The sequence below is a fragment of the Kogia breviceps genome, chromosome 4 (genome assembly GCF_026419965.1).
Source record: "Kogia breviceps isolate mKogBre1 chromosome 4, mKogBre1 haplotype 1, whole genome shotgun sequence".
Classification (NCBI taxonomy): Eukaryota; Metazoa; Chordata; class Mammalia; order Artiodactyla; family Physeteridae; genus Kogia; species Kogia breviceps.
In genome coordinates, this window is record NC_081313.1 from 135,719,958 (window position 1) to 135,792,046 (window position 72,089).

Genomic DNA, 72,089 nt, shown 5'->3' on the forward strand with positions numbered 1-72,089 from the left:
AGGCAAATACTAACAGCCATAAAAGGGGAAATCAACAGTAACACAATCATAGTAGGGGACTTTAACACCCCACTGTCACCAATGGACAGATCATCCAAAATGAAAATAAATAAAGAAACACAAGCATTAACTGATACATTATACAAGATGGATTTACTTGATATTTATAGGACATTCCATCCAAAAACAACAGAATACACATTTTTCTCAAGTGCCCATGGAACATTCTCCAGGATAGATCATACCTTGGGTCACAAATCTAGCCTTGGCAAATGTAAGAAAATTGAAATCGTATCAAATATCTTTTCTGACCACAACGCTATGAGACTAGATATCAATTACAGGAAAAGATCTGTAAAAAATACAAACACATGGAGGCTAAACAATACACTACTTAATAACGAAGTGATCACTGAAGAAATCAAAGAGGAAATCAAAAAGTACTTATTTTTTTTTTTTTTTTTTTTTTTTTGCGGTATGCGGGCCTCTCACTGTTGTGGCCTCTCCCGTTGCAGAGCACAGGCTCCGGACGCGCAGGCCTAGCGGCCATGGCTCACGGGCTTAGTTGCTCCGCGGCATGTGGGATCTTCCCGGACCAGGGCACGAACCCGTGTCTCCTGCATCGGCAGGCGGATTCTCAACCACTGCGCCACCAGGGAAGTCCCAAAAAGTACTTAGAAACAAATGACAATGGAGACACGACGACCCAAAACCTATGGGATACAGCAAAAGCAGTTCTAAGAGGGAAGTTTATAGCAATACAATCCTACCTTAAGAAACAGGAAGCATCTCGAATAAACAACTTAACTTTGCACCTAAAGCAATTAGAGAAGGAAGAACAAAAAAACCCCAAATTTAGCAGAAGGAAAGAAATCATAAAGATCAGATCAGAAATTAATGAAAAAGAAATGAAGGAAACAATAGCAAAGATCAATAAAAGTAAAAGCTGGTTCTTTGAGAAGATAAATAAAATTGATAAACCATTAGCCAGACTCATCAAGAAAAAAAGGGAGAAGACTCAAATCAATAGAATTAGAAATGAAAAAGGAGATGTAACAACTGACTCTGCAGAAATACAAAAGATTATTAGAGATTACTACAAGCAACTCTATGCCAATAAAATGGACAACCTGGAAGAAATGGACAAATTCTGAGAAATGCACAACCTGCCAAGACTGAACCAGGAAGAAATAGAAAATATGAACAGACCAATCACAAGCACTGAAATTGAACCTGTGATTAAAAATCTTCCAACAAACAAAAGCCCAGGACCAGATGGCTTCACAGGCGAATTCTATCAAACATTTAGAGAAGAGCTAACACCTATCCTTCTCAAACTCTTCCAAAAGATAGCAGAGGGAGGAACACTCCCAAACTCATTCTATGAGGCCAACATCACCCTGATACCAAAACCAGACAAAGACGTCACAAAGAAAGAAAACTACAGGCCAATATCACTGATGAACCTAGATGCAAAAATCCTCAACAAAATACTAGCAAACAGAATCCAACAGCACATTAAAAGGATCATACACCATGATCAAGTGGGGTTTACTCCAGGAATGCAAGGATTCTTCAATATACGCAAATCAATCAACGTGATACACCATATCAACAAACTGAAGGAGAAAAACCATATGATCATCTCAATAGATGCAGAGAAAGCTTTTGACAAAATTCAACACCCATTTATGATAAAAACCCTGCAGAAAGTAGGCATAGAGGGAACTTTCCTCAATATAATAAAGGCAATATATGACAAACCCACAGCCAGCATTGTTCTCAATGGTGAAAAACTGAAACCATTTCCACTAAGATCAGGAATAAGACAAGGTTGCCCACTCTCACCACTCTTATTCAACCTAGTTTTGGAAGTTCTAGCCACAGCAATTAGAGAAAATAAAGAAATAAAAGGAATCCAAATAGGAAAAGAAGAAGTAAAGCTGTCACTGTTTGCAGATGACATGATACTATACATAGAGAATCCTAAGGATGCTACCAGAAAACTACTAGAACTAATCAATGAATTTGGTAAAGTAGCAGGATACAAAGTTAATGCACAGAAATCTCTGGCATTCTTATACACAAATGATGAAAAATCTGAGAGTGAAATTAAGAAAACACTCCCATTTACCATTGCAACAAAAAGAATAAAATATCTAGGAATAAACCTACCTAAGGAGACAAAAGACTTGTATGCAGAAAACTATAAGACACTGATGAAAGAAATTAAAGATGATACAAATAGGTGGAGAAATATACCATGTTCTTGGATTGGAAGAATCAACATAGTGAAAATGACTGTATTACCCAAAGCAATCTACAGATTCAATGCAATCCCTATCAAATTACCACTGGCATTTTTTACAGAACTAGAAAAAAGAATTTCACAATTTGTATGGAAACACAAAAGACCCCGAATAGCCAAAGCAATCTTGAGAATGAAAAATGGAGCTGGAGGAATCAGGCTCCCTGACTTCAGACTCTACTACAAGGCCACAGTAATCAAGACTGTATGGTACTGGCACAAAAACAGAAATATAGATCAATGGAACAGGATAGAAAGCCCAGAGATAAACCCACACACATATGGTCACCTTATCTTTGATAAAGGAGTCAAGAATATACATTGGAGAAAAGACAGCCTCTTCAATAAGTGGTGCTGGGAAAACTGGACAGCTACCTGTAGAAGTATGAAATTAGAACACTCCCTAACACCATACACAAAAATAAACTCAAAATGGGTTAAAGACCTAAATGTAAAGCCAGACACTATAAAACTCTTAGAGGAAAACATAGGCAGAACACTCTATGACATAAATCACAGCAAGATCCTTTTTGACCCATCTCCTAGAGAAATGGAAATAAAAACAAAAATAAACAAATGGGATCTAATGAAACTTAAAAGCTTTTGCACAGCAAAGGATACCATAAACAAGACCAAAAGACAACCCTCAGAATGGGAGAAAATATTTGCAAATGAAGCAACTGATAAAGGATTAATCTCCAAAATTTATAAGCAACTCATGCAGCTCAATAACAAAAAAACAAACAACCCAATCCAAAAATGGGCAGAAGAACTAAATAGACATTTCTCCAAAGAAGATATACAGATAGCCAACAAACACATGAAAGAATGCTCAACATCATTAATCATTAGAGAAATGCAAATCAAAACTACAATGAGATATCATCTCACACCGGCCAGATTGGCCATCATCAAAAACTCTAGAAACAATAAATGCTGGAGAGGGTGTGGAGAAAAGGGAACACTCTTGCACTGTTGGTGGGAATGTAAAATGATACAGCCACTATGGAGAACAGTATGGAGGTTCCTTAAAAAACTAAAAATAGAACTACCATATGACCCAGCAATCCCACTACTGGGCATATACCCTGAGAAAACCATAATCCAAAAAGAGTCATGTACCAAAATGTTTATTGCAGCTCTATTTACGATAGCCAGGACATGGAAGCAACCTAAGTGTCCATCAACAGATGAATGGATAAGGAAGATGTGGCACATATATACAATGGAATATTACTCAGCCATAAAAAGAAATGAAACTGAGTTATTTGTAATGAGGTGGATAGACCTGTAATCTGTTATACAGAGTGAAGTAAGTCAGAAGGAGAAAAACAAATACCGTATGCTAACACATATATATGGAATCTAAAAAAAAAAAAATGTCATGAAGAGATTAGTGGTAGGATGGGAATAAAACACAGACCTACTAGAGCATAGACTTGAGGATATGGGGAGGGGGAAGGGTAAGCTGTGACAATGTGAGAGAGTGGCAGGGACATACACACACTACCAAATGTAAATTAGATAGCTAGTGGGAAGCTACAGCATAGCACAGGGAGTTCACCTCTGTGCTTTGTGACCATCTAGAGGGGTGGGATAGGGAGGGTGGGAGGGAGGGTGACACAAGAGGGAAGAGTTATGGGAACATATGTATATGTATAACTGATTCACTTTGTTGTAAAGGAGAAACTAACACACTATTGTAAAACAGTTATACTCAAATAAAGATGTTAAAAAAAAACAAACAACAACAAAAAAAACCACTGATCAAAGATACTGATACTTACAAAAGACAAATTTAATTTATATAAATAAAACCCCTTTTTAAAAGAAAAAAAAAGCTACAGTCATCAAAACAGTATGGTGCTGGCACGAAGACAGAAATATAGACCAATGGAACAGAAGAAATTGCCCAGAAATAAACACATGCACTTATGATTAATTAATCTATGACAAAGGAGGCAAGAATATACAATGGAGAAAAGACAGTCTCTTCAATAAGTGGTGCTGGGAATACTGGACAGCTACATGTAAAAGAATCAAGTTAGAACATTCTCTAACACCATACACAAAAATAAACTCAAAATGGATTAAAGACCTAAATGTAAGACTGGATACTATAAAACTCTTAGAGGAAAACATAGACAGAACACTCTTTGACATAAATTGCAGCAATATCATTTTGGATCCACCTCCTAGAGTAATAAAAACAAAAATAAACAAATGGGACCTAATTAAACTTAAAAGCTTTTGAATATCAAAGGAAACCACAAACAACACGAAAAGACAACCCAAAGAATGGGAGAAAATATTTGCAAATGCAGCAACCAACAAAGGATTCATCTTCAAAATATACAAACAGCTCATGCAGCTCAATATCAAAAAGACAAACAACCCAATCAAAAAATGGGCAGAAGACCTAAACACACATTTCTCTAAAGAAGATATACATATGGCCAAAAAGCACAAGAAAAGATGCTCAGCATCACTAATTATTAGAGAAATGCAAATCAAAATTACAGTGAGACATCACCTCACACCAATCAGAATGGCCATCATCAGAAAATCTACAAACAATAAATGCTGGATGGGCTTCCCTGGTGGCGCAGCGGTTGAGAGTCCGCCTGCCAATGCAGGGGACACAGGTTCGTGCCCTGCTCCGGGGGGATCCCACGTGCCGCGGAGTGGCTGGGCCCATGAGCCTTGGCTGCTGGGCCTGCGTGTCCAGAGCCTGAGCTCTGCAGCAGGAGAGGCCACAACAGTGAGAGGCCACAGCAGTAAGAGCCCCGCATACCGCAAATAAATAAATAAACAATAAATAAATAAATGCTGGAAAGGGTGTGGAGAAAAGAGAACCCTCCTACACTGCTGGTAGGAATGTAAATTGGTACAACCATTATGGAGAACAGTATGGAGGTTCCTTAAAAAAAATAAAAACAGAACTACCATATGATCCAGCAAGCCCACTCCTGGGCATATACCTGAAGAAATTCATAATTCGAAAAGATACATGCATCCCAAAGTTCAATGCAGCACTATTTACAATAGCCAAGACATGGAAGCAAACTAAATGTCCATTGACAGAGGAAAAAGAAGACATGGTACATATATACAATGGAATATTACCCAACCATAAAAGGAAATGAAATACTACCATTTGCAGCAACATGGATGGACCCAGAGATTGTCATACAAAGTGAAGTAAGTCAGACAGAGAAAGACAAATATCACACGATATCTCTTATATGAGGAATCTTAAAAAAATGATACAAATTAACTTATTTACAAAACAGAGACAGACTCATAGACTTAGAAAACAAACTTATGGTTACCAAAGGGGAAAGGTGTGGGTGAAGGATAGATTGGGAGTTTGGGACTGACATATACACAGTACTATATTTAAAATAGATAACCAACAAGGACCTCCTGTATAGCTCAATATTCTGTAATAACCAAAATGGGAAAAGAATTTGAAAAATAATAGATACACGTATATGTATAACTGAATCACTTTGCTGCACACCTGAAACTAACACAACATTGTAAATCAACCATACTCCAAAATAAAATAAAAATTAAATTAAAAATAAATAAATAATATATATTGTGGTGATGCTTGCACAACTTTGTGAATATACTAGCCCTCATGGAACTGTACACTTTAAATGGGTGGACTGTATGGTATATGTAAATTATTTTTAATAGATAAAGGACGGTTGGAAGAGTGCTGCACAGAGGGAGTATCTTGAAGTGGAAAAGAATGCGGTGTGGGGGAGAAACTCAGTGTGTCGGAGCTTGGAGATGGAGGGGAGAAAGGATATCAGATGCGGCAGGAACTACACCCTACAGGCCTTGGTGACCCAGAAAAGGATGTTGGTCTTCATCGTTAGTGCAGTGGGAAGCCACTGAAGGATTTTAATCAGGGAGTCACATGATCCTACTGAAGTTTTTCAAATTTTATACAGTAAGTGCTCAATAAATTAAAGCTAATTTTATATCATGAATACATTAAGACAGCAGGTCAAGTATGGAAAACCTAAGTTTTAATCATCTTCCTGAGGAATGCAGGCCCCAAAGTTTTGGGGTCATGTTTGCACCCTTTGTCCTATGAGTGGCCAGCTTGGCTCTGTGTGCTTCTCATCCACTGTCTCGTGCCCTAAATGCTCAACAGGAGGACAAGCTGGGTGAGGTCACTCTCAGGTGCTGACCCCGTGCTCCCATGTTGCAGAGTCCTTGGGATTCGGACTTTCACTGAGCTCTTTATCCTTCTGCAGATGGCAGAGGGAAAAAAATAACTGGCAAAATGTTCATTCCACCTCATTTAATGCGGTTTGCATAGGTGTGGTTAAGTTGAGGCCTCGACAGGAAAAGCTGATTTCAAGTTCTGGCACAATGATTAGCTGATTCACAAGAGATGTGAGTCTCCATTTCTTCCCTGCACATCTGTCCTGTCTGCTTTTAATTTGGAAGCACCAGTTTTAATTTAGTGGCAGGACTGTAAACTCCATTTCTGTGAACACAGAATGACATACTTTGTGGAACGGGGGCCTCTGGCCAAGATCTGACTCTTAAGTAATTGATGGCTAGTGACTAGCTGAGAAACACTCCAATGCGAACACTTTCCACGGCAAAAACCTTGTCATATCAGCTGGATTGCAAGCGAGGCTTCTGGGCTGCTGCCCATCTAAATACAGGTCATGTCTTTAAGCACAGCCTCCAGAGCCCAAAAGGCGCCTCCAGCTTCATCCTATACATCGAAACTCTTTCCAATCCATAGCTTCCCTTTGTCTTTTGCACTGGTTTGGAGGCTGTGGTCCAATGCACAGATTTCCTCATCTTTGGAAAGCAACCCTATCAGGAAGGAGGTTTCAGCATTAGGGGTTGTTTTGTTCTGGTAAAAAGGACACACTTTTCATCACATTTGAAAACCAATTTTTTAAAATCTCACTCATATCCAATATTCTGTGTGTGTAAGAGAGAAGAAACAGGCCTAGAGTTACATCACTCTTGTGGTTTAAGAAATCTTTTTCACACTATGTAGACTGTTTTTGGGACTGGGATTTTTGGAGAGGGGGAAGGGGCAGAGCAAGAAGGACAGAGAAATAAGAAAACAAATCATCCTCCAACTAAGAAGAAATGGATAAGCAACGAGAATAAAATGGACAAAACTTCCATGAGTTTGGAATCTTCTAGACGCAGAGATAGATGGTATGTCTTTTAATTAATAAATTTTATTTAAAGCCACCTGTCTTAGATCACAACTGAATATCACCTAACATCATGCCTGCCATAAAGTAGGCTTAAGTACGTATTTTTGAATATTTAAATGAGGATATTAGTAATTATTGGTGCTTACCATGTGCCCAGCACGGCTGTAGGTCACAAGGCATGGGAAACATAGCTGGTGAACTTATGGGCTGTCTCATGTAGAATAATAATAAGGGGCAGAGGCATTGGAGTTAGCTTGTCCTGGTTCTGGCTTTAAGTCCTGGTTCTGCCACTTATGAGTTATGTGGCCTTGGGAGTTATTTAAGTTGCCTAATTTTCAGCGTCCTCAGATTAGACACGTGGACAATAATAGGATCCATCTCATTTGGCTGTTGGGAGGACTGATTGAGGTAAAGGGTAGATGGTGCTTAGAAAAGTGCCTGGAACATAGGAAATGCTCAATAATGGTAGCAGTTATCACAGTTTGGCAATGGCACATGGCAGCCTCACGCAACAATCCTTGCCATGGCTCTCCCCAAAATATCCTTGAATCTCCACCTGTGTTTTACAACCAGTTGGCTGCCAATTTCTTTCCCAAGCCATAGTGAGGCCAACAGTGCACACTCCTGTTGGTTTACTTAAGTGTGAAGAGTCCCACTGTCCTGAAGCTAATGAGGGTTTTGAGAAAATCATTTCTCTGTGGAGGACAGTGGCACTCAGCTCCAGTGCAAACAAGAGAACATCCCAGATGGTTTGCAAAGTATTTCAGTTTTGCCAAACATGTTTTCCTCTAATTTTAAATTCCCTGTGTATTTTAAGTGAAATGTAATCCACACAACCCTGGTCAAGCAACTATCGGGGATGGAAGTGGGGAAAGAATATGAGTGAATCCCAACATCAGCAATTAGAGAGATGGCAACATCTCAGGGGTGTGAGTACACATGTGCACTAACAAAGTGGGCTCTGGACTAGGAGGAGAGAGGAAAGTGCTCTCCAGACTCTCTTCTCCCACCCATCACTCACTCACTCACCTACTCCATGTTTATTGGGCCCTCGCTAACCCCACACCATACTGGGCCCTGTGGGTCACATGTGATCCCTGTCCTAAAAGAATTAGATTAGGGGTCAGCAAACTTTCTTTGTAAATGCCCAGACAGTAAATGTTTTTGGCTTTGTGGGATGTGTGGTGTCTCTTGTAATTCATCAACTCTGCTGTTTTAGCATGAAACCACCCATAGACAATGCATAAAAAAAAGGGCAGGGGTTTGCTCCAGTAAAACTTTAATTTTATACACATATGTATGTATATAAAAGACAGTGGGGCCAAATTTGACCTATGGGCCCCCGACAGTTTGTTGAGCCCTGGATTAGAGTCATGGAAGACCAAACCATCACAGAGAAAACTCAGCGAGTAGGTAACTCAGCGCTAATCCATGGAGAGGCTGGCCCTGACTAAACAAGAATTCAGTGGCAGGATAGCAAGGGGCCTACAGGTGTACCTTTCAGAAAGAAGTGGATTCAAATTCCAGTGCCATCATTTATTAGCTGTGTGACTTACGACAAGCTACTGAATCTCTATAAGCCTTGGCTTGCTCATCTGCAAAATGGATATAATAACACTATTCGTTGTATGTAGTAGTAGAGTAACATTATGAATAAACATGATTTGTTAATCTTATTTAATCTCGGGATTAAATAAGGCACTGTGTATATAGATTCTGTGAAATGTCTGGCCTCTAGTAGAAAGCTAGTATTCAGAGTGGGTAAAGCACAGTTTTTGGAGTCAGTGGTCCTGGATCGAACCTGAATCATCCAGACCAGGTCTCAGCAAGCTTTTTCTATAAAGGGCTGAGAGCAAACATTTTAGGCTTTGTAGGCCACATTGTTTTTGTTTTAATTTTACAACCCTTTAAACATGTAAAAATCCTTCTAGCATTCTTAGCTCATAAGCTGTGTAAAACCAGGCTGTGGGCCTCATTTGTTGACCTCTGCTTTCTACCAGAGCCGCCCAATAGAAATAGAGAGTAAGCCACATCTGCGAGGCACAGAAGTCATTTTCAATTTTCTAGTAACCACATTAGAAAAAGTTTTTTAAAAAGATAATTTTAATATTTTGATTTATCTAACATACTTAAAATATTATCATTTCAGTAAGTAATATTACAAATTTATTAATAAGATATTTTGCTTTTTTCCTTTTTGTACTGTCTTCAAAATCCTGTGTGTATTTTACATTTACAGCGTGTCTCAAGTGCTCAAAAGCCACATGTGGCCAGTGGCTGCCGTGTTGCCCAGGGCAGCCCTGGACCTCAATAATTCTTCCTAAAATGAGAATAATGATAGCACTCAGTGTTTAGGGCCGTTGCGAAGATTTAATGAGATAGTGCATGGAAGGTGCTGAGCATACCGCCTGGCACAAAGTGATCTTTAAATGCTAGCTGACCTTTGCTAACAAGAAACACCATGCATTATAATAATGGTAGATTATTTGGGGAGAAGTCTGTATCTCTTTCTTCCTTCTGGGAAAAAACCAAACTCCATCCTGGTGATCACAGGCCTTTTACAGGACCCCAAGCTTCCTTTATCATTTCTCCCAGGGGCCCAAAAAGATTGTACCTACTCCTCTGAAATCACAACTGTCCCAAGACCCAGGACACAGGTATGAGCCTTGGAAATCAAACATGAAGTTTAAGGACTGAGCCTCAGCCCACAAACCCTCTGGGGTTGCAGGTCAGCACCACCTACTCTTTTTGAACACATGCTCCTAGGCCAGTGCTCCGGGAGAGCTTCTTTGGTCCTAACATGTGGGTTGGTGTGCATGTGTGTGTGTGTGTGTGTGTGTTTCCCCTCTGCTCTGTACCATTTCTAATTTCCTTTTCCCTATGTAGATGCCTGGCCAGCATTCCCTACAGCTTGGCAGGAGGAACAGACACATAGGTTTGCAGACAAGTTTTTTGAGAGGCTTGGGAAATCTTGCATTTAAGTTGGAGACTCGGGGGCTGCTGCCCTGTCCCCTGAAAATCTGGGAATTGCTGAACATCCTCAAGTGACCTGATCTATAGTCAAGAGCAGAGTAATCCTGTGTGTGATTCTAATGTTAGGATGTAAGACTGTTAGTGGGAAAGGACCACCATACACCAAAAAGCAGCCTAGGTTTCTCGAAAAAGTCAAATTAGGTGGAGAGACAGAATGTTCTTATACTTAATACAGCAAAAGTTCTTTTTGCTTAAGGTGGACAGTACAACTTCCTTGAAGAGGGGGTTTTAATATTAAACAACTTCAGTTCAGAGTTCAAATGACATCACCCACTCAGGAAACCCAATCCTTCCCCAAAAGCCCATCACTTAGCTTTTAAAAGAACAAAGTCTCTGGAGCCTAATCCTTGCTCTGCCACTTAGCAGCTGTGTGGCCTTGGACTAATTACTTAACCACTCTGAGTCTTGGTTTCTTCATCTTTAAATGTAGATAACAACACATATTTGAATTTTGGGTAGGACTCAATTAGCTGGCGTAAGTTACGGGGCACATTTAATTAGTTCAGCGTTTAACATACTAAAGACACAAATAAAATGGTAATTAATTATTGCTCTCTTTTCTTGAGTGAGGTGGTGGGCTACTCTGACCAAATCCCTTTCTTTTCTTTCCAATGTTGTACCCAGGGCTCCCTCTTGCACCTAGCAAGATTCAAGATGCTGTCATGTGCATACAAGGCTCACTGGCCCAGAGCCATCACATAAGGTGAGTGGAAACACATAGCCCAAGGGGCTTGGTTGGGAAGCAGTGGAGAAAACCGAATCACCCTCCTTGCCACATGATTTTTTCTCCCTACAGTACAGTCCCCCAAGTAAGCCAGCAAAGTCTCTGACAGTAGAATTCACATGTTTAGATACCGCATTTTGCTACTCCTGCCAGAAAATACCTTAGCACTTAAGCAGGTGTAATAGTACTGATCTCCAGGACACCGATGATTTCTAAATCTTTGAGACCCACTGGATCACTGTTATGAAAAACTGAATTACTTGGGGAAAGGAAGGTACAAACTGACAGTGTCATTCATACATTTGATTTAATCTTTTTATTATTAGTTATTTATTTATTTGTATTTACTTTTGTCTGTGTGGGGTCTTCATTGCTGTGCACTGGTTTTCTCTAGTTGTGGCGAGCAGGGGCTACTCTTCGTTGCAGTATGCGGGCTTCTAGTTACGGTGACTTCTCTTATTGCAGAGCACGGGCTCTAGGTGCCCGGGCTTCAGTAGTTGCAGCACGTGGGCTCAGCAGTTGTGGTACATGGGCTTAGTTGCTCCACGGCATGTGGGATCTTCCCGGACTAGGGCTCGAATCCGTGTTGCCTGCATTGGCAGGCAGATTCTCAACTACTGTGCCACCAGGGAAGTTCCCATTTGATTTAATCTTGATACAAGGGGTTGCCGCTTATTTCTATGAATGCAGATTTTACCACAGCAATCCCAGGAAAGACTATTTCTGTTACTCCATCAAAAAAGGGAGCATTTTCTCACAATTATTACTATTTTTATTACTATTAAAAATCAGGGGCTTCCCTGGTGGCACAGTGGTTGAGAGTCCGCCTGCCGATGCAGGGGACACAGGTTCATGCCCTGGTCTGGGAAGATCCCACATGCCGCGGAGCGGCTGGGCCCGTGAGCCATGGCCACTGAGCCTGCGCGTCCGGAGCCTGTGCTCTGCAACGGGAGAGGCCACAACAGCGAGAGACCCACGTACGGCAAAAAAAAAAAAAAAAAAAAAAAAAAAAAAAAAAAAATCAAAAATCAGAGTAAAAACTTAGTACTAATGAACTGATATATTGACTTCCATGCTATATTAAGACTTTATTATAAAGACAAGCCCGTCTTTCTGTTGAGTCAACAGAAAGCCAAACTTTGAATTAACAAACACTCTAAAAAGAATTTCAAGAATGCAATACTAACTCCTGTCTACCTCGAAAATTCCGCCTATAGTCTAAGAGTCAGCAAATTTTTCTTGTGTGAAAGGCCAGATAATAATTACTTTAGGTTTTGCAGGGTATCTGGTCTCTGACATGATTGTTGAACTTTGTCATTGTGGCACCAAAGCCATCTTAGATGATATGTAAACTAACAAGTGTGGCTGTGTTCCAATAAAACTTTATTTATAAAAACATAAGGCAGGATGAATCTGGTCTGTTGGCCCATGGTTGGCTGTCAAACAAATAACCAAAAAATAAAATCTCTGGCAAAATTCCCAACAAATTTATTTCCATTGTCTCTGCATTAAGTAAATGTGATAATAATAATGTGGGAAGAGCACGGAGGTGTACGTTAAAAGATTAAATAGCCCTCCTGTGAATGAGCCACTATTTCACTTATTTTAGAGGACACAAATATAAGTGGTTGCAGACCCCAAGAATGGTAGAAATAAGGAAGGCTTGTGACTGAAGTAAAGAAAAAAAAAGATAGAAAAGTAGTGTTAGTGTATTTATTCATTCATCACAAATTTATTAGAAACCTGTGGCATGCCAGACATAAAAAACATACTTTTTAGTCATCAGCAACCAGGCTATGGGAGAGGTTTTTGTTCTTGTCTTCTTTTGTTCTGTTTGTTTGTTTTAAGACATTCCCAATACTCCTAAAATTTTTTTCAGACTGAAAATTTCCCTGGACTGTTTAGGCCAAAAACATAGCAATTCTAATCCTGGCTTTCCAGAATGAGAGTCCTGAAGTATACATGGGAATAATTAAAATCAAAAAAATTAAAAGTAATAGAAAAAGCTGGTCCTATGAGTGTTGTAACTGGGCACTGACACCATAAGACATAATTGGCACTCGCCTCCAAGCTTCATCTGAATCCAGCATTCTAAAGCCCTTTCATAGCAGCCAAGAACATCTGCTCTAGAGAGGAGCTCTACACCCAGGCAAGAAGGATAGTACAGAGCGTGTATTTTCCTTAAAGTGCAATAATATGTTATTAAAGTATCAAATACCTAGATTTGCAACAATAATTATATAAACACAGGCTAGAAGTCTGTAGGAAAAAAAGATATACCAATTAAAAAAAACAACAAACCCACAGGAGACATAGCATTAGATATTGGGATAAGGGGCTCAGTTACTTTTCCTGAGTTGGAGTTGAACACATCTGAAAGGAATGAAGATGATCCTAGTGGTGTTTTTATTATTATTTCTTCTCCTTCAAGACTTCCTCGCTTCGAACAAGATTTATTAACAAGAGGAAATCATTACTTTGGGATTTTACTTAGCACAACATTATATAGAAGAAATAGGCTCCCAAGCTGACTGCATGTCAGCATGTGCTTTCCTCACTTTTTCTAAATTGAGCTCATCTATAAATTTTTAGAAATAGTATTTTTAAAACCAACCAACAAATTTTCCATGCCACAGAATGCCCTTCTTGTTCTGACACAACTGCTTGAAGATTTTTCTACTTCTTTTTCAATCGTGAGAGAGAGGGAAAAAAAGAGAAAGAAAGAAATAGAAAATAGAAAACTGGTGAGAAAACACTCTGATCACAGGGGATTCACTTACCCACAGTATTTTTTAAAATTGTAATTGTTTGTGGATTCATATGGTGTCTAGAGGATGGCGCAAGATGTATTTCATCAAAGTGTTGAAGCCCATTCTGAATGAGGTTGATGTACTACATATGTGTGTCTGAATGCACCAGGTCAATCACTGTGTGCTGGGTTCTCTTTCCAAGGTTAATGACACAAACTAGACTCTTGAGGAGGAGGGGGCTGTCTCTTTAGCACAGTCAACTCTGCCAATTTTTAATGTTGAAAAGTTTAGAAGATTACAGTTGGATTCCAGTGCCTAGATTGTCTCAATGGATGGCTTTATCAGTGGAAGTTAAAATGGCAGCTGAAAGTTCCAATTTTCTCCCCTTATTCCCCCTACGGTTTCCTCGTAAGGATTGTTCAAGAATGGTGAGGGGGGCTTCCCTGGTGGTGCAGTGGTTGAGAATCCGCCTGCCGATGCAGGGGACACGGGTTCGTGCCCTGGTCTGGGAAGATCCCACATGCTGCGGAGCAGCTGGGCCCGTGAGCCATGGCCGCTGAGCCTGCGCGTCCGGAGCCTGTGCTCCGCAACGGGAGAGGCCACAACAGTGAGAGGCCCTCGTACCACAAAAAAAAAAAAAAAAAAAAGAATGGTGAGGGATAAACCAAAGGTACATTAAAACGTGTTAACTATCTCAATGACAAACACACTAGGTCTTGGCCTATGTATTACGCTCACTAGTGTATACATTCCCAAACTTTAAACATGTTCATCTCACTTTCACAATTTCTGTCAAATTCACAAATCACTTGACTATTATTTACTTAATATTTTTCTTTAAAATGGCTCTTTTTCCCCCCACTTAGATAAAGTTGCATAGAAATAAAACTTTATATTACTGCTATTAATGGAAAAACATTACCACATGCCATTAAAGAGTTTACCACAAAAATACCTGAGCAAGGAAAATTGAACCATGTTATTAAAGTCTAGCTCAATTATGTGCCTGTTCTAGGCTCTGTGCCTGAGGGCTGCTCTCCCTTTAAGAAAAGGGAGATTAGCAAGTGTTAAAGATGTGCTGGAGACATGCTAGCACCAAAGCAAGACTTGCTCTTTTTTAGGAATCAGAAAGGGTGCCTGAGAACTGAAAAAGGATTAACTTTCTCACTATGTAGTTCAACACAATTTAATGCCCATCTCCTAAAGCGAAACCCTGAACAATGTATTATGTCTCTCATCTCACCAGCTATGCATCCCACAATTTAGGGAACCCTGTTCACATTCCCGTGCCTTCTAACACCTTTTCAGACTTCACAAAGGGCTTCCATATACAATGTTCTATTTGGTTCTCATTATAACTCTGGTGATGCAGAGGGGCATAATTATTACTTTAATTCTACTGGAAATGAAAGTGCAAAACAAAATATTTTAAGCTCACATAGCAAGTCAGTAGCAAAGCTCTCTCTAGAATTTGGTATTTATATTTTTGAAAAATACAGTTTGAAGCTTATGATAAAATCTCCATTATATCTTGTATAATAAACTCTGAAGCTCCTATCAGTTTTCATTTTTTAAAAATTCACCTTTCCCTTCAAACAAGATATTTAAAAACTAAGTTCATTTATTTATGACTCAACACTCAATCTTCTGTGTTCAATGCAAAGATTGCAAAATCAATGCAAAGATTATGATGACCTGCCATATACCTTTCATACCAGCATTTTATACAGAAATGTAAATAGAAAAATGAATAAATGGGAAAAAAATGAGGTTTTCAAGGGCAACTTTTATAAATGGTGGTATTTCTCATCTATGTATCACAGAAAACTAGCTATTTCCACCAAGAAAGGCTGAAACATATGGGTCTCTGGTATACGGTATATATTACAGGACAAACATCTGGCTGCAGAGTAGGATTTTATGAAATTCCCTGAGGTCTCTAAGCTTTGATTCACATTGTGCCTCTACTGTAACAACAATTCAACCACTTGGAACCTAGTTGGTTTTATTTACTGGAATGAGTGCTGAACAAACTGATCGATCACCAATCCAATTTGGTTATATTGGATTACTGAAATAATTCTGCCAAGTAAAATAGCCAATCCAGGTGATGATGACGGTAGAATTGGAGTGCCTACAGAGCAGAGGAGATGAACCGTTAACTTGATCAGCTGTATAAACAAAGTTTCTGACCAGTGGAAAATGTTAGCCAATATCCAAGGCAAGGAAAGAGCTTTAGATGAAAAATCAGAGAGGCTGCAAATGGAATATAGCATGTCTCCAGACCCAGAGGGGAAAATAGAAGGCTCCTCCCCATGGTTAGTTTAAGGATCAGTAAAAAGACTTTAAGTTTGATGTGGCATCAGGCTGAAACACAACAGAGGGCATGCATCAGTGAGGCAGTTTCTCATCTGCCTCTCCTGCTCCTGAAATTGTGTTGATTCTGAGTCTGAGTCATCATGTTAGAAAGATGTGTTGTTCATAGCTGGAGCCATATCAGATTTAGCAAGGAAAGGACAGAATGTAATAAACATGTAATAAATATCTTCTGAATCATGTTATTTTAGAGATGTCCAAAAATTGTGAGGACTGGAATCGTTCTAACAAAGTTATTCACATAATATACACCAATCTAATTCAACTGGAAAATTCTACAAATCTTAGTGATTCTGCAGAGGGCTATGTACAATTTTGGAATAAGTTCTATTGTTATGACAATACCAGGTTCATCTGACCACACACATTTAGCTTATATGGGGGTCACCATATGTACTTATCAACAAATTACTTACAGAGAAGACCATAAGCTCTTTGAGAGTAGAGGCCCGTTCTCCCTCTCCTTTTTGTCACCAGAATATCACACAGCACTATCACACGATGGTCATTAATGAATCTGTATTTCATGAATGATATAGTGGATTGTATATTGACTGACAAATCTTTCTTTAGCCCTCTTGCCCAAGACACCAAATTAAGAGAGGAATTAGATGTAAAATAACAGCCTCACAGTAGGCGTGAAGATTAGCCTGACAGGGAAGTTACTACAGTCAGTCACTTCCAAGTATAGCCCATGAATTAGCCCTGAGCCCAGATGGCTCAGTCTTGGCTGACCTAGTATTATTTGAATCAGAAAAGAAAAAAATCCTCAATTCTGTAGCTAAACTTTAATTAAAAGAACTTCTATTTTTTTTACTCCAAGTAGTCTTAACATGTGATGAAATACTTAAAAATACTTTTAAAATTAAAAAAAAATTTAAAAATATTTTTTAGATTAAAAATATTTTTGATCATCAACAGTGTACTCCACACGTATGGCAGCTATTCCCCCAAATCTCTCTCTCCCTCCTTTTCTTCTTCTAGGCATTTTCATGGATACACGGTCAATGTATTTCTTCCATCCCCTACCCACTCTTGATTTTTATTATATAGTTTAAATTAAGTCTTTCTTTAATTTTACTAACTAGATTCTCAACAACAAAAAACAACAAAAAACGATTCTGGAAGCTAACTTAGCAAGAAATAATCCTTTCCTGCTCAGAAAAAGTGGGGAAGAAGCAAAATTGTGTGTTCTCATGCATAAATATTTTCTTGTCCTTGTAAAACAAGTAAATACGCTTAATTGCATCCTGGGGTTTTCCTGGACCCAAAAGAACACTTACAGCCACACAGGCTGAAACTTCATGAAGTCCTGATTTCAGCAAGTCATGACAAGCACACATGTGCACACTGCTAAGTCACTAAGTCACGTCCTGCTTTGATACAGGAAATATAGGAAGATGCAGAGATGGGAGGACCAGAAGAAGAAAAAAGACCTAGAGAATTCCATGGAAACAGAGGGGGGCTGCCTCTGTACCACATAATCCTTTCCTGAATCCCCCCAAATGAGCTTACATGAGGCTAGAGTAGAGATGTTTTTGGCATATGCTTTCTCATCCTGTTTCTCATCCTCATGCTAATTTTGAACTTTTAGCACATTCACATTGGCTCATTCCCTAGCACTGAAAAAAACAAAGAACAGAAATTAGTAGAGCTATTTATTGCTCTAAGAGATTTAAACATCATTACTCTACATTTTCATCTTTTAGCTTAAAGTCGCCATTTGCTATAAAATCTTAGAGACTGATGAAACAAAGCAAACTGATACAACATTATTTTGATTTCCCTTGACTCTCATTTTCCTTTGACAATAAATCTGGGTGTAACTGAAGCCTGTTGCGAGTTCTGCTTGGTGTTAACTCTGGCTGGGTACAAGTGATGCCAAGCTATATAGAATCAGTTCTTACATCTGTGTCTCTATTGACATATATACACGAATATGTATTAAATGGATAACTAATAAGAACCTGCTATATAAAAAAATAAAGAAAATTCAAAAGAAAAGGATCACTTCTTAAAGAACAATGGTCCTTAGCCAGAGGTGATTTCCCCTGACCCCCACCCAGGGAACATTTGACACTGTCTGGAGACACTTTTGCTTGTCACAACTGGGAGGCAATGCTACCAGCATCTAGTGGGTAGAAGCCAAGGATGCTGCTAAATATTCTACAATGCACAGCAGTATTCCCCACAAAGAACAATCCCACCCCAAATGTCAGTAGTGACAATAGGTTGAGAAATCCTGCTCTAAAAGTATTTGATTCAGTAGCATTGTGCATACATTCTCTGGACTATGGATGTAGCCATGCATGTGTTGCAGGTAGGAACAGGTTGTATTTTTAGCTATTATAGAGGGGTTACCTCTAATAACCAGATTCTTTTTAAAGTTTACAAATCAATTAAAGTTTCTCTCATCTCCTATTAGTGTTTAAAATTTCCACTCTTAAGAGATATGGGAACATATGTATATGTATAACTGATCCAGTTTGTTGTAAAGGAAAAACTAACACACTATAGTTAAACAATTATACTCCAATAAAGATGTTAAAAAAAAAAAAGAAATGAAAAAAAAATAAAATAAAATTTCCACTCTTGGTCACTCCTTTTATATGTGAAACAGCTTATAAAATTCTAGTAGGTCATTCATTTATTTATACATAATGCATTTATTAAATACCTACTACGTGTTGGTCAGTGCTATTCAGGAGGGATCAACTATCTTAATGTGAACTCATATGCTTCATTAACCATTCTTAAATCAACAGTCTCTGGAGTTAAACAACTGAGAGCATCCAAAGTAGAGTTGCCCATATTAGAAGCAGCTTCATAGCAAGTGCATGGATGTAACAGGGAGTATTGGCCCTTTGGGTTAGTGCACCATTAGACTTGGGTAAGAAGAATCCTGTCCGGGGCCCTGAGCTTCAGAAGGTCCCTGCCTTGGACCTTGTCCACAGGGTCATGGGAATGTGCCATCTGGAGCCTCCTTCTAGACTGAATGTGTCATCCATGCCTCCTTCTAGACTGTACTCTGGGTACCAAGGACTTTGGAATTTTCTGCCCAAATGGCTCAGCCCACTTTCAGAACCTGATTAGTCTTGTTTTAGTCTGCTGTCCTGCAGGAACATATGCACAAACATATGCATCACAAGGGCTGAGCAGGGGCAGCTGTTGAGGTAATGGCCTAAGCCCAGGGTATCAAAGTGCATATGAAGACCCTCCTGATGTGGGACAGCATTGGGCGTGTGATGAGAAGAGAGCGGGATTGCAGACCACGCACCGTGGGTCAAGTCTCCTTGCTTTTCCATGTTCTGAAGCTAATTCCAAGGAGTCCAAGAATTCTAAATTAGAAGATAGCTTTATAGGATATTATGAAGATCTGTTTGTCAAATTGGGAGGCAAAGGCATTTTATGAATGGTTAGCTGTTATAACTTACATTTTTGGACAGATGGTACATGGGTCTCTAATTTTATGCTTGTCCCAGTCAAGGATGGATTTGATTTGAGGGGAACAAAAGCACTGTTTAGTTTCTCTGTGCAGAACACCTCGGGATTCAAGGTATACCTCTCCCAAGTGGAATCACACAGACCTCTCTCTAAGGAGACTGCCAATCTTTTGAAGATTTTATTTTATGTAGCCTCAACAATAACTCAGCCCATCTTAAACTTATTGGCATTTTTGTGGGATGGGATAACAGATAAACAAATAGAAAATTGTGTTTCCATAATTAGTTGGCTGAGTCAGAGCTAACAGAAGGAAAGAACCAGAGGGCAGGTAAAAAGTTTGTATGTGACATAGGAATAGGGAGAGAAGAGAAGTCCAGAGAAAACACCCTACTCTGGGAAGGGAGTGCTCAGAGCAGCTCAGGTGACACTTAATGAAAGGGGAGAAGAAGGAGTGGGAGGGCCTGAAAGGAGGGACAGGCAACAATAGAAAAGAAAAATAGGAAAAAAGCCAAACTACCTTCTTTTCCTCCCATTCTGTTCATTGTTTCCGAAGGCTATAAAAAGAGAATATCACTTCTGGTTTCATTTAATAGCAATTGTGACATTGTGCAGGCCCCTTAACATCGAGTCTGAGAAATGGGGTTCTCCTTGATCCAACTCTATCCTGAGGTCCTGAAAAGGGGGAAGAACCTAGGAAGATTCTAGACTTGCATCCTATATGGCAAATCTCCCTGGGATATCTCTCATTTCTTTCCTCTTGGGAGGAGACACTGGCTTAATGCCAGGGAGAGGGTTTCAAAGGGTGGTTCCCACAGACGCTGTACTCTGTCTCTCAGATGAAGGTTCAGACCAGAGAGCCAAGAAAAGAAAGATGGGAGTGAGGGCCTCTGTTTAAAGTGAACAAAGGCCCAGTTTCAAGATACTTGGGGACCTCTTCTCCAGGAATGAGCCAACGCCCAGATGCTGGTGATTACTGGAGCAGCCTCTGAACCACGGACACTCATGGGGTCACGCACTTGGGGCTCCCAGCTCCCAGCGAAGTCCTGGGAGCCAACTCCACAGCCCAGCCAAAGGCTAGACTTGGCTGCCTGTGTGATTGATTGCCTTTGTTTCCTCACAAAGGGAGTGGACTCGCTGATGATCAGGGCAGTAGGAGGGGAGGGGAATGGACTCAACAGGGATGTTCCCCCTTCCTCCCTCAAGTTCAGGGTGTGCCTGGGAAAGGGCTTCTGTGCTTAGCTCCCAAAAAAGGTATCTTTCCAAGAGAAAATTATGCAGCTCCAAAAGTTAGTCATTAATGTAATGGTCTGAATCTACAATGAGAAAAAGACTGAAGCTGACATGACTTTTATATTTGATATTACAACTCCTGAAGTTGAGAAGTAATTACGTATGTTAATATTACATCCATTCGATATTCAGTGAATTTTTTTATGACTCTTTCTTAATTAATCTTCCCTTTCCTCCCTCTCTGTTCACAGTATAAGCAAATAGTCCTGTAATTGATCAGGGGTGATTTCACTTGATCTTAGCCAAAAGGCCGAGAAGCGATCAGGGGTGATTTGAAAAGAATGCAGTTAGGAATCAGAAAGATCTGGGTTTGAATTTAGACTCATGGTTAACTTCAGACATTGAGCAAATAAGCAATACACATAATAACTAATGCCGGTTGAAAATGTGATATTGTATCAAGCACCATGATAAGGTTTCATACATGTTATTCCACTGAAACCTCACGAAACTTTATGGGATGTGAAATATTCTTATGTGCATTTCAGAGATGGAGAAACTGAGACTCTCAATGTAGATGCTGAGCTCCCCGTGCAGGGCTGCTTGTGCACAGCAGACTAGCCCCCGAGGACACCGTTCCCTTTCATCTCTGTACTTTGGGAGCTTATGGCGAAGATGGAGGTGGGGTGCCTAAATGGGGGGGCAGTAATAACTTTTACTGCCTCACAAATCATACTACTTTCTCTAACACCCACCTTATGTCTTAATAGGCTAGGGCTACTGTGTATTCCATGCTTCTTCCCTACCTATAACTCCCCAAGGACCAAGTAACTGAAAGCATCAGAAAAGCAGTACCAAATGTCTGTCTGCTCTTCCCTCCTCAGCAGAATCCAGCAGATCCAGAGTGCTGGAAAGAATTACAAAAGCAAGAAAGCCACAGCTACTGCCCTTGACTTCAAAATACAGACACACTGGAGAGACACCACATACAAACCACAAAACATCAGGCCACTGTCCTCACTGTTTCAAGTCCCCTGGCAAACCTGGGGCTCTCAGATGCAGAATGCTGAATCACTGCATTCCTGGAAGATCTTTGAGTGCCCGTGCTTTGATATTTGATAATAACAATAGAGTTATAAAGATCAAATAAGTTTACACATTTAAACGTACATTACAGGGTCGAGAAGGTATTTAATATCATCAACATTATCCCTATTATTGTTGTTGCCTTTTGAGGCTGAGGAAGATTTGGACAAATGAAGAAGACTTTTCAGGGAGATAGAGCAGAGAAAATAAAGACTTATAAGGATTTGTTATAAGACACCTATAGTAATCAATTCATTCAATTATTTAGTTAACTTACTATTTTAGCCAACAAATATTTATTGAGCATCTACTATACTCCATACACTGTGCTAAGCACTGAACAAGGAGATAAAACAATTCAGAGTCCTATACTCAAAGAGCTTAATAATCTTGGGAAGACAGACATTAAATAAATTCAATCAACAAATTAATACATGATTACAAATTGTGATTGGTAAGTACTGTAAAGGGAAATAACTTGGGTTTATGAGGAAAAAAAAAACAAGGGAGCAAACTTATAATGGATGAGCATTCAGACAGGTCAAGGCTAAGCAGAAGGTTTAGGAGTTGAAACTTGAAGGGCAAGCAGGAGTGTGAGTCAGTGAACTGGAGGAAGAGTGTTAGAGGCTTAAGGAACAGCCTGTGCAAAGTTGCCAGGTCAGGAAGGCAGAATCACTGGAAGGTGGGAAAGGGTGAAGTGATCGTCTGCTGGACTCTCAGCAGGCCTGCCATCTTGCCTGCCATCTTGCCCTCATCTCATACACCAAGGTTCTGTGGATTTGGTCTTCTCTCCAGACAGCAAGAAAGCTCTGTGATCTTTCACATTCTTAGAGGACCAGACAGAACACAAACTCCCTAAGGCACCTGCTGTCTGCTCTACTGACTTTGAATGTACAATTGCAAACTAAGAAAAACACTGTGCACAGGGAGTGCCCATCAGATTTCTGCTGACCCATTCCTAGTTCTCACTGTCTTGGCATGGAATGTTTATCTGCATTTGGTATTGATCTTTAATTGCCAGCACCGACCAATACTGCCTCCCAGTCTCCTTCCTGTGCCTGGTGAGCAGGAAGAAGAGACGCCTGTGGATAAGGGAGCCAAATAGTTAAAGAAATGTTTCCATAGATTCTCAACTGTCCATACAAAGACACAGTCACTTCCCAAATGATCTATTTGTAATTCTGGATTTTCTTTACAATTTGGAGACAAATTAGGAGACAATCTCTCTTCCTCATCCTCTGTCACTTTTTAGAAAACACTTTAAAGGATTATAAAACTCCCAAATCCTTACGATCAATGGGTAAAGGATCAGAAGCTTGAGTAAACTTGTAAGAAAGAAGGAATTGTAACAAGTAGCAGAGTGGTAAAGGGTGGCTGTTTTGCTCTTTAAAAAAAAATATCAATAGATACTATTGTTTTGTTTTGTTTTGTTTTTGCCGTACGCGGGCCTCTCACTGTTGTGGCCTCTCCCTTTGTGGAGCACAGGCTACGGACGCGCAGGCTCAGCGGCCATGGCTCACGGGCCCAGCCGCTCCGCCGCATGTGGGATTTTCCCGGACCGGGGCACGAACCCGTATCCCCTGCATCGGCAGGCGGACTCTCAACCACTGAGCCACCAGGGAAGCCCGATAATATTGTTTTAATTGAGATATAACTGACACATAAGGAAGGGGTGGCTATTTTATTTTGCAAGAGGGGCTGTGGAGTGGCTCAGTGGGGAGGGCTGCAAGGGTATGGGGAACATCTGGGACCCCAAGTAGCAACAATACCACAACCTTGAACTTTGGACCACTTAAACACATCTTTATTCTCTCTTTTTTTTAAATTGCACACGTAATGTGTGAATACACTCTTGTTTTAAAAGATTTGGACAATCTAGGAGTAACAAGCGTAAAACGTGAAATTACCTCCTTTCCTGTTCCATCCCCATCATTCCCACTCCTCACTTGGAGTGGGAACTCCTTTTTATACATTTTCATACCTACATATGTACATGTACACGTACATCATGGATAAAAATGTACCTTTCTTACTTGTTATGTCTGAGATCGTTTACCTCTAAGTACATGGAGATTTATCACATTTGTAACGGCAGCATAGAATAGAGGTGGATACAATTGCAGAATAGAGTCCTGGTACTGGACCCAGGCAGAGACAATAATAGAGCCAGAGAGAGTGGAAAGGGATTCGCCAGTGAGTACAAGAATTCATGTTCTTTATATATTTTTTCATCTTTATTAGACCAAGTTGTATTGGAATAATAATAGCTCCATTTTAGTCAGTGAGCCAAGACAAAGTGCTAAGAGCTTTGCATACTGACTCTTCTTTAAACATTTACAACCACTGTAAAAGGTAGGTGCTCTTATTAGTCCCATTTTATAGATGATGAAACTGAGGCTCATTTTAGGAATTAAGTAACTTGCTGGAAGTCACACAGCAAGGAAGTGATGGAGACATTAGTCTCAGGTAAGTCTTGCTAACTCCTCTATCCATGCTCTTAACCACAACACTTTACCCCTTCTCTATAATCATATCCAGGCCATTGGGACTTTTTTTTACAGGCTTTTCATTTTAGTCTCCAAAGACTGTTTCAAGCAGGTGAAGCTACCAACCTGACTGGTTTATTCCCTTGCTGGCATGGCCCACAGTCCTTTGCATTCTGCAAACACAAGCATCCCCAGGGATGTCCTTACGGTCTCCCATCCCTGGTGACTCTGCAGGGAGATGCCCAGCCAGCTTGAAAGCACCAGGCAGGCGCCCTCATCTCTGGGAAAGGTGATCCGAGATGAGGTGGTGGCGGTCAGCATGTGGATGAGGCGGTAACACGCCCGCCAAATGCAGTTATTGGAAACTGCACTCATTAAAATACTGTAATTGGTTCCCGCAGGGCATTCGAGGTTAGTGCCACAGAGGAGACAGAAGAGGAGGGGCTGAGGGGGAGTGCAGTGTATGGATTTTGTTTTCTTTTCTACCTTTTCTCCTCCAGGAGGGGGCTTCAACCAGCCTGGCTCACAGTGGGGCTGGGGAAGGCAGCCTAGGTGTATGGCAGAGCTGGAGTCTTCTGACCTGCACTCCCCACCCCCCTTCCTGCTCTGTTTCCCCCATTAGAGCTCTCTTTCTCTCCTCCACCCTTCATTAGGAGCCTGTGGGCCTCATTCCACCTCTTTTTGCCAGAGATGAAAGCTACTGATTAGCAGATTGAAAGAAAACTGTTGGAACTTGATGCAAACCCCTCTCAGACTGAATGTGGCAAGTAGGACTCTTCAAAGAACCGAAGGCAAAGGGCAATCAAGGCTTAGTCCATAGCCTATGACCCAAAATGTGAACCTGCAGGCATCAGTGAAATTCCAAGTCTCCATTTAGATAACCCATAACACTTTGCTACTCGCATGTAAAGCTGGACGTGGCAATCGGGGTGCTAGGGTGTTCCCGATCTTCAGCATGAAGAAAGGAAGGGAGGCAACTCCCCATACCATGGGGTTGAATTATCTTTCTGAACAGTCTTAGCATTAGGAGGTCAACACAAACTATGACCTCCTGATACCAAATTCAGCATTCCCAGTTTGCCCTACCGTGCCTTTCTGAAAAACTTGGCAGAGGGGATTATGAATTTCACACTCAGAAATCAGGAAACTTCTGGGGGGCTGGATATGTTCTATATCTTGACCTGGTGTGATTCCACGGTTTTAATTAAGCACGGTAAAATTTATCTAGCCATGCACTTAAGTCTGGTGCATGTCGCGATTCATGGATATCTCAATTTTAGAAAGTAAAAAATATTTTGTTCATTGTCAAAAACATTGGTCTCAAAATTTTACTTGTAGACCATTATTTTCCTGAAGCTCTCTCTGTTCACTGACAATAGCCTACTTCTCTCTAACTAGCCAAATCCTGTGCTTTATTAAGGGCTAGGTGAAGACAAACTTAAAAAAAAAAAAAAAACCCACCACCACCAACAAAAACCTACCTTGATTGCCCAAACTAGATCAATACTTTTTGAACCCCTTACAGGACCTGCTGTCAGAACCAGAGGCAGGTCCAGAGTTATGGGATTTGAGGCATATACAATATGCAGAATCCTTTATAAAATAAAGAATACAAAATTATGAATACAAAGGTTACAAAAAGGAGACTGGAGATTTCAGTCCATTTTTATCCTGTGATCTCTTTAAGCAGTTGATCAGCTATGTTCATATAAAACTGCAACCTGTTAGCAACTCAGCTTCTTCTCTGCACCTTGAACTCTCATCAGCTCCCAAGCCACCTCCAGAGAGCATATAGGTCAGGCAAGTGAGAGGAACTCCATGAAGCTCAAACTGAATTGCCTTTGGGTGAATCTGTTTCAGTTCAGCACCTACATATGAGCGTTTCAGTTCAGCATAGTTTGTGTTGAAATTTCTCTGTTTCATGCACACACAGCAGCTACATCAGGTGGACTATGAAATCCTGCAGTGCAAAACCACATTGCTTTCCTGCCTCTTAGACTGTACACATCAATGTCCTTTATAGGATAGGCTCTCCACGCTGTTGAAAACAATGTTTTTTGGGGAGGGAAATGGAGTCCCAAAGACAGGTGATATTGATAATGATAAGTCATTAGTTGGATTAAGTAGATTCTTTCCATGCTCCTACTATCCAGGTCCTGAATATTCACCCAGCCCTACACAGAGCCCAACAGCTTTAAAAAATGGGTTTGACTGAAAATTAACCTCAGGCCATATGGAAAGTTAGAGATGGTCTGGCTTGGCTCAGACAGGTCAGGTCATTTCCCTAGCCTGGCTTCTCTTCTACATGACATGAAGGATGTCACAGAAAAGAATCAAGAAAAGAATAAATAATGGAAAGAGAGAAGGAAGAGAGAAGACGAGGAAGAAAGGAAGGGTCTTATAAAAACAAAAAAGTAGGAGATTAATGGAAAAAGAATACTTAATAAAGCTCTCCTGGGCTCACACTCTGTCTTTTTTTTTTTTTTTTTTTTTTTTTTTTTTTTTTTTGAGGCTGCTGTATTAAATTAAAGTCATACATAGGTTTCAAAGGAAATCACATTTCTGCAGTCTGGTGAGCCCACCTGACAATGCACGCTAACAGAATTGTAAATGTAAAGGGTAATGCTTGTCAGTGCCTGACAGTTCTAAATGGCCTTTTAGTTCAGTACGCAGAGCTGTCATAAAAAAACATAAAAATGCATATGCAGACAGCTGAAACTGCTATGCACATCATTATCTGCAAATGGTATAAGTATCCTGAACAAAAGGCCTTCCAGTTTAAGGACATGCATAAGACATTTCTCTGCCTCCAGCTTTAAAACAAAGTGCTGTCAAGAAAACAAGATTCCCAGTGCCAGAACTGAGGTTTTTCTGTCAATCAGCGAGGTGCTACATTTGTACATATTTTTCTGACCCTGCATATAAGAGGAACATTCTTAACAGATGTGTATTTAACTTGTGGCAGCTACATCTGTTTCTTCTGCATTTTCCTTCTTATTTCTTTATCACTGTTCTAACAGACCGCGGCCAAGGGGCGTTTTATTGTGTTGTTATTCATCCTACGCTATCTTTGCTTTTTCCTCGCATTTCCTGGATCTCCTCTTTTTCTAAAATCTTTCTTTTTCTTCAGAAAGGCCAAAGGAGCCCACGTTTGGGCCGATGGTGATCACACTGGTGGAGATGTTTGTCTTTCCTTCTCTAAGCAGTGGCATGTCTGCCCTTTAAGACTGAAAGTTGCTTAAGAGCAAAAGCAATTTTTACAACATAATTATCCTGAAACCTAGTTGCATGTCAGAATCACATGAAGAACTTTGTAAAATTCTCATTTCCTGGAATCCCCCAAACTGATCCACTGAATCAGTCTCTAGGGTTGGGGCCAGGACATCTGTATGTTTAACAAACACCCTGGTGGTTACCAGTTTTTCTTCTTTTTTTTTTTTTTTTTAAGTTTTAAAAAAATTAAATTAATTTATTTTTTTTTTTTGGCCACACTGTGTAGCTTGTGGGGTCTTAGTTCCCCGACCAAGGTTCAAACCCAGGCCCTCAGCAGTGACAGCACAGAGTCCTAGCCACTGGACCACCAGGGAATTCCCACCAGTTTTTCTCTCGTTCAAGCCTGCATCAGACCAACATTTACTGGGCATCTACCCTGTGGCAGTCGCTCTTCTAAGCACGTAATATAGATGTGAACAAAAAGACAAATTCCCCAACCTCAAACAGTGTGCGTTCAATTCAGTGAATCAGGCCGGTAAGTATCTAAACAAATATACAAATTGATTAGGTACAGAGAGTGACAAATATCTGACAAACTGTGTGACCAGCATGAACAGTTCATGTGTGGAAGTCAGGAAAGTTCCTTCTGAGGAGCTGATATATGAATCTAAGACCTGAATAATGAGGAGTCAGCCATGAGAAGATCTAGGGAAGAACATTACCTCATTTTAGTCTTTCACACAGAATGGAAATTATTATCATGAACTTAAGAATGAGGAAATGGAGGCTTAGAGCAATCAATAACTTGCCCCAAATCACATAGCTAGGAAGTAACCAAACTGAGATTCATACTCAAGTAAGACACAGGTGAATCAACTCTAAGTCTCACTCTTGTTTCCACACCTCTTCAAACCCTGCCCAAACTTTGGGGTCAACCTGAAATACTATCCTTCCTTCCATCACCTAAGGTGCATCCATCAATGCATCTATCCATTGTCTATCCATCCAATACATATGGAGGTTGTAGTCCAATAGAGGTCTTTGGAGGACATTCTACAACAATTTCCCTAATAAAGGTCAAAGTCAACTCCATTATTTCTGAATTTTTAGGATTTGGACCACAAAAACTGATTTCCAGTCATGTTGCATAGGTAGAAAGACCTAAATAAGACTTTAAGTTTCTTAGGGCAGGGGCCATATTTTACAACTGTACTGTTTCTGGAACATTGAGGACATTCTTCAATCTTTTTCATGAGTTTTTGAGTTTTTAGTTGAAGTCTTAAAATCTCCAGATGAATTTCAAGAGAGAAAATGACCTTTACTAATGATTTTCCTCCAATGACCAATGACTACCGCATAGTTGGAGGTAAACTGGAGTACAGGACTTGGAAGGAAATATAGCCAGTTGGCTGAAAATGTGGGCCCTGGACTCAGAGATCTACTAGCTATGATAGTGGACAAACCATGAAGCCTTGGTTCACTCAACTTAAAAATGGGGATAATAATAAGACCTACATGAGAGAGTTGTCAGGATTAAATGAGATAATGTATGATGCTTAATACAGTGTAGTATATAGTAGGCACTTAATAAATGCTATTAATTGTTATTATGATGATTATTACCTTCCATTTCATTATTAGAGTAAGGCACTGCTATGGGGAAAACTGGAGCAATCACCAGAGCTCTGACCATCACTGTTTCCTCTTACCTTGAGAGACATAGAAAGTATATCCCCTCTTACAGCAAAAATGCCCAGTTACCCTCTGGAGCCCTTTCTCAGGAAGGCATTTTTTATACTATGTTTTCCTCCTGTATTTTCTTCTAAGAGAACTTAGGTCTTCTAGGTATTTTAAAAAATAATGCTCTCCTGCTCCATCTCCTGGGGTTTCACTCTTGCTAAGAGCAATTGCTTTTTATTGAATATGTGATTTTGTTGCTATGGAAAATATATTGTGATATGAGACTTTGGGACCAAGGTTACTTGGGATGGGCTTGGACTGGTGAGCATAGTGTCCTTACTTTGCACAGTGCCAAAGTTGGCTGTAGTAGGAACTGCATTGTCAACCCCATTAAGTTCTTTTGGAGGGGGTATGGTTAATAAAAAGCATGACTTTGCTGTGTAGAACTGTAAAAAGAATTAGAAATGAAGTAACCTAAGAGGTCTCCTGTGATGGCATATATAGCATGCATAATTTTTATTTGCAAAAAGGAAAGAAAAATTAACAAGATAATAGGAATTTATAAAATTTACCATACAGGTTGGATGGGTTCTTATGAAATTTTTCATAATTTTAACTATGTGAAAAAAATGCCTGAATTATATATAATTTAAAGTATATACACATGTGTATATGTACATATGTATAATTTAAGCATATATATTATATAGAGAGTCAAAAGGGGCATCAGAAGTCATCAGTATAATCTTCGCAGGGAGAAATCCATCCCATGGTATTGCCACAGTTGGTCTGAATTAATTACCTCATATGATGGGTGACTCGCTATCTTCAGAGGCAGCTATACTGAAAAAGTTCTACACTTTAATCTGACATCTAAATCTGCCTCTTGGTAACTTTCACCTTGGCCTTTTAGAACATGAAGAACAAGACTATCCCATTTTTTTGATAAAATGTTACAGCTGAAAAGAGGCTTAGCATCTCATTACTGAGGCTTCTCATTTTGCAGTTAAGAAAACTGAGTGCTCCTTTTTCTATAAGGCTTCCCCTCCGAGTATGTGAAGAAATATTGTTTGCCTTACTGCGCAAGTTGAGCTTGAAGTGGTTGTGAATTTCATGTAACCAGTTGTCAGTTAGAGTTCCAAGCTGGAACTCAGGAGAGAGGGACAGTGCAACTGAATCAATAGTCATTGCTATGTTTCTTGGTAACTAAACTCATGGAAATTATGGAGATTTTCCAAGAAGAGAAGATGAGAAAACAAGGGGGGCAGGATAAAATCCTGAGGTTCTTCCAGTTTTATATCACCATGAAAGTTAGTTTTGTTACCTGTCATAATAGTGCAGATTAGATGTAACTGAGACCCCTCCCCCTGCCCCCCCATGGCTCAGGCTTTTCTGTGTGACATTCAAAGATATAACTGTTAAACACCAACAATCTTGAAAAATGTAAAATTCTTCCTGAGAGTTTCTTTAAAAGGGGTAGTGTAGAAAATGCTTCTCAAAAGTTCTGTGTAGTTAATCTCTTCCTTTCCAAAAAAATCTCTCAGGACAGATGTCTAAAGTCTCTCCTCCTTTCCAACTTCTTATGCTCTTTCCCCTCTACAATTCTTTTCAACACGCTTCTGCTCTCTCCCCGAATATCTTTCCTCTTTTTCCACAGTCATGCTGCTGCTCTTAAGCTGAAAGTTCCCGCTGAGCTTTCTGCTTCAAGCCATGCTAGGTTCGCTAAGGATGGCTGGATGGTTTGAAAGCTCTATAACACCCATCCTTCCCTTACCATACACGGGAAAAAGTGTGGGAAGTTCCAGCTCCTCCACCTTCCCCCAGACATGTACTTCTTTTTATTTTTTTCACTTGTTCTCTTATTTAAAATTCTTATCTGCAATTTCTGATCAATTAATTCTCTGCAACGTCATAAGCAATAGTCCCCTCAGGTTTCTCCTGATCTGAAAATGTTATAAGCACATATTCATGTAAATATTTGCTAACAATTTCACTGGGACTGAGTCAATGGTAGAATCAAGTGGCATGCCAAGAGAGACCCTTCTCTAGGTTGACCAGGATCACTTTCACTTGAACAGTACTGGAATGACTATATTAAGTTACCATACCTACTGAACTTCGTAACTGGTATAGGTGTAGTAGTGAGTTTCCCAAAGTCCAACTTTAGATGGAATTCAATCCCATGGTCACAGATACATTTAAGACCATTTACTATCCAACAAGTTTAAAATGTATCAGAATTAATATCTGGTAGGCAGCCCACTAATTTTTCCAAAAGGAAATTCTGACAAAAGCTTTACTAAAATTCAGCTCAGCTTGATTGATATCCCATTATCTCTCAATGCGGTCACACTATTTTTTTTTTTTTTTTAAGAAAACAGGTTAGTTAGTCTTGCCTGCATCATTTTTAGTGAACTGATGTTTGTCCTCACAATTTGCCACATTCTTTGCTCAGGTTCCAAAGCTTCTCTAGTCAACAGCCTGTCCTAGAATTTTGGTCAAGTGCAGTTAAAATTAAGTCCCTTAGTTTCCAGAATTTGCTGTTTTAAAAAAAATCATTAAAATGTTTATTTGCCTCTAGCATTCTGGCATGGAGCTCATTCCTGAAACAGTCTCAAAGATTACAAACAGCTTTTCTTAACAACATAATATGGGATCCATGTCCACACCCACACCCATGTTGTTCTCCTCCCCCTCTTCCCTTCCCTATCAGTCTGGGGAGAAATAAATTTCTCTTTCCACAGAACACTGCAGCTCATCTGTCATTTTCCTTTTCACCTGCTGAAATGAAGCAGTTCCCTTCCTCTTCGTGTCCGACATGTGAGCCTGGAGACAGGTCCTCTTGTTTCTTGAAGAGTCAGCTGCCAGATGGACTCCACCATAAGGTCAGCCCCCATGCAGTGTTGGAAGAGGAAGTATGAGATGCAGAGACAACGATTTCTGTATAGAGCCCTGGGTTTTGGTCTCAGCTGTGCTATCAATGTTGTACTCTGACCCTTAGGCAGTTGAACCATTTTTTGCTGCTGTTAATCTAAAAACTACAGCTAATACTACCTTCCCCACTGAATTCACAGGATGGTTGAGAAAATCAAGAGAAGACAATGCGAAGAAAAAATATAAATTGTGTCCTTGATGCATAAGATTAAAATAATTCAAACTCAGAGTTCAGGCCTTGGGTCTGGGCTGTGCCCACTGGCCTCCCTCATTCTCTGTCTAGATTATGGTGTTGGTTTCATTTGGCTCTCCCAGCTATTTCCAATCTCAATCTGTTCCCACCCTCTCAGTCCTGAACTTCCCCAATTACTGGTCCTCATCCTGACACACTGCCTTGTACATTCTCAGCAAGATGATTACTCACTAATTGGGAAAACAGGCCAACCTGTGAGGGAATGGGTCATAACTTGTTCCCTCTCCAGGCAACAAACAGCAATCCCTGGACCACCATGGAAGTAATGTTCATGAAAATTACCAGAGTTGACAAAACCATGCTCAGCAATGTCAAGGTCTTCTAACAAAGAGGAGATTGGAGGGAAGTAGCATTACAAATAAATGCTTTAATATACATTTTTTATTTTAAACACAAAAAAGATTCTAGAAGGCATCTACTTCCAGATTACATTCATCTATGTTTAAAATCTTCTTCCAATATCTTCTTACTTAAGTGTTTATGAAATACTGCTGTCAACTTCTAAGGCAGATTCTTCCTCTAGTTTTCTGTTATGCAAAACCTTGATTTTCTAAAATTATGGTCACAAATTGAAAGCCTGTCTGTTGAATCTGGCACAAAAGATTTATTTTTTCCTCACACAGTATTTAAAAATTTTTTAATTTGAACTTTAGACGGGGCAGGTCCTTTCCTAATTGCCACAGTCTACACCACTCTCTACTATTCACCCCTGGTGATGTGTGTATATTAGCATAAAGAACACAAATAATCGGAAATTTAGGGGCTAGTTCAACTGAGACATAAATTAGAAGAAAATGTTGTTTCAGCTCTCCCATGTGTTAGCATTATCATCTTGTTTTCCTCCCTTCTAAGCCTCAGTTTCTTCTTCTGTATAATGTAGGGATCATCATCTTCTCTCCAGAACTGACGTGAGGGTCACATAAAATAATGCCCATGAATGCAATTCATATACTGTAGAGTATACTATAAATGCAGAGTATTTTTAAATAACACCTTCCATCCAGTGTAACTCTTCCTCTGTATACACTTATTCGAATATCCTGCATCCTATCACCATCTGTCAACCAAACTTTGTAAGTTGAAGAAGTATAGGAGTAGAAGACAAAGGGTCATTTACCTTGGTAGTTAATGTACTATATGGATTCTGTTTATATAGGACTGTCTACAATTTTTCAGTCTAAAAATTACTCTGCACAGTTGCTTAATGGCCCTTTTATCTTCTCTTTAATCACATCTAGAACTTCTCACCATTCCCCCATTAGAGTTCCCATTTGTCTCTTTCATCATTCTCCTGATCTTTATTTGTATGCAGAGCTGTACACGACACATACTATATTTCTGTATTTCTGGGCTAACTGATAGCAATTGAGGCCAAATGTACCAAATAGCCAAGCCAATGGTAGAAAAATCACATTATCCTAACTACATAAAACATACTTGCTTGTATATGTTTGAGCATGTATACATATATATTTAGATAGGCACAGAACAACAGTAAAAATGGCACATTCACTGCTATGTTGGAGATATTTTCATTAGAGCAGTGGCTCTCAATCTGGCTTAAGAAGCTTCATAAAATATATACAGATACTTGGACTCTTAACACCAGAGCTTCTGATGTAATTTGTCAGGGTGATGTCTAGACACTAGTTTGTTTCACACAGCTTCTCTCCCCCAAGTCCATCTACTGAGCAGCTAGTATTGAGAACAACAGGAATAAATCATGGAACTAGTCCTGTCTTACATGCAACCGAGTCTTGCTGTGTGTCGCTCAGTGAAAATTCTTCTTTGTCTTAATAAAGATATTTCCCCCTGGAATTACAAATATTAATAATCTGCTTCCTCTACAAATTCTGCTCCCAGGAATCAGTCTTAGAGAAACACAACTCTAATGTGTAAAGACAGAGATTCAAGGTGACACTGTAACAATGGATGCTGGAAGCAATCCCAATAGAGGATCAATCAAATAATAATAAGGCACAGGGAATTCCCTTGGTGGTCCAGTGATTAGGACTCTGCACTTCCAGTGCTGGGGGCCCGGGTTCAAACCCTGGTGGGGGAACTACAACCCCACAAGCTTCATGGTACAGCCAAATAATGATAATAATAATAATAATAATAATAATAATAATAATAATAATAATAATACACAGCCAATACAATACACAGCCCTTAAAAAGAATGGCCTAAGTCTGAAAGTCTACCCTGACAGAAATGTACCCAGAATACATTTTTAAATGAACAAAAGCAAGATGCAGGATAATATGTACAAAAGATACATTTTTGTATCAACCTCTCACCCTCAAATGAGATGACTAACACAAATTGTAGAATCGCAATCAATGGTTCTTCAATTAGCAGAAAAAATTCTACACAGACAAAGGTCAAGTTGTTTAAGGAGTTAAACTTAGAAGAGATGGGGAAAGGAAGACATCTACTTTTCACTTTACATTCCTCTTTATTAGTTAAATGTTTATAAACAGAATATAATATGTTTACAAGTTTTAAAAGAGAGGAAAAATATTCACCAGTCACTCTCTCTCCCCTCACACACACTGCCTTCCAACCCAAATGTTAATCTGGCTGTTTTAAAAAAGAAATTGATGGATGCTATACTGGCTGGCTTTTTCTGCAGATCAAAAATACCCTGCCTCTTTCCCATTCAGCATTCCATTAAAGTGTAACAGAGCCAAGTCCTGTGTGTGGGAAAGTGTGTCTTCATGTGTGTGTATCCCCTTGTAGTTACAATAGCCCCTCCCTTCGGTAACAATTTAACACCCACATGCATCCTCAGGAAGGTGAAAAGGGAAAGACAAGAATAAAAAAACATGTTTAAGAAATGTTAACTAGCTCCCACTTAAAAATTATTTTCCCTCACATTAAAAAAAGGCATCATGCACGTTTCCATGAGTGTCCGGTGGCTTTAATAAAATGAGTGGTGATACTGTCCACTGAAAAAGTGGGGAGCTGGCAGCACGCTTTCCGTCGGAAATGAGGCACCGTGCTGGGAATAACACTGGATTTTACAACATAAATTTAAAAGTCATCATGCTTAATTCTGTATCCTTTTCATAATTCCTACAGGAGTCTTGTGGCCATTTTGAAATGTTAGAGTCCTAGGAAAAGAAAAATCACGGAATTTCCATATTCACGGAAAACCAGCACCTTCTCAGATGATTAAAAAAATCAAGATTCCATTCACAAAAGAGAAAGTAGGTAATTTCCTATAATTTTATATTTGAGCCTTCAACTTGCATCTCCAGTAGACTTAACTGGCACAGCACAAATTCTAATCACCAGCACGTTTTAAGGTGTTCCAAGTGAAAGAAACAAGCTTGGGGACTCCTGGCGATATTTGAGAGGCATTTCTGAATGTGCTGTGGTCCAATGCTTTTAGTTAGCCTGTTTTGATCATCTCTCTCCCTCTGAAGGAAGGAAAAGTAAGTAAAATAGAATACAATCATATAAAATAAAGAATCCTTAGATGATGTAAATTTCAATACTAGCTTTTCCCTTAAGTCCCTGTGTATCCTCAAGCATATTACTAAAACTTTGTGTCATAGTCTTAAGATCCCCTAAAACATGAATAAAAATACCTGCCCATTTGGTAGAGTTGTTATGGGGATAAATGAAAGGATATACAATAAAGCATTTTTAAAAGTTGAGCGACTACTAACAGAGGCAGCATAGCATAAATGGAAATGATACAAACTAAAACTCAACTATGTCAGGTAACTTCTACAAGCTTGTTTCTTTTTTTTCTTTTTTTTTTTTTTTTGTGGTACACGGGCCTCTCACTGCTGTGGCCTCTCCCGTTGCGGAGCACAGGCTCCGGACGCACAGGCTCAGCGGCCATGGCTCACGGGCCCAGCCTCTCCGCGGCATGTGGGATCTTCCCGGACCAGGGCACGAACCTGTGTCCCCTGCATCGGCAGGCGGACTCTCAACCACTGCGCCACCAGGGAAGCCCTACAAGCTTGTTTCTTAATCTGTGAAATGGGATGATGAGCCAATAATTAAATCAACAAATATTTAATGTCCTCAACTTTCCAGGCACTGTTTTAGCTGCTGGAAAGGATAACTGTTCTGTCCTGCCTACTCACAGGGATATTACGGTATCAGTAAAGCAACATCCATAAAATACTTTGGAAACCATGAAGCGCTGTGCCCTCGTACAAGATTATTATTCACGATTTTTTTTTCACCTTTTCACTCATTTAAAAATAAATCTGTTGAGTACTTGCTAGTTAAAAGCAACAAATCAGACAAATTCTGCTCTGAGAGCTTAAAGTCTACTGTGGTGGCTGAACGGAGAGCGACAAACTGCTTCCTGGGCGACTCTAGAGAAATATGCAGCTGAGGAAGGATTCCTGCAAGAGAATGGTTTAGCCTGACCTGATGCTGCTGCAGAGATACCTATCAACCCACTAGTCCTGCATCCATTCAACAGATACCTACCGAGCACTTTGTGCCAGCTCCTGTGCTACCCACTGTCAGGCATAAATTCTCCAAGAAAACACACATGGTTTTTGCCTACATGGAATTTAAACCATACATTTGCTCAAGCACAGGCTTTTTATCTGGACTTATAAAACACTTCTCCTCTACGTGGGCTAGACCCTGTGGTGTGCCGGTAAACCAGCTCTGGGGGGAAAGGGAAAGAAGAAGCCCTGATTTGTAACACTAGCCGATTTCCATGGTATAAATACTTCCACTATAGATAATTTCAAGCTACCAATGGTTTGACAGGAGGCTCAAAACATTCCTGTATACTTAATCACTGGTTCATAAGCCATTACCAGCCAGCTCTAGCACACTATTGAAAACCAAAGGATTTTTGTGGCCTACTTAGCCCAAGAAATGGCAATATTTGTTAGATTCCTGATGAGCATCCACCAAATTCCTCTTAATTCCAGTCTCAATTCCTCCTCAAGAAACTACAAAGACCTTTTAAGATGTTCTCCAAAATCCACAGGGCAATAGCCAGGGTGATTCCAGACTCACCCTTCATCCTGCAAACAGAAATGCCCAACTAGGCTAAAGAGTGTTCTTTGGAATGCTGAAATACCATCTTACAAAATAAAAGCAAACAAAAAAATCTGCACATAACCCTTTCAACTTTATGGCATGATTTCTAAGCTAAAAAAAAAAAACCAAAAAACAAAACCTCAAGTGGTTAGGAAATAATTAATGTCATAGTAGGAAAGAAAAAAACAAACGAGGCCAAAAGAGAGAGGGATCCTGTCCATAAGTCCTTCACTTTGTAAACAGCTCTCACCGCACTGAAGACATGCTAGTTCAAGGGAACAAACTTTCCATACAAGTGTTGGGTGGGGCCCAAATGTCTTTACTCAAATGGAAAGCTATTTGCTATTTCACAAAGTATTCCAGACAAAAGTACATGCTCCATTAAACTTTACTTAACACCAAGTGCAATTGATAAATATTTGTGGAGAAGCTACATAGGCAAGACAGTGCCCTTGAGAGGTATGAAATACATTCCCTACCCTCCAGAAATTTACAGTCTAGTTGGACTGAGTTTATGTATACTTACAAAAGGATTGCTTGAGGGAGCAAAATTAGGCATTCCCCAGACTAGTGGCTTTCATGGGAAAGGCCAATGAATTCTAAACCCCTCCAGGCTGTTTTCCAGGCTGTTCACTGTCTGGTCTACCTACACCCTCTCCTAATCCCTTCCTTATACTTTCCACTACAGTCACAATAAATTTCTCTCAGTTCCTCAAGCAAGGCATGCTCTCTCCTCTCTATGGACCTTCACATATCCTGTTCCTTCTTCCTGGAATGGGCTCAGCCACCACCATTCCTCCTTTCCCATACCCCCTGCACACGGCTGTCTTGGAGTCACACTTTAGATCTCAACCTAGCACTGCTTTGTTGTTTTGTTTTGTTTCTTCCCAAAAGCCTTTCCTGACCAGACAATCTGTGTTTCGTTCCTCCTTTGGACTGCGAAGTTCTCTGGGACTTCTACCATCGCTGGCTACGTATCACACCTAATTCTAATTTCCTATGTACTCGCTTGTCCTCTGTGAGAGCTCATTTGTACCAAATACTGTGAAAAATATTTTACATTTATCATTATTATCATTACATTTAGCATTACTTCATTTGAGGCAAGCCTTTTTTTATACATCATTTTGCAGAAGAGGAAACTGGGGCTCAAAGAAGTTAAATAATTAGTCTATGGTAACATTTCTAGTGTATCAGTCAAGACCTTTGGTTGCAGAACACAGTTGACTCAAGCAGGAAAATTTTATTAAAAGATACTGTGTAGCTTACAGAAGCTCCTAGAGGGCCAGAGAACTGGGTTTAGGTACTACTAGCCAAGTATATGGACCCATCCCGGAGAAAGGCTGACTTATACCACCGACTCCACTGGCTATCAATCAGCATGTGTGACTGTAGGGGCTGTAAACTGGAAATGGTGCTACAGCTGTATGGGCCAGACAGAAGCCTCCTTCACAATGAAGATCTGCTCTCGCTGTCCACAGCCACCACCTCCCATTGCTCAGGGCTGCCTCCAATCTTGCATGGATGCCCTAACTGCAATGGAGTCTGGGCAATGCCATTGTTAGCTTCCCAGTCTCTATAATAAGAATGTCAAACTATCAGGGCATAAAATGAGCAATGGGTGCACTGTCTTATAGTAAGAGCCATTTGCTTCACCCAGAGCATTCAAAGAGCTGCAATTTAAACTCTGACTTCGAAGTCCATGAATTGAATTCCTACCCTACTCTACACTGGTAGATGTCTGTTTGGGACGCCATGTCTCCCAGTCTATTCAGACCCACAAATGTTGGGTTGTGTGGTTCTTCCAGGCTTATTAGCAGAGGAACACCTAAGCTTTAGATCTTTGGACTCCTCGTAGCTCTTTTGTCTCTCCTGGAGATGAACACAAAATGTTTACTGAGTAATACAAGGTCAGGAGGAAGGAGCCATCACCCTGGGCTCAGGTAGCCAGAAATGGGCAGTAGGGCACAATCTAGAAAAATGATTAGAATGAAAATGAACAAAGGTCAGTGACAGTGGCTACCATTCATTGGTTAGGCATCTGACAAGTATTAACTCTGATTCTCTCAGCAACCCAGCAAGTGAAACAGTATTACCCCCATTCTATAGATGAGGGAGACATCTGATCAAGGTCACACCATCAGGAAGTGCCAGAGGCAAGACTGGAAGGTAGCCTTCTCTGCTTCCAAGACTGTGCCTTCTTAGGTGTTGATAATGACAAAGAGCACAGATTCTAGAGTCAGACTCAAAGATGCAAATCCCAATTTATAAGCTGTGTGGCCTTGGTTAATTCATTTAAGCTTGCTGGACCTCAATTTCCTCATCCATAAAATGGTGATATTTATATCTATCTGATGAGGTTACTAAGACAATCAAAATAGATCATCATATGTGAACTCTCTGGCCTATAATCAGCGCTGAATAAGCATTAGCTGCCAGTACTACTATTGCTGCTATTCTATTTTTATTATTATTATTATTACTACCCTGTGCCGCTGCCTCCCTGAAAAAAACAGTGATATCCTAGGAGGGCAAATTGTATGTTGAATAAAAATGCTAGAGATGTGCATTTGCATGGCACATTCTTGGGGCCATGAGATCCTCCCTCCTCCTGGAGTGGAGAGTTCCTGCAAGGGAGTAGTGGGTGATAAGGCTGCAGATGGATGCCGAGCTGCACTGTGCTGAAAGCTTTGAATTCCCTGGGAGATGGGCTCAACTGGGCCCTGGCAGAGACCTGCCTTGGGGGTGGTAGTCACAGAACTATTCCCAGCCACCGTGCTTCACATCCTCACCCCAACACAAAAGGGAAGGATGAGTGACACCTCAAACAACTTTGGAGAGTCTAACAACAATTTTCAACTTCAAACAGGCCACACATAAAAGTTGAAGACTTTTGCTACAAACCCAACCACTGGGAAAAATCACTGCCTGGCTGACATTAATTCCCCCATCACTGTGAAGCTGTTACTGAAAATGCAGCTTTTTTTATTCTAAGTCCTTTAACATTTCAATCTAGGGCATGGGCAATGTGGAACAAATCCAGGTCAGGTCCTGCTTTTATCCCCAAACTGAGTATCAGTGTTAACTCCACAAGCAATTAAGGCCCAGAGGTGAGGGCAGGGAGAGAGAAAGGGCAATAGGAAATTATTTGGATCCTACTAGAGTTTGCTTTCTCTATGTTAGCATCAATATACAGCAGGTCACTATTATCACCGGTGGTATTGGGTTTTTAAATTTTTAATCCCACATTATATTTTATAGCATTTTAGAATCTATAAAGCTGATCCAAGTATGTTATATTTTCTGATTTCATTTGATTTGGGAGGATTAAACAAGTTCAGTTTCAGAATGACAAGGTTAGGAATAGAAGGAAACTTCAAGGTCATTCTAGTTTTGTTTTAGGATGAGTCATTTCAAGAGAAGGTGTTAGTCATGGCCTTGCTGCCAGGCAAGGCCAGAATGTGGAAAAGCTTCCAGATCACCAAACTTCTAGATTCAAAAATTGAAACCATTCACTGAGTGTCAGTTATTGCAATGGTATGTGGCATTGGGGACTGGGGTAAAGGCGAAATCCTGATTTTAAAGGAGATTTCAGTCTAGCGGGAAAATAATCAGCTACCTAGGTAATTATACACTAGAGAACAGATGAGGTACAGTTCAGTGCAGGCTGAGATAGAAATATCCGTGCTCGGGGTTTCAAACTGGTGCAAAAATATTCAGGGAACATACAGTTTTAGTGTTTTAGATAAATATGGCATAGGCCCATTTTTTTAAAAAAAATTCACCTAAGGTGGAAAAGTACAAAGAAAAGTGGAATTTACTAAGTTGTCACTACTTTAAGATAAAACAATGTTAAAATCTTATTTAGCATCCTTCCAGACATCTCTCTGTAGCCACCTGATTTTGCATAGCTATGAAGTATGGATACAGCTGTGGATACATGTACTCATATATGCAATCACACTATACATGCTGATCTGTAAACTCATTTTTTATTTTGCAATGTAACATGGACAAATGTTAATACTGTTAAAGAGTTAGCACATCATTTTTAGAGGGTGAATATTATTTCATTCTATGGATGTACCATATTTAACCAGTACCCTTTTGATGGTCATCTAGGTAGCTTTGTACTTCTTTGTTATTATAAACAATGATGTGATGTGGATCGTTACATGTGCACCTTGCATACTTAGGTGAATGTCTCCTTAGGATAAATTCATAGAAATAGGATTGCTCTGGATGAGCCACACTGCTGATATGATACAAATTGCTAAATTGCCTGAAGGGTTACTTTTCGAATTTTAAGTCCTAGACACTCAGTTGTGATGGAGACCTACCTGGCCTTTTTAGCTCCTCTTTAGCTCCCATGATTCTGCAAAGAAGACTTGGGTAGGGAGAATGTAGAATGGGAAGCAATCATTATCTTGTGTAAGCCACACATCATTCTTGAGAAGTTGGTATCAACCTGTCTACTTTCTACTTGAAGATCTGGAAGCTCAGAAGCTGGGTAAATTTTCCAAAGAAAGAGAGAAGTCCAGCATTAAAAGTTGGGCATTTGTGGTGCCACAAAATGTCCTGAGAACCTGGAGGATGAGTAATAAAAGTGGAGAGAAGGGGACACACTTCATCTACTTTGAATGTTTGCTCTCAACTCCACCGTCCCTTTGTTCTATTCCTACTAACACCCATTAGAAACCAGTACTAAGGATGGGGGCTGTGCCAGCCCTCGCTTCATAAATGTCAGCTGCTGCTTTGGGCTCCTAAGTTTGACCTTTATCTTCCCCATGGGGCTGACTTTTTCATGAGTTTAGGTCTGAGAAACAAGTAAGTTTCCTACTTCACCAAGATCTTAAAATAGGAAAGATCAGCCAGAAGCTATGAGGGGAAGCTAGCCAAAGTGTATGTTTGCTGGAAATAAAACTAGTAGGCCCTCCACAGCCAAGGGGAATAGACTCGGGGGCATTTCTTCACCATCTGTTTCAGCCCTCAATGTGCCTTGATAGATGGTTTTTGCTTATTACCCATTACTCACCTCATCTCTCTCCTTGGACTCTGTTCCTTGAAATATGGTTCTTTCATTTGAATAGCAATGACTAAATGCATTGGAACTTACTTAAATACATTCTAAAAGCATTAAATTGGGAACACACAATTCAGCAATGTACCAATTGCCAAACTCTAGTAAAACCTGAAGTGATTAAAACAATTTAATGCATGAAACACGCATTCAGAAAGGCAGAGAGTAAGTTTTTCCAGTGCAACGTCAGCCCGGTGGTTGATATTTCAGAAGAAGTGGGTGGAGGCCATTGCCAAGAGAAAGTGAAATAATTGATGAAGACCCAAAGGAAAATGCCCTTGATCTTGAAGTTATTACTTCATTTCATGAAATACCTTAAAAGTCAATGACAGGCTATAAAGTAAGAAAGTCAATTGTTTTTTTTACCCCTTTGGATACAATTCCAGTATGTGCATATAAACATGTCAGACAGTCCTCTAGGAAAGAAAAAAAAAAAAAACCAAACTATAGCTTGGGGTCTGGGTCATGTTTTCAAATAGACTTATTATTCCTATTATGAAGTGGACACTCAGGTATTTGGCCCAGGACTTTTATCCTCACCCAAGTGACTGGGTGATTTATAACTTGCTGTCTACATTCTCATAGCTGTTTGTTCAATTTTAAAGCCTCAAACTAGGCTTGATGTTTACTTCATCAGGAAAACACACACACACACACACACACACACACACACACACACACTCAGCAAATTCATGTCATACACTAACCACCATCTCAAAGTGCCTTTGCCCTGAAGCCAGATTCTACTTATAGCTCCCTCCCTCCCTTTCTTCTTTTCTTCCCCCTTTTTTTCTTCCCCCCTTTCCTTCTTTCTTCTTTGCTTCCTTCCTTTTCTTATTTTTCTTCTGCTCCTTCTTACTCTTTCCTTTTCCTGCTCCTCTCTTTCACCTCCTCTCTCTTCCTTTTGATATCCACAATCAGAGAAATAAATGACTCACTTCATTTTGCCTTATTCCAAATGATTTCAACCTCTTTTGTGTTGTAAGTGGTGCTGAACATCTTGGAGAAAATATTTCTTGTTTGACAATACTGATCCTGATGCTTCCTGCTTCTTGTTAAGCCAAAAAAAGCTCCTCACCAACTGAAACCAGGGTGCATCAAGAAGCACAAAAATGAAATTAAAATCTTGTGCATTTTTCTAAACAGGAAAACATCGATCTGTTCATTCACAAATAAATATTTTTTAAGTTCTTGTGATGATAGGCCTTGTAACTCATGCTGGAGCTATATTTATGGACAAGAGAAAGATGACTCCTGACTTCTTTGAGCTTAGAGTCAGTTGGTCAATACTTACCTTGAGAGTCAATTGTGTGGATAAGGTCTGTTACTACCCCAGGCATTTATTTCTCCATGTATATCACTATGGAGCCCATGGGGATTAACACCATCTTTAGCTAAAGAGGTAGACCTTGATTGGCCTAAAACAACTAATAAAATCTCATTCCTATTGCTATAGTCATTGTATCAGGGATTGGTATATTAACTGTGTTGTCCCAATCAGACTGAGGACTCTTTCTTTTTTTTTTTTTTTTTTTTTTTTTTGCAACACGTGGGGCTCTCACTGTTGTGGCCTCTCCGGCTGTGGAGCACAGGCTCCGGACGCGGAGGCTCAGCGCCCATGGCTCACGGGCCCAGCCACTCCGCTGCACGCGGGATCCTCCCAGACCGGGGCACAAACCCGTGTCCCCTGCATTGTCAGGTGGACTCTCAACCACTGCGCCACCAGGAAAGCCCCGAGGACTCTTTCTTAATGATTAAGGAAGGAACACTAACTCCTCTCTGTCTCTCCCTTCATTGCCCTCTGCCCCACTCCTGTTGGACATGAATGAAGACGCAACTAGCCATCCTGTAGCCATCCTCTAGCCATGAAATGGAAGACCTATGGGAAACATGGAAAGCAAAATAGAGAACAGAAGAAATCATATCCTTGGTAACATGAGTAAACCACTGGGTCAAACCCCACCTGAAGCTCCTTGACTTTCAACTACTCCCTTTATCTGTATACCTGTTACAATTGAATTTTCTACCACTTATAGAAAAATGAATACCAATACACAGAGTGATGTCTTATGTCTTCAATAACTTTGAGAAATAAAATGCTCTACTCACACAAATGTTCCACCTAATTGATATGTGACACATTATATATCAAATCTATTTGATTTAAGCTGTTTTTGGTGGGAATTATTATGAATTATATTATGTTTCGGTACCTTAAGAATTATACCAAATAGAGGATTGCTAATGCTCTTATAATACTAAAAATCTCCTCCATGTTCCCATAGTATTCTGACACTTTCATAAACTATTGACATGGATTGGATTGTTGTCCACATGCTAAATATTTTTGAATACTCCTTTTTAAAAAGCTGCTTTCTGTAATTTTGCAGTTAACAATCCTAGCTTCCAGCTTCTGTTCTGTGTGAAGATCACCACGCCAGCCTTGACTACCTATTCCTTCACTGTAATTTATTGCTTATAAATCTGTTTTAAGCTAAGAAACCAAATAACTAAACCTGTTAGAATTGTGGCTAAAATAAGAGTGAATGGACACTAAATAAATGCTTTGGGGGCTGTGGGGGGCAATCTCCTATGAATCACAGGCTCCTAATACTGTTGTTGGAACTCTGAGGTTCCATATGAAAACCTCAGAAGCCCCTTAGAGGAGATAAGGAGTCATACACCTGTGGAGTCTTGGGACTGCCAAATCCTGCTTTAATCAGTATATAAATCTCCATTTTTTTTTTTTTTTTTTTTTTTTTTTTTTTTTTTTTTTTTCGGTATGCGGGCCTCTCACTGCTGTGGCCTCTCCCATTGCGGAGCACAGGCTCCGGACGCGCAGGCTCAGCGGCCATGGCTCACGGGCCCAGCTGCTCTACGGCATGTGGGATCTTCCCGGACCGGAGCACGAACCCGTGTCCCCTGCATCGGCAGGTGAACTCTCGACCACTGCGCCAGCAGGGAAGCCCTAAATCTCCATTTTTATGTATTACAAAATAGAAAAATAGGGTTCTGGAAAAGACTTCATTTGAAAAATAAGGATTCAGTTGTTTAGGAACAAAAATGAAAATTCTCCTCTCTACCAGTTTATATGACAGATTACCATCCTACCATTCTACTTGTTCTTTCCAGGTGAAAAACTTTCCATACTAGAGAAATTCTTGTATGTGGAAACTTACCTGTACAGTTCCAGTGAGGGCAAGTGATAGAAGGACTACAATCTCTGCCTTGCAGACACCAATGGCTTAATTTAGTTTTACAAATGTTGTTTATTCAAATCTCACTTCAACAGGATTCATCTTTGCAAGGTCAACCTACCTACCTACCTACCTATGGAACACAAGTCTGTTTTGTTCCATTAAATCTAAGATGTCATCAGTTGTTAGACAGACCATTATTGTAGGAGAAAAGGGAAGGAAGGGAGGGAGGGAGGGAGGGAGAGAGGAAGGAAGGAAGGAAGGAAGGAAGGGAGAACTGCAATTAAGTCATAAACCACAGATGACTTTTGTGCACTACTTCACATTCAACAGTTTTGTGGAGACTTTGGCTCACTTCTATCTTGCTTTATGCTCCAGAATTTCTCTGACACTGCTGTGTGGGATGCCTGTAGTTTTGATACTTGCACACTTGCAACAAAAGATGTGCAGAGCTCATGCCCCATGGGGCAACCTGTAACCAACAGTAAGCAAGGTCCTCAGGCAGGTGGTTCTGAGCAACACTTTACAAGGGTCTCCACAGAAATTCCAGGATGATTTACTAGTCACCTACAGCCCTGGCCATTCAATGACACTACTTTGCATTGACATTCTCTCCTTCCCTGTTCACTCACCCACTACTGACCTTGGAGACTCATTCCCAAATAAACTATCTGCCTCAGGTGTTACAAATAGTAATTCTCAGGCATGCACTATGACTAGTAAAACACATCTCAATTTCTGAGATATTAAGTTGTAAATATATTTGCATCTTAGAATCATGAAATACGGTAATTTATGAGAAAAAGAACAAATTTGTTAAGTAAACAAATTGATATCAAGGACAAACGCCTCACTCCAAAATAGATAAATTAATTACTTAATAAGCACGGTGATTTTCTTTGTAAATGGTTCTGCTTCAGTGTCTACAGCTTTGCATCTCTATCCACAGCCCTGCGCAATATTCCCTGCTGAGCCCAAGGCGTATGCTTTGCCTCTGTAAATTCCTCAGTCTTCAAAGAGAGACTGGATTATATTCACTTCACTCTGCAGAAAAGAAGGAAAGTCCATTAGAGACTTTCAAGATCTTTATTTAAATCTGCTCCTAACTGGCTTAATAAATGGCACCTTCATCCACCCAGGTGTTCATAATAGAAACTGGACATCACCACTGATACCTCTTCCCAAGCCATGATACTCAATTCATTAGCAGTTATGTTGAGCCTGTCTCCTTAAAATGTCTCAAATCTGTACACTTCACCCTATCTTTTGCTGCATCCACCTATTCTACATATTCCATGCTACCATTATCTTTTTACCTGGAAATTCACTGCATCTGAACTGGCCCCCACTTCTACTTTACTCTGCCTCAACACATTTCCTGTATTATTCATTCCTCCCTCCTTCCCTCCCTCCCTTCTTCCTTCCTTCCTTCCTTCCTTCCTCTGTTCCTTCCCTTCCTTCCATCCATCCTCCCTTCTTTTATCAAATACTTATTAAATGTCTATGTGTCAGGCACTGTGCTTTTCTCTGTTACTGTTTTCATGATGCATCTTCTTCTGATCCTTTTTTTTAACCTAGCTGTGATTTCATATTTAACTTATGTCTCTTATAATTGACACATAGATGAGTCGTTTAAAAATTCAATTATTATCTTGATTGTAATTATGACACTCACTGGCTTTTAGTTTTCTATTTTTCACATATTTTTATTTCTTTATCCATGCTTTCCTTCCTTCTTTTGAATTCCTCAAGTGTATTTATACTCAATATTTTCTCCTCTATTAGCTTTTTAGTTATATACTCTTGTATTTTATTTTTAGTAATTATCCTAAACATTTCAATATGCAATCCTGAATTTAACAGTATATGTTAAGTTACTACTTTTTCCACTTCCTAAATAACAAAAGAAACATTAGCTTCATTACTTTTTTTTTTTTAACATCTTTATTGGAGTATAATTGTTTTACAATAGTGTGTTAGTTTTCCCTCTACAACAAACTAGCTTCATTACTTTTATTGCCCTTGCACGCTTTGTGCTATTGTTGACCTGTCCTTTTACTTCTATGATGTTACGAACTCCATAAGACAATTTTATTATTGTTGCTTAAAACAGTATTTGTTTATATTTACTCATCTACTTAACCATGTATGGTGTTCTTCATTTCTTCCTGCTTCCACTAGGGATTTTTCTCCAGCCTGAAGAATTTCCTACAGTATTTATTGCAATGTCTACTTGTTTGCAATGAATTCTCTAATATTTTGTTTGTCTAAAAAGGTCTTTCTTTATCATTCATTATAGAAGAACATTTTTACTGGGTATAGAAATACTGACTGGCAATTTTTTCCTCTCATCACTTTATTGATGTAATTCCACTGTCTTCTGGCTACAATAACATCTAATAGAAAGTTATTGTTTCTTCTTTGAAGGTAATGTGTCTTTTTCTTCTGGCTGTTTTAAGGTTTTTTCCTTTGTCTTTTGACTGTTGACAGCTTAAATAAGATGTGCCTATGTGGTTTGTTTTGCTTTTATCTTCTTAAAGTGCATCAAGCTTCTTGACTCTGAGTTTTCAACAATTTTGAAAATTCTTGACTATTTTCTACTCAAATATTTGCTTCTGCCTCACTGTTTTCTTTCCCTCTAGAATTCTAACTACATGTATTATACCTTTTGGTTGTTTTCCATATGGTTCTTGCTCTTTCCATTCCTCTTTCTCTTTGTTTCAATTTGGATATTGTCCATTAACCAGTTTTTGAGTTTACTAATTACATCTTCTGCTATGTCCAGACTCTTGTTTAAATGTTTTGTTTTGCAGTTCTAGAATGTCTATTTGATTCTCTTTATATACAATTCTTCACTGAATTCTTAAATCTTTCATTTTTTCATCTATCATCTCAATTTTCCTTACCACAGACATTGTAAGCTCCTTGTCTGCAAATTTTATTTACCTTACCTGCAGGTCTGTTTCTATTGGCTGTTTTTTTTTCCTTGATTATTGCACACATTTTCCTACCTCTTTTGTGTCTAGTCATTTTTATTCTATGCTGAACATTGAGATAAAAGAACCATAGAGTCTTCATATGATATTTTCTACCAAAAGGGGTCCCCGTTTCCTCTGTTACACAGAGACAGTGAGGAGCTGATCACTATACTCCTATCATGGATCGTTGGGTTGTGATTGAGTTGCAGTTTTAGTAAGATTTATTGTATATTTGGCTCCTCAGGCATGCCCATTACAGGCTTTTGTTTGGGAATCTTGAGGTTGCAATCTCCTCAACTCCGAAAGTATAAACTTTGCATACATTGAAGTTAATTCTTCAGCTCCACACCTTCTAGAAGTTACATATTTGGCACATGTCTTGAGGAAGAGATGAGTTATGTATTTTTTGTAGCTGCCCACCCTCCCTACAGTGGGACTTTTTCTCCTAAACACCTAGGGTAACCCATTCATTCTGGTTTGCCTAGAACTCTCCTGGTTTTAAAACTTAAAGGTCCATATTCTGGGAACCCTCTGATTCCCAGACAGACTAAGACAACTGGTCACACTATAAGCACAGCAGGAGTGTGGGAGTTTTCACTTCTCTGTTCTCACCCAGCCCCCCAGTCTCCCATATCCTCCTAGAACTCAGCAAGTTTCCCTGTGTTTGGGGCTCCTTTATTTTCCAGTTTATCATGCCTGATCTTGACTTCCAAAACCTCTCCTGATTTATCTTTCCTCCATAAAATCCCTCCATTTGACTTAAGTCCAAGCCTTAGGCCAATCTTAAAATTTGCAAATGCCTCCAGTTAAGAAAACTGCCAAGGACCATTGGATTTCCTATAAAGGGATCTTCCTTCTCTGGGGTTTTAGTTTATCTACTTCCTGTTGCTCCTATAGCTCTCTTTTGTTTTGACAGGTTGATTTTTGTAATTTATTTTTTTCCTGGTTATTACAGTGGCAGTGTTTATCTACCATATTCCTGTTACAGCCAACTCTGAGGCAGGAGTCCATAGATTATATCTCTTAATATGTAAACTTGTTAGGTAAGGGCTGATATTATCCCTATAAAGGGATCAGGGAGGAGAAATGAGTTTCACAGGATCATGTAGCTTGTAACAGTCTAGCTGGAATCCAAGACTGTCAAGCTCCAGAGCTTTTATTCCATAAACTATAATAATATCCTTCTAAACACTATAAAACTGAGGTTTAAAAAACTTATTAGCCCAAGGGAAAGGTAGAAACAGAGCTAAGATTAAACCCCAGAGCTTGGTCCAGAGCTCCTTTCAGAGCCACATAAGAGGATATCCAGCATCATATAAATCTGAAGAAACTAGTAATACTCTAGATATATGTATTATACAAAGGAAAATTACATGCAACATATTTCATACATCATTAATTGAACATCTTGTACATGCAGAATTTCACTCATTTATACTGTGCATACATTGTCACATTCTATCCAAGGGCTGATACCACATAAATATAACTTCAACAAAAATTATGTTTAAAAATGTATGTTTTTAAAAAATCAATCAATAAAATATAGTCTTCAAATATGCTAGCTGCAATGCCTTTTTTTCCCAAGTGGGATTGCTTTTCCTAATAAAAAATCATAAGGGAAGATGGCGGGGTGGGAAGACGCTGAGTTAGCATCTTCCCACAACTAGGGCACCTGCCAGCTGCTGGTGGGGGACCCTGACGCCCAAGGAAACGGGAGGAACCCCAAGTGAACTGGTAGGGTGTGGGGGGACTGAGGAGGGAGGAGACATGGAGGCCAGATAGGATCGGCACCCCTGAGCCCAGGGAGATGAGGAGAGGCAGGCAGGAGGGACACTCCAGGAACAGCAGGAGAGGAGAAGAGGGCGATCGCCTGGCCCACTGGGGCCAGGGACCCTGCTGAGCTCCCAGGCTGATACCCCCTCCCCCTCCAAAGCCCCCTCCAGGCTGCGTGGGTCCTGGGGGCATAGGAGGGAGGCCAGAGAGATCAGGAGAGGCAGGTGGGAGGGGCCATCCAGGACCATAGGGGGAGGAAAGGAGAAGATCAACACTCAAGCCCAGGAAGCCTGATGGGCTCCCAGGTGAGGTCCACCACCCTCTGAGACCAGGAGTTGGTGGGCGGCACGCCTGGGCCCCTTCTGTTCCTTGAGCCTAAGCCCCACCTCCCACAGTCCCCAGGGCCTTTTGCAGCCCTGTGGGTCCTAAGCATAGGGCCTGCCCACCACCCAAACTGCACCCTTGCTTAGGCCCCACCCTCCACAGCCAACGTCTTCCCCACCCTATTTTTTTCTTTTCCCTCCTCCTCTTTTTTACTACTGTGGTATGGATGTACCTTCCAGTTGTTGATTCATCTATATTTTTATTTTATATTCTTTCTAACATATCTGTTACTTTCCTAGCCTAATTTTACTTTTTACTTAGTTATTGTTCTCTCTCTCTCTTTTTTTTTTTCTTGCCATTCCACATGGCTTGCGGGATCTTGATTCATGAGCCAGGGGTCGGGCCAAACCTCCTGTGGTGGGAGCTACAAGTCTGAACCACTGGAATAACAGAGAACCTCAGACCTCAGAGAATATTCATCAGAGTAAGATCTCATGGAGGTCCTCACCTCAGCACCAAGACCCAGCTCTACCCAACAGCCTACAAACTCCAGTGTTGGAAGCCTCAGGCCAAACAACCAATAAGACAGGAACACAATCCCACTCATTAAAAAAACAAAAGAGAGACAGCAAAAAATATGTCACAGATGAAGGAGCGAGGTAAAAACCTGCAAGACCAAATAAATGAACAGAAAATAGGCAATCTACCTGAAAAAGAATTCAGAGTAGTGACAGTAAAGGTGATCCAGAATCTCGGAAATAGAATGGAAGCAAAGACTGAGAGAACACAAGAAATGTTTAACAAAGATCTAGAAGAACTAAAGAACAAAAAAACAGCTGAACAACACAATAACTGAAATGAAAAATACAGTAGAAGGAATCAATAACAAAATAACTGAGGCAGAAGAACAAATAAGTGAGTTGGCAGACAAAATGGTGGAAATAACTACTGAGGAGCAGAATAAATAGAAAAGAATGAAAAGAACTGAAGACAATCTCAGAGACCTCTGGGACAACACTAAACACACCAGCATTTGAATTATAGGGATCCCAGAAGAAGAAAAGAAAAAGAAAGGGTCTGAGAAAATATTTGAAGAGATTATAGTCAAAAACTTCCCTACCATGGGAAAGAAAATAGTGACCCAAGCCCAGAAGCACAGAAAGTCCCATACAGGATAAACTCTAGGAAAAATACACCAAGACACATATTAATCAAACTAAGAAAAATTAGATTCAAAGACAAAATATTAAAAGCAGCAAGGGAAAAACAAAAAACAACATACAAAGGAATCCCCATAAGGTTATCAACTGATTTTTCAGAAGAAACTCTGCAGGCCAGAAGGGAGTGGCAGGATATACTTAAAGTGATGACAGAGAAAAACCTACAACCAAGATTACTCTACCCAGCAAAGATGTCATTCAGATTCAACAGAGGAATCAAAAGCTTTTCAGACAAGCAAAAGGTAACAGAATTCAACATCACCAAACCAGCTTTACAACAAATGCTAAAGAGACTTCTCTAGGCAGGAAACACAAAAGAAAAAGGCCCATGAAAACAAACCCCAAACAACTAAGAAAATGGTAATAGGAACATACATATAGAAAATAACCTTAAATGTAAATGGATTAAATGCCCCAACCAAAAGACACAGACTGGCTGGATGGATACAAAAGCAAGACCCCTATATATGCTGTCTACAAGAGACCCACTTCAGACCTAGGGACACATACAGACTGAAAGTGAAGGGATGGAAAAAGATATTCCATGCAACTGGAAATCAAAAGAAAGCTGGAGTAGCAATACTCATATCAGATAAAATAGACTGTAAAATAAAGACTGTTACAAGAGATAAGGAGGGACACTACATAATGATCAAAGGATCAATCCAAGAAGAAGACATAACAATTATAAATGTTTATGCACCCAACATAGGAGCACCTCACTCAATACATGAGGCAAATGCTAGCAACCATGAAAGGAGACATTGACAGTAACACGATAATAGTAGGGGACTTTAACACCCCACTAACACCAACAGACAGATCTTCCAAACAGAAAATAAATAAGGAAACACAAGCTTTAAATGACACAACAGACCAGATAGATTTAATTGATATTTATAGAACATTCCACCCCAAAATGGCAGAACACACTTTCTTCTCAAGCGCACATGGAACATGCTCTAGGATAGATCACATCTTGGGTCACAAATCAAGCCTCGGAAAATTTAAGAAAATTGAAATTGTATCAAGCATCTTTTCTGACCACAACACTATGAGACTAGAAATCAATTACAGGAAAAAAACTGTAAATAACACAAATACATGGAGACTAAACAGTGCACTACTAAATAACCAAGAGATCTCTGAAGAAATAAAAGAAGAAATAAAAAAAATACATAGATACAAATGACAGTGAAAACACGATGACCCAAAACCTATGGGACATAGCAAAAGCAGTTCTAAGAGGGAAGTTTATAGCAATTCAATCTCAGCTCAAGAAACAAGAAAAATCTCAAATAAACAATTTAACCTACACTTAAAAGTACTAGAGAAAGAACAAAGAAAACCCAAAATCAGTAGAAGGAAAGAAATCATAAAGATCAGAGCAGAAATAAATGAAATAGAAATGAAGAAAACAGTAGCAAAGATCAATGAAACTAAAAGCTGGTTCTTTCAGAAGATAAATAAAATTGATAGACCCTTAGCCAGGCTCATCGAGAAAAAAAGGAAGAGGATGCAAATCAATAAAATTAGAAATAAAAAAAGGAGAAATCACAACTGACACTACAGAAATACAAAGGATTATAAGAGACTACTACAAACAACTATATGCCGATAAAATGTAAAGCCACAAAGAAATGGACAAATTTTTGGAAAGGTAAAATTTTCCAAGACTGAACCAGGAAGAATTAGAAAATATAAACAGACCTATCACAAGTAACGAAATCAAACCGTAATTAAAAATCTTCCAACAGGGCTTCCCTGGTGGCGCAATGGTTGAGAGTCTGCCTGCCAATGCGGGGGACACGGGTTCGTGCCCTGGTCCAGGAGGATCCCACATGCCATGGAGCGGCTGGGCCCGTGAGCCATGGCTACTGGGCCTGCACATCCGGAGCCTGTGTTCCGCAACAGGAGAGGCCACAACAGTGAGAGTCCCACGTACCACAAAAAAAAACAAAAAATCTTCCAACAAACAAAGTCCAGGATTAGACGGATTCACGGGTGAATTCTAGCAAACATTTATAGAAGAGCTAACACTGATCCCTCTCAAACTCTTCCAAAAAATTGCAGAGGGAGAAACACTCCCAAATTCATTCTATGAAGCCACCATCACCCTGATACCCAAACCAGAAAAAGATACCACGAAAAAAGAAAATTATAGATGAGTAGCACTGATGAACATAGATGCAAAAATCCTGAACAAAATACTAGCAAACAGAATCCAATGACACATTAACAGGATCATACACCACGATCAAGTGGGATTTATCTCAGGGATGCAAGGATTCTTCAGTATATGCAAATCAATCAAAGTGATACACCTCATTAACAAATTAAGGAATAAAAAGCATATGATCATCTCAATAGATGCAGAAAAAGCTTTTGACAAAATTCAACACCTATTTATGACAAAAACTCTCCAGAAAATGGGCACAGAGGGAACCTACCTCAACATAATAAAGGCCATATATGACAAACCCACAGCAAGCATCATACTAAATGGTGAAAAACTGAAAGCATTTCCCCTAAGATCAGGAATAAGACATGGTTGCCCACTCTCACCACTCTTATTCAACATAGTTTTGGAAGTCCTAGCCATGGCAATCAGAGAAGAAAAAGAAATAAAAGGAATACAAGTTGGAAAAGAAGAAGTAAAACTGTCGCTGTTTGCAGATGACATGATACTATACATAGAAAATCCTAAAGATGCCATGAGAAAACTGCTAAAACTAATCAAGGAATTTGGTAAGGTTGCAGGATACAAAATTAATGCACAGAAATCTCTGGCATTCCTATACAGCGACAATGAAATATCAGAAAGACAAATTAAGGAAACACTCCCATTTACCATTGCACCAAAAAAAGTAAAATACCTAGGAATAAACCTACCTAAGGAGGCGAAAGACTTGTACTCAGAAAACTATGAAGCACTGATGAAACAAATCAAACATGACATAAACAGGTGGAGAAATATACCACGTTCTTGGATTGGAAGAATCAACATTGTGAAAATGATTATACTACCCAAAGCAACCTACAGATTCAATGCAATCCCCATCAAACTATCAATGGCATTCTTCACAGAATTAGAACAAAAAATTTTACAATTCTTATGGAAACACAAAAGACCCCAAATAGCCAAAACAATCTTGAGAAACAAAAACAGAGTTGGAGGAATGAGGCTCCCTGACTTTAAACCATACCACAAAGCTACAGTAATCAAGACAGTATGGTACTGGCACAAAAACAGAAATATAGATCAGTAGTACAGGATGGAATGCCCAGAGATAAACCCACGCATGTATGGGCACCTAATTTATGACAAAAGAGGCAAGAACATACAATGGAGAAAAGACAGCCTCTTCAATAAGTGGTGCTGGGAAAACTGGACAGCTACATGTAAAAGAATGAAATTAGAACATTCCCTACCATACACAAAAATAAACTCCAAATGGATTAAATACTTCAATGTAAGACCAGACGCTATAAATCTCTTATAGAAAAACACTCTTTGACATAAACTACAGCAAGATCTTTTTTGACCCACCACCCACAGTAACGTAAATGAAAACAAAAATAAGTAAATGGTATTTAATTAAACTTAAAAGCTTTTGCACAGCAAAGGAAACCATAAACAAGACAAAAAGACAACCCTCAGAATGGGAGAAAATATTTGTAAATGAAACAAAAGACAAAGGATTAATCTCCAAAATATACAAACAGCTCATGGAGCTCAATATCAAAAAAACAAACAATCCAGTTAAAAAATGGATGAAAGATATAAATAGACATTTCACCAAGGAAGACATACAGATGGCTAAAAGGCACATGAAAAGATTCTCAACATCACTAATTATTAGAGAAATGAAAATCAAAAGTACAATGAGGTATCACCTCATGCTGGTCAGAATGGCCATTATCAAAAAATCTAGAAACAATAAATGCTGGAAAGGGTTTTGTGAAAAGGAAACCCTCCTGCACTGTTGGTGGGAATGTAAATTGATACAGCCACTATGGAAAACAGTATGGAGGTTCCTTAAAAAATCTAAAAATAGAACTACCATATGACTCAGCAATCCCACTACTGGGCATGTACCCTGAGAAAACCATATTCAAAAAGAGACATGTACCACAATGTTCACTGCAGCACTATTTACAATAGCCAGGACATGGAACCAACCTAAATGTCCATCAACAGATGAATGGATAAAGAAGATATGGCACAAATATACAATGGAATATTACTCAGCCATAAAAAGAAATGAAATTGAGTCATTTGTAGTGAGGTGGATGGACCTAGAGTCTGTCATACAGAGTGAAGTAAGTCAGAAAGAGAAAAACAAATATAGTATGCTAATGCATATATATGGAATCTAAAAAAAAAATGGTACTGATGAACCTAGTTGCAGGGCAGGAATAAAGATGTAGACATAGAGAATGGACTTGAGGACACATGGTGTGAGAGGGAAACTGGGGTGAAGTGAGAGTAGCATTGACATATATATATACTACTGAATGTAAAATAGCTAGCTAGTGGGAAGCAGCCGCATAGCACAGAAACATCAGCTCAGTGCTTTGTGACCACCTAGAGGGGTGGGATAAGGAGGGTGGGAGGGAGGCTCAGGAGGGAGGGGATATGGGGACATATGTATGCATATGGCTGATTCAGTTTGTTGTACAACAGAAACTAATACAGTATTGTGAAGCAATTATGCTCCAATAAAGATCTATTTAAAAAAAATCATATGGGAGGCGGAAGTCTTCTAAAGTGGTTACCAAGAATGCTAATTGGAAATGGTGGTAGAGAGGAAGTGAGGGAGGATCTTAAGGATTCTCTAAGAGCCTTATTTTTTTCAATTAGGCTGGTCTGGTTGCTTCCCTGAGAGTCACTTTCTCCCTCCAATAAAGGAAATATCACTAAAGTAACTGAGGAAATGACTCCCTTTCTGTGGAGGTGGAGCAAAATGATGCCAAAATGATAGCATTTGAGCCAAAACAGAAAATAACCACCTGCCTCCAAATAACTCCCCCGTTGGCCTGTTCTGTTCTCTGAAGTACCCACTATTAGGGCTTCTCCTGTGGATGAAAATTCAGCACTGGTAAAGGTCCTATTAAAATGGAAATATTTCCTAGGATCGAAGGTAGAAGTGGGTACGTGAATAGGATTTCATTGTACAGAAAAGGTCAAGTTGGGAGTAGGGGGTCCTAGTAAGGAGATTCCAATGAACCAAGGGACAGCATTGTCAGCCCAGGTAATACTGTGACCCTGAAGAGCAGAGATGACTGATTCTCCCCAATTCCTTCCCTGCATCTGTTGCCCTAGTGCGATCCCCAAAGGAAAGCTTAGCCTTGGCCTGCTTCTCTTTATGACTGATGGCACACCACAGCCCATCTACCCAGAATTTGCAGGAATAGCTTCCATTAGTCGTTTAGATTGACCACAGTTGTGCACTATGATAGGAACTAGGGGCTCAAAGATGAGTAAGTCCATCTGGTTAGGGATTCAAATTCACACTTTGCCGTCTATTCATTTCTTCAACAAATATTTATGGAGTACCAACTACATGATAGGAGCTGGGACTACAGTAATGAAAATGACAGGCATGAGTAATTTCCAGAAGCTTCTATACCTAGGAATGGTAGAGAATACATGTTGGCTACATAAACAAATAAACAAAATACACACATCTACTATGCATTTAATCTATCACAGATTTTCTCTGAATTCAATGATATCCTCAGAGTATATCCAAAACTTCAGCAGAGAAGTGAACAGAAACCTGCATGCCTATGGCTATTACAATCCATCCAAACCAATGTGTTGTAATGTCCCTGTTTTTCTAAGTAAGCCACAAATACCTCAGGAGCTGTATTCAGGCAGCAGAAATCTGGCTGCGTATTCCCAGGTCGGTGCCATTCAATCTCAAACTTAACATGGTTCCAATGCAGTTCTCATTTGAGAGAGTGAAAGACAGAGAAGCAATATGAAGGGAGAAGGAAGCTGCAGGGGTTGCAGAGAAGAAAGGTGATGCAAACAATTGAGGCAGAAGAGTGTGCAGTACTTGATGAATTGTTGGGAATTCAGAAGCCTCTGTGACCTTTGAGAAACTTCACCAAAATTCTAATCTTCAGAGATAGGCAATATATAAGACATCTGTGAAGGTCAAGACACTCTCCAAGCTCATAACAGAAGGGACCCTTTCTCCCTGCTGGTCCCTAGCCTGACACTGCTCACGAGGAACTAACCAGCAGCCATCAAAGATCAGCTCCAACATGTCCTTTCCGCACGACCAGGACTGCTGGGAGGTGGTGAACTTCATTTTCTTATGTTTTTGTGGCTTCTGAGTGTGGATTTCCATTTGTGTCAAGCCAATGAATGGTAAATATCAAGTCCTTGACTTTCTCAGACCTGTGGGACTGGTGTAGAAAAAATAAAAGGGCTCTCAATAGTTTTATGCTCCTTTCTTAAGCTGACCTCTCCTCTCTGTTTAGAGTTCTATTGCCTGGTGTACAGAGAAGTAATAAAACACGGCAGAGCACAGTACAAGGTTAAGATGTCATACATCCACATTGGGGAGTATTATGAAACGGTTCCATGAGACTCAGAAGCAGCCTTACACCTCAAACCTGAGTCGCTGGCTCTTCTTCCTCTGTTTAAATTACTGCGGCCATCTGCCCTAGGAATATAATTTATATTATAGTCTCCAGCATCAAACTGTTTTAGTTGAAGTCTCAGCTAAACAATTTAATGTGTGACCTTGGAAAAATCACTGTGCCTTCAGAAGCCTCAGTTTCTTCATCTATAAAATGGAAACCAATAATAATGCCTATCTCATAGGGTTGCTTTAAGGATTAAATAGGAATGAGCTTTAAAGCTCTTGGCATAGCACCTAGCAAATAGTCAACATTAAGGCACGTTTACTGCTATATTTATATATGTACACATGTACACACATAGCTGTGTCCTGCGGGGAAGAAGCTCAAGAAGGTTGGTCAAGAGCTTGAGTAATACACGTATACACACGATTGAATGAATATAGGTACATGTATGTGTGAATACCACCAAGCAAAGCACACCCTGGGGTGAAGTAAACCACTGGCATCTGGGCCAAGGGACGCCAGCTGAACTAGGAAGCAACAGGTCTATGAATTTTTCTTCTGCATCTGCCTAAATCTCTGTGAGTATTTTGCCTACTAGATTATAACTTATTTTACCTATGCTATATAATTTGCCTCTACCTTGGACATATATTTCTCTCTTCCAGAACACGTCGTGGTGTCTCCTTTAATGACACCTCACACTCTTTCCTGCTGATTCCCTGCAAACCATCTCCATACCTGGCACCTGATCCTAGTAACAACCCTCCCACAAGTCCAGTGGGGTTCTGTGTCTGCCGAGTCCCTGGCAAAACAAATCCCAGTGGGCTCTCAGCTTTGCCCCAGCTCTGTTTTCTTCCTGCACATCCCCCACTGCTTCCTCCTTTGGTGTTCTTCCCACAGCATCCCATGCACCACACCCCATGTGCACATCTGTCATCAACTTCTTTGGTCTCACAATTGTTCTGTTTTTTTCTCAGTAAACTTGTGGCTCATTATAAAATTAGCATTCCCTAAACCCACAAGCATGCATTTCCATGTGAACACGCACATACCCATACACACGCAGAACTTGGCTTTACTTTAGAGAGAGAATAACTAGGTACAGCATACATATAACAAGGAAAGAATTACAAATTACAAACTTTTTTTTTTTTATTCCGCGCTGTGGGATCAACACATAGGCAAAGCCAAATCAGAAAGTAGTGGCTTCACTGTTTCTTTTGCTCACAGACCCCTTTAAGAATATTATGAAAGTCAAGAACTCCAGTCCTCATGAAATGCACATGTGCGTGAGACTTTGCATATAATTTCAGTGCAGGAGGATGAGTTTAGGTCCCTTATGTCTTTAAACCCCACGTTAAGACTGTCGGCTATAGAGATGCATTGGATGCTACAGTAAGTAAAAATATATAAATAAACAAGCAGTACACACCCTACTTGTGTCAAGAACTTCACATGCAATGTCTGCTTTTCTCAATATCCCTGCAACTTAGATAATACTGTTCCCATTTTGTAAATGAAGAAACAAGGGCTCAAAGAAATTCAACAATTTATCTCAAAGCCAATCATCTGGTAAATTACAGAGCTGGAATTTGGTCTAATGCATGTCCCCCCAGCCCACCCTGCCCTCTGGTCTTTGGACCTCAATTGATCTCTAGGTTGGCACCATCAACTATCCAAGCCCACCTTATACTGAGTCCCTGAGCATTTAGAGAACTGATTCAAATTACAAGCCTTGGTTTAATGCCAGGAAGATGACTAGAATTAACTGCAGATAGTTCTATACTAGCTGTAGTCATCAGCTCTGACATGCCACTCAGATCAGAGCTGTATGTTGCCTCCAAAACATTCTAGACAATGCGATTCCCGTGCACCAAATCCTCCACATAATTTATGCAGAAACAGCCCTGCATCTTGGTTTGAGTTTTCCACAGACTTGTCTCAATAGAGTTAGAAAGCTTTGATGCAGTGCTTAATTTTCAATTCCTATTGTCTTTTTAAAAAAGAGCACTCACAAGTGTAGCCCGACACACCTTTGAAGCTGTCATCATGTCAGCATTCTGACATGTAATGACCATAGGATTTGTCTTCCAATTCTATTTCTACTGGAGGAAGGAACTTTACACAGTGGGAAAATATGTTGCCCTTTGCTTTGTTTCCTTTCCTTCTGGGGTAGAGTTATTCATGTGTGTCTTGAATACAATAAGAAATAGCACATGCCACTATCAGGATGTTCTCGGAAACATTATTTTGTGCTTTTGTTCTCATAGCTGGATTCCACTGTAATTCTCACGTGGCAGGAGTAAACTATTAATAGGATTCCAACATTTTTTTTTCTAGCAAACCCTGGAGAAGTCCCCTTTGCCCATGTGAGTGAATGGCAGATTAGATCTTGACATGACACATCGATTTAGTTTCCAAAACAGTAACTTCACTAAATAAATCATTTCAGCGCTTGACTCTTATTTATACATGCAAATCTGGTTTTCATTTGTTGGACCCGGACAGGAGGAAAGCTAATAATCTCATCAAAAGCTGAATATTTTCCATTTTGGAAATGGCACAAAGTTCATAATCACATGACCTGAACTCTGCCATGGGCGGGTAAACCAAACACCTCCCAAGTATGTCCTACGGACACACAGCACTGACCCAGGAGGACTCTGGGCAGCTGGCAAGCATGAGTCTCAACTCAGGCCAATGACCGTTGACCTTCTCCCTAGCATCATGTTATCCGTTTCCAGCAGTGATATACTGAGAGGAAGAAAGCGGGGAAAGGTGAGAACAAAAACAGACAGTTTAAAATCTTGGGCAATTCACCAGTAATATGAGCTTCAAAATAAATTAAAGGAACTGAACTTATAAATTAGGTTCCTCTCATAGTAAGAAACCTGATTATATCTGGAAGAGATTACAACTTTATAAGCTGGGATATATGGGCTCTGAGAAGATACATCTACCTCTGGTAGTCCCCATACTGGCATCAAAGTCCACCCGTAATTCCTTAAGCACTGTCCTCTCTTATATAATTCTCTTTTAGTGTATAAGGAAATAGCAAGTTCCACACATCTTTGGTGGCACGGTGGGTTCTCCGACCTCTTCCTTCCCTCTGATCCCCTTTATCTCATTTTTGGTGGGAGGGAGGTCTTCTAAAATGATAATGCATCAGCTATGCTGAGGGAACAAGAGAGAAGCTTGTGAGTTTATTGGTGTACAGTTATTACTCTGATATTCTGAGGATCTGGAGCAAACTAACCTTGTTGGCTACAGAAGAAAGAGACTGACTTGAAATGGGAGTGTCTCTATAATAAGGGATATGGCTGGGAACCTGGGAGAGTGTAAAAAGGATGGAAGGAATGAAGGAGGTCAAGGATGAACACTCAGGGACCCAGGAAGGGCAACTTGAGAGAAGTATGAAAGATACCTTTGCACCTTCCCAGGCACATCTATCATTGGCTGTAAGTAAAAGTCTATCTTTCCCATTGGTGGACCCATCCTACAAGCCTTCCAGCTATCATGGGGCATGCCAGCAGTATTACTTCTTTTTTTTTTTTTAACATCTTTATTGGAGTATAATTGCTTTCCAATGGTGTGTTAGTTTCTGCTTTACAACAAAGTGAATAAGTTATACATATACATATGTTCCCATATCTCTTCCCTCTTGTGTCTTCCTCCCTCCCACCCTCCCTATCCCACCCCTCTAGGTGGTCACAAAGCACAGAGGTGATCTCCCTGTGCTATGCGGCTGCGTCCCACTAGCTATCTAATTTACATTTGGTAGTGTATATATGTCCATGCCACTCTCTCACTTCGTCCCAGCTTACCCTTCCCCCTCCCCATATCCTCAAGTCCATGCTCTAGTAGGTCTGTGTTTTATTCCCATCCTACCCCTAGTCTCTTCAGGACATTTTTTTTTTCTTAGATTCCATATATATGTGTTAGCATGCGGTATTTGTTTTTCTCCTTCTGACTTACTTCACTCTGTATGACAGACTCCAGGTCCATCCACCTCACTACAAATAACTCAGTTTCATTTCTTTTTATGGTTGAGTAATATTCCATTGTATATATGTGCCACATCTTCTTTATCCATTCATCTGTTGGTGGACACTTAGGTTGCTTCCATGTCCTGGCTATTGTAAATAGAGCTGCAATGAACATTTTGGTACATGACTCTTTTTGAATTATGGTTTTCTCATGGTATATGCCCAGTAGTGGGATTGCTGGGTCGTATGGTAGTTCTATTTGTAGTTTTTTTAAGGAACCTCCATACTGTTCTCCATAGTAGCTGTATCAATTTACATTCCCACCAGCATTACTTCTTGCATTACCTGGCTTCTCTTCACAGACAGCTCTCACCTCCCAGGCTGAAGCTCAGAAAGTGTAAAGAAGGAAGAAGGGGGTCCTAGAGTGGGGTGTAAAGGAAACTAACATTCCTTGTCTACACCAACCTTTGGCCCAGAGCTGGCCCCATTTGGAAATTTAAGCAAAGATCCTCCTTTTGCAGAAGAGGAAGGTTTTGTTTGTTTTTTTTCATTCTCCTGGAGAAGTCCTTGGGGGGCTTATTCCAGGCATTTGGGGCAACCTTCCACATTTGGAAAATACGTCAGATATCAGACTGTGTAACTGTAGCTTCAGGTGTTCACAAAGCTTCTAAATTTGTGAGAAGATGGCTATATGGCCTTAGTATGGAGAGCATTTGGGTTTTACAGGCAACTGAAGAAGGCAGGGTAACTTTGGTGTCAAGATCAAAGATGGAGGATGCTTGGGCACCCTCTTTGGCAGTGAGATTTGGGATTTCAGAGCAGTCTCCTCTCATCTTCCTTGCATTTGTGTGGTCTTTTTCTGCTTGATTTTATATTGCTACTTTCAGTTTAATTTGTTCCAGTTCTAAGAGGATTATGCTTTCGGTACCATCCTTGTGAAGATTAATGTGTACTAATTGTTTTACCTTTGAATCAAGACTCTTTGGAGCTGTCTAGGCAAAATCTCCCTTTTGTAGGAGGCAGGGCTGATGAGCAGGAATCCCAGGGGGACCTCTACTCTGCTGCAGGTTGATGTAAGGAGAGAGATTAAAGCAAGTACGGAAAGTAGCTTCCTTTTTGATTGCGCCCCAATGGAAATCATGTTGTCCCACACATTGTATTAACTATTCTGGTGGCTGAAAAAATAGAATCAGCCTGAGTAGTTAAAGAGGCCCTAATGAGAACCTTTACTGCTATGCGGCTTGCTTTTGTCATATTATAGGAAGCAAGGCTGTGCTTTCTCATCTCTGTGGCCTGTCTCAGCCAAGAGAGCGGTGGTCTAATACGCAATGTAAATCAAATCCCCTTCTGTCCACTGTTTCTCAGGTGGATGTGGACTGCGAAGGCATGAGAAGTAGGAGACCAGAAGGACTATGACAGTGAAAGAATCACACAGCCTGGGATATCCTTTGCTAGGAATAAACCCAGAGATCTCTTTCTTTCAAGCTTTTGTTCAAGCCTCATGGCCCTATAGACACTAAGTGGCAAACAGCCTTCTGATTTTTCAGAAGGCATATTTAAATTCACTTCAAAGATCTGTAAGTTTCATTCCATGAACATTTCCTAAAATTGTCGCCAATGTTCACATGAACTACTACCACTGAAGAAAAGGAAGAAGAAGGGGAGAAAAAGAGAGAGAAGGGAAGACAGGCAAAGATGAGCAATTTTGCAATTTCATAAGGTTCTCTTTTAACAGTGTAATTACAATTTTAGTTGTCACTCAGGCTGAATGACATATTCTAGCCAGTTGCTTCTGAAGCTGGTGGCATGTCAGGCATACCTGGGGAACTTTATGGAAAGTCAAAGTCCCTGGGCCCCAAACCCACTCCCCATTCCCTATGCACACCTGCTTCCCAATACAGGCATTGTATAGGACCCAGGAATTTTAATTTTTTTTTAAAGGCCCTAGGTAATTTCTAATAGACAGTTCGAGACCAGCAGTGTATAACCAGTGAAGAGGCTGAAGTGTCTTTAAATACATATAGCTCCATGGGCGGGTTCTGAGACCTGCTGCCAGGTGCCTGTGTTGGGCTTGGTAGCAGATAGAAAAGAAGCAGAAGTAAAAGTTTACAAGGTCTTCCTGTTTGCCTTTCCTCACAATCAAGGGAAAGTATTTCTGAAAACTTCCCGTGGACATCTTCAACAGTGGAAGAAGCAAAGAATATCTAAGTTGTATCTGTGGATCTCTTAATTTAGATGTTTTAACGATGGGGGGAAAATATCACAAGACAAAACTAGACACATTGTTTACTGATTTGCTAGGCAAACTTAGGGGCCTGTAAACTCAGTACAGAAAAAAATGCACAAAAGCACATTTTGGCAGTAGATAGAGGCCAGAAACTAGAGTGACCAAATTGTCCCAGTTTTTCTGGGACTTCTCCTGTTTTAAAACTGAAAGCTAGGACTGTCCCGGTTTTAAAACTGCAAGTCCTGCATCTCAGAAAATCCCTCAGTCCCAGATAAATCAGGACCATTGGTCACCCTACAGTACACTGTCTGGATCAACATGATAAAAAAAAATGGGTCATTTCTGTTGACCCAACCAGTCAATTCATCACAATCAACTGACCTGTTGCCTAGATTGGCCGACTGCTGTTTTGTTGCTGCTGATGATCAGTGCAGAACAAATTGTCAAATACCTTGAGACAAACTCACTGAAGAGTGTCTGAAGCCCAAGACCAGAGTTCTGACATTGCCTCTTTTTGTTGTATGATCTTAAGCATCATCCCTGGGCTTAAATTCCATCCTCTGACATAATATTGGTATAAACATGTAAGCATTGACATTAAAATTTTATAATACACATGGAAGCACACTCTAATGTTTAAAGCTCCACACAAATGATTAAACATACACAGATCGTAAAACCAGAACCACAGTAGGAGAATTCTTTCATTGGGATAGAATACCAGAATGAATGAAGCACAGTTTTTGTGTTGAACAGATTAGGATTGCATGCCCAGGTCTTAAACAAATAGCTAGGTTTCCTTAATCACACTCCTAGAACTGACATCCTCCTTGGTTTACAAAATCCTAATTCGATCAGATGGCTCTGGGTCTGGTCTGAGGGGACAAATCACAATTGGGCTAAGCCAGCCATGGGTTCCCTATTACCCTTTCCTAGAGACTGGTATATGTACCAGTCATGTGATCCACAGCCAAAGAAACATAGGAGCAGACTGTTGCTTGGGAAAATTTTATCCTGCCTAATAAAAGAGATAGTAGCCCAAGCAGAAAGCTCTCTTTGCCTCTCCTCCTTCCTTCCTGCTTTGGACACTGCTGCGTATGAATGCAATGATGACCATGGCCACCATCTTGAATCAGGAAGAGAGAAAAATGCTGAGGATCACAAATTGAGAGATGGAAAAAAATTGGGTCCTTGATAATGTGGCTGAACAGTCAAACCTGCCTACCTCTACATTAACTGTTAGGTGAAATAACAAACATCTTACTTCTTAAAGCACAGCTACTCAAAAGTATCATTCACAGAATGGTGTCATTCCATGGACTATTTGTTCCTGATCCATGTTAAGTACAGAAATTGAGAATGTTTATGAACATTTACCACAGTTTGATGGAGTAATTTTATGTCTATTGAATCCAATAATAAAAATGTTTTTGAATATTTGCCTTTTTATTTCATCCTCTGTTAATTCATTTTATTGTATTTTACAAAAGTATCAACTCATGATATACTGGAACTTAGAGGAAAAGTTGTCTGGTTATTGGTCACACATAGTTTGAGAAGCATTGCTTAAAGCCAGGTTTCAACAAACTATGACCTGCAGGCCAAATCTAGCCCAATGCCTGTTTTTATAAATAATTTGTATTGGAACACAGCCATAACTTTTGTTTACATTTTATCTATGGATGCCTTCTTGGTACAATGGCAGAGTTAGGTGATCCTAACAGAGATGTTATGGTGTACAGATTTCAAAACATTTACTATCCAGCTTTTCACAGAAAGAGTGTGCAGATCCTTGCTTTAACCTTTAATTTTCAATTGCATATTCTCCTAGTTTTAGTTGAATTCTAACTTATACATAATTCATACTTCTAGGTCTCAGTGTGCTCACCTATAAAATGGGATAAAAATCACACTGGCTTGTTGGGAGTACTGCATGAGATAATACATATAAGGTTCTCAGCAAAGTATGTGCCTTACAATATACACATAACATGTAAAAGTTCCCTCCTCTCGTTTCCCTGCCACCAACCTTTGACTAAGTAGCTACTGTGTCAAAGGCCAACAGTTTCTATTTACAAACCACGGGATGTAGTAGCTCATTGATACCGCATTACTGTTCGCCACTGTCAGTTGGGAAAACTTCATCATCAGCTCGGAAGTTTGACCCAGTGGTTGAGAATAATACATGGACAATAACCAATGACTAGATTTTAGGGATAAACTACAAGCCTGTTTAATAATGCCTAGTTCAAGGTTCCAAGGACCTGACATAATAAAAAACCTTCTAAGCAGAGAAGAAAATGGACTGAGTGCTCCATTTTTACTTTTTAATATTTCAAGGGGGCTGATTCCCTGTGTTCTCACGTGCTGCATTTCAAGGCTATGCATTCTTGAACTCTTACTGGTAACAGGAAACTAATGGAATTTTTTTTTTTCTTTTTAGGAAAGCTAACAATGATTTCAGAAGTGTGTGTTTGTTATCAGATTTAGGGCGCTTGTCACATTTTGGCCTGAAGGCAAGCCAGGGGAGGGTTTGAAAAAAAATATCCAAGAACCGTCTTCATTGCTCTTTCTCTCTTCTAATTAAAATGCAATTCATCTTACAGATTCCAGAGCATTTTGGATTTGTGGTTGCAAGCATGAGGTCATTTTTCCTGCCTATATGACCACAGTGAATTTTTTAAGTCTTTAGTGTTTGGTAACAACAGACAAATAACTGTAGAAACCTGAGAGCAGAGCTCAAGTTCTTTCCAGAGTGTTCCCATTATTCCTCAGCATGGGGTAAAAACGAGTCCACCTCACTGGGCTAGTGCCAGGATCCCTGGATGCCCTGGACTGTGAGGCCAAAGTATGAGCCAGTACCCCAAAGAGGTCAGCCGACCAGGCAGTGCAGAGGTGAAGAGCATGCCTCTGAGACTCTTGGGCCTGAGTCTATATTCTGGTTCTGTCAACCTTGCCAGGGACATAGAGCAAGTAAGTGATTTAACTTCTCTGTGTTTCTCTTTCCTTATCCCTAAAGAGAGCAACCTCAAAGGGTGGCTGTTAAGATCAAATAAGAAGATACATATAAAATGCTTAGCACAGTCCCTGGGATGTAGAAAACTGTAGTGAACATATTTGGCTCTCCTTTTCTTTATTTCTAGCTATTCATCCTTCCATCAAAACTCAGCCTATGAAACTCAGAGGAAGCTGGTACTATCCCCCAAGTTCAGAGATGGTTCTGGTTTGACTAATAGATCACTGAAACGAGATGTCAGTGATTGGATCAAAAACTCAGACTTCTGAAAAACAGCCAATCAATGCATGTTATTATTCTCAGGGAAAGCACATGACTCATGTCGGCCCAATAAGAGTGGCTGGAAGAGGTTTTTTTTTTTTTCCCTCCCTCGCTGGATGTGAACAAGAAAGCACGTAATTTCAGCTATTTCTGTCAGTCATCTTGTGACCACGAGGGAAGCCAGTCTGAGGAGAAAGATGAGATACAGAGTAGGTCAGAACCAAGAAAACAACAGAAAAACAGAGCTGGGGCCCTGATTGCATCACTCCTGGAATCCCTCCTTTCTTTGGATTTCCTGTTAGGTAATAGAGTTTCTTATCATTTACACTGGTTTGAGTCAGGTTTTGGTTACATGAAGTAAAATCATCTAACTGATAAGAACTCAGTAAACATTGGCTATTAGGTCTCAGACTGTACCCAGTAAAGTACCCTGCTGTGGATCCCAAGAAGCATGGAAAAGAGGTTATAGGGAAAAATACAATTTTATTTTATCTATTTACTGGGCAACTAATTTAAGCTTGGCAATTTACATGCATACGTTATCTCTTTGAATCCTCCTAATAACTTTATGAGATTGTTATATTATTAGTACTAAACTGAGGCACAGAGAGATTAAGTGATTTCCCCTAGGTTTAACAGCTAGCATGCAGCACAGCCAAGATGCAAACCCAGGTGTGTCTGGATTCATAATCTGTGTTTCTGCCACAACACCTTCTGTGTTTCCACTACCTTCTATGCTGCCTCCCCGTCAGACCTTTGTTGCAAAATCACCCTCTTCACCAGAACTATTCCAAACCTGCATTTGGATGGGGAGGGAGAAGCTGCAGGTTGTCCCCTCCAACACAAGTACGGAGCACCTCGTTAGGCATGGGGTACTACAGAGGAGCCCTTGCTTTCAAACAAAACAGAAAAAAACAAAACCCTTAGGAGAGGTTCATAATATGATCCACCACATCAGATAAAGTAGGAAATGTATTCAAATTCTGCCGCCCCAAATCTCTACCTAAAAAAAAAATTTAAATAAAAAACTAGGGCTTCCCTGGTGGCAGTCCGCCTGCCGATGCAGGGGACGCGGGTTCGTGCCCCGGTCCGGGAAGATCCCACGTGCCGTGGAGCGGTTGGGCCCGTGAGCCATGGCCGCTGAGCCTGCGCGTCCGGAGCCTGTGCTCCGCAACGGGAGAGGCCACACGGTGAGAGGCCCGCGTACCACAAAAAAAAAAAAAAAAAAAAAAAAAAAAAAAAAACTAACAATGATTAACGAGAGAGTCCTCTAATTACCAGTTGCAAGTGTGATGCTCATTTGTGGGCACAAAGAGAAGCAGGGCAGAGAAAGTGACTGCTGAAGTGTGAGAAGCCACTAACAAGGAAAGAGAAGTCAGAACAGAAGCTGGACAACGTCCTGACTAGTGTCCTGACATCTGCATGTCCCTGCCAGGGAAGCAGCCCTGTTGTCCCTTAGCTATGCACACTTTAACACACGCCTTCCTCTGGACCAGTGGTTCTCAAACTTTGGCATGCACCAGAATCGTCTGGAAGGTTTATTAAAACACAGATTGCTAAGCCCCACCCCCAAAGTTTCTGTACAATAGGCAGTGGGTGGGGTCAGAGAATTAGCTTCTCTAACCAGTCCCCAGATGATACAGCTACTGATTGTCGGGGGGCTGCGTTTTGAGAGCCCTAGCCTAGACTAGTTACATTGTGTTTATAGGACGTAATACCTGGTCAGCCTCTCTTCTGCACTGACCTTTTGCTTCAAAAGGTATAGAACACCCACCTCATTCCCGCTGGCCAAATGCCGACAGATTCCAAGAGCCGATCTTTCTCTTCATTCCCCCAGTGCCTCAGGCTCTGGCTGAGTAACAGCCTAATAGCCCGTTTCCTCTAAGACCTGGATCTTAGTTGACTCTCACAAGTCCTCCCCCAACAGGAACGGTGTCCTTGATTCCCAGTCCCTGCTGCCAACAGCTTGACACTGCTGATGCCAATTACAAGCTGGCACCTATATTTAAAATGCTAACACCAGCATCAACCATTTTAAGAGCTTCTGTCTATTGAATACTGGTTGGATACTGACAGCAGTCTTCCTGTGACTGCTGTCGGGCTCCACTAAACCTCTATGAGTGGTCACCCACCACACCATCCACCCCAGAGTGCATGACACAGACCCTGTCTGTCCTGCCCTATGATAAGGTCCACCTTCTGGCTGGTTGGCTTAGTCTCAAGGTCCACTTGGGCCAAGTCCTGCTCCAGATAAAGCATCTCTGAGATTTTTGTCTGTAAGAAGATCTATCTCTAAGAAAAATGACCTAATTGATCAAAGTGTCTACTATATTTCCAAAAAGTGAGGCACATGCAGTGCCATGGCAAGGATTGGCCTGCTTTCCTTTGATGAATTAAGACTGTATACTTTTTGCTTACATTTATCTAGGAAATAACGTTGTAGCCCCAAGTGTGGGAAACGTGCCACCAGTGGTTTGTGGATGTTTTTATGTGGTACGTTGACATGACATTACATACACTGTATTACACAGTGAGGAAAGTGTCTTTCTTTTCAATTCTCTTTGAAAGCAAGCAATAGAATCAAGGAAAGAGTCTCCGTTTGGTGTTAGCATATATTTTTATTCTACCTCTTGCTAATCTCTTTTTACTATAATGGAGATGAGGTCACAGGCTAGGAACTCCAGTAGACCACAGTGATTATCAAGCACACAATAACACTGCTTTCTTACTATTCTATTTACTTCCATGTATACCTTCAACTTAGGACAGGTAATACTGACCCTCCATTTACAGCGGTGATTTAAAGTTCCATTTATAAATAAGTGTTTAAGAAAAAGAAGATTTTGTTTAAATAAGAACGGCATATAAATTAGGATATGGGTGTTACATGTGTGTGGCAAAAATCATTATAGTTGTATAATAGTGAATTGTATACGTCAACTTGACTGGGCCACAGAGTGTTCCGACATTTGATCAAACGTCACTCTGGGTGTGTCTGTGATGGTGTTTCTGGGTGAGATTAACATTTGAATTGGAAGACTTTAGATTTCCCTTCCTAATGTGGGTGGGTCTCATCTAATCAGTTGAAGACCTGAATAGAACAAAAAGGCTGAGTAAGAGCCGGTGCCTGAGTGCTTGAGCTGAAACATTGGTCTTTTCCAGCCTTTGGACTTGAACTAAAACACTGACTCTTCCTGGATTTCGAGCCTGCCAGCTTTCAGACTGGATCTCCTGCTTATCAGGCCTTCAGGCGGGGACGGGAACCACACATTGGCCGTCCTGCATCTCCAGCTTTCCGACTGCAGATCCTGGAACTTCTCAGCCCCCATATTCACATGAGCCAATTCCTTATTATATACATATTCTGATTCTTCGGAGAACTCTGATTAACCCTTTCAGTCATGAATGACCCAAACTTGGGAAACACTGATAACAGAAATGCACTGAGCTTTTTACCAACCCAGTATGAGTGGGAAAGACTTTGAGCTGCATTTCGTTTTTGCTTTTGCCAGTAGTGGGAACAAACTGCAAGGAGCAATTGTATTTCAGATCTAGGTCCCCACTACCTGTGTCCTCAGCAGGGACCCAGCCTGCCTCCTCACTTGCCTCCTGCAAAGCTCCCTGCAGCTCCCCACGCTCCTGCCATATTGGCTTTCCTCCAGCTCC

General features: G+C 40.2%; 1 long non-coding RNA gene across 1 annotated transcript; it reads left to right on the forward strand.

Annotated features, from left to right (window-relative positions):
- The first annotated feature begins 7,371 nt into the window (after positions 1 to 7,371).
- On the forward strand, positions 7,372 to 35,934 carry LOC136794176 (uncharacterized). The gene is made up of 4 exons (XR_010840554.1): positions 7,372 to 7,516; positions 11,176 to 11,254; positions 32,285 to 32,425; positions 35,812 to 35,934. It is a non-coding gene; the product is annotated as an uncharacterized lncRNA (long non-coding RNA).
- The last annotated feature ends 36,155 nt before the right edge of the window (positions 35,935 to 72,089 follow it).